Source organism: Akebia trifoliata, chromosome 12 (genome assembly GCF_017979445.1).
Source record: "Akebia trifoliata isolate Shusen 1 chromosome 12, ASM1797944v1, whole genome shotgun sequence".
NCBI lineage: Eukaryota > Viridiplantae > Streptophyta > Magnoliopsida > Ranunculales > Lardizabalaceae > Akebia > Akebia trifoliata.
The window spans coordinates 30,537,624-30,609,712 of NC_141386.1; the positions used below are offsets into that span (position 1 = coordinate 30,537,624).

At 35.9% G+C, this 72,089-nt stretch overlaps 4 protein-coding genes and 1 pseudogene across 5 annotated transcripts; 4 read left to right on the top strand and 1 right to left on the bottom strand.

Annotated features, from left to right (window-relative positions):
- Positions 1 to 6,002: 6,002 nt before the first annotated feature.
- On the top strand, positions 6,003 to 7,961 carry LOC147389444 (pentatricopeptide repeat-containing protein At1g59720, chloroplastic/mitochondrial pseudogene; annotated as a pseudogene).
- A 3,385-nt stretch (positions 7,962 to 11,346) lies between these two features.
- On the top strand, positions 11,347 to 18,168 carry LOC147389445 (beta-ketoacyl-[acyl-carrier-protein] synthase III B, chloroplastic-like). The gene is made up of 8 exons (XM_086417828.1): positions 11,347 to 11,845; positions 14,031 to 14,179; positions 14,684 to 14,820; positions 15,289 to 15,394; positions 15,488 to 15,606; positions 16,856 to 16,920; positions 17,091 to 17,313; positions 17,721 to 18,168. The coding sequence occupies exons 1-8, from the start codon at positions 11,649 to 11,651 to the stop codon at positions 17,940 to 17,942; spliced, it is 1,218 nt and encodes a 405-aa protein (XP_086273954.1). The 5' UTR covers positions 11,347 to 11,648; the 3' UTR covers positions 17,943 to 18,168.
- Positions 18,169 to 18,306: 138 nt separating this feature from the next.
- Positions 18,307 to 19,978, bottom strand: LOC147389446 (Exostosin family protein). The gene has a single exon (XM_086417827.1). It carries the CDS (start codon positions 19,809 to 19,811, stop codon positions 18,477 to 18,479), a length of 1,335 nt encoding a protein of 444 aa, XP_086273953.1. The 5' UTR covers positions 19,812 to 19,978; the 3' UTR covers positions 18,307 to 18,476.
- A 16,776-nt stretch (positions 19,979 to 36,754) lies between these two features.
- On the top strand, positions 36,755 to 42,552 carry LOC147389447 (putative trehalose-phosphate phosphatase F). 2 transcript variants are annotated; one of them, XM_086418020.1, is made up of 14 exons: positions 36,755 to 36,915; positions 37,039 to 37,129; positions 39,495 to 39,607; positions 39,691 to 40,217; positions 40,328 to 40,468; positions 40,576 to 40,647; positions 40,784 to 40,912; positions 41,001 to 41,057; positions 41,168 to 41,269; positions 41,385 to 41,462; positions 41,589 to 41,658; positions 41,753 to 41,823; positions 41,925 to 42,017; positions 42,115 to 42,552. In XM_086418020.1, exons 4-14 carry the CDS (start codon positions 39,921 to 39,923, stop codon positions 42,181 to 42,183), a joined length of 1,179 nt encoding a protein of 392 aa, XP_086274146.1. In that variant the 5' UTR covers positions 36,755 to 36,915; positions 37,039 to 37,129; positions 39,495 to 39,607; positions 39,691 to 39,920; the 3' UTR covers positions 42,184 to 42,552. The 2 variants fall into 2 exon arrangements, with proteins under 2 accessions (XP_086274146.1, XP_086274147.1); XM_086418021.1 differs by having other exon boundaries at positions 39,698 to 40,217.
- A 1,269-nt stretch (positions 42,553 to 43,821) lies between these two features.
- Positions 43,822 to 55,602, top strand: LOC147389448 (Aldolase superfamily protein). Its single transcript, XM_086417533.1, has 12 exons — positions 43,822 to 44,268; positions 44,356 to 44,434; positions 44,522 to 44,597; positions 44,676 to 44,759; positions 44,843 to 44,947; positions 45,600 to 45,680; positions 45,820 to 45,884; positions 52,434 to 52,503; positions 52,588 to 52,665; positions 53,972 to 54,069; positions 54,165 to 54,300; positions 55,283 to 55,602. The coding sequence occupies exons 1-12, from the start codon at positions 44,103 to 44,105 to the stop codon at positions 55,427 to 55,429; spliced, it is 1,185 nt and encodes a 394-aa protein (XP_086273659.1). The 5' UTR covers positions 43,822 to 44,102; the 3' UTR covers positions 55,430 to 55,602.
- The last annotated feature ends 16,487 nt before the right edge of the window (positions 55,603 to 72,089 follow it).

The following is a 72,089-nucleotide window of genomic DNA, read 5'->3' on the forward strand; positions in this document are numbered from 1 at the left end:
TCGAATTTTTGAAATGAGATGGATAATACACATATGAAGCATATGCCGTATATTTTTCATTTTTTGAATTTTAGACCAAATTTTTTACAATAAAAAATCAAATAGATCTCAAAATTTTCACAAAATGAATTTTTGCCGAATTCCAAATTACTAACTCCGTATCAATATTTTTTGCATTCAATTACAATACTTCCTTACTTTATCAAGTTTGTTACTCAACACACCTTTCCCTTAAAAAAACATAGACTAGACTGACTTTTTAGTAAGATTTTAAATCTTACTAAGCATTGTTAGGCCCACATGGATCAACAAATCGACAATCCAACAACATAGCATTCTATATTTCATGGAAAAACTCATAATCAACATAATTTATTTTTCCAAATTTTCTTTTTTGAAATTGATTCATGATGTTGAAAATGGACCGCCATCAAACTCTCAAATTTATAAGTGAAATCAATCAACCAGTGAAAATTAACTTGTTTTTGAATTTTTTTCAAAATCCTTAGAATTTTATCCTCTATGACCTCGTCGCCTCATATCATATTTTTGTCAACAATTGATGTGGCAACTTTCCTTAATAACTTAGGGGCTGTTTGTTTGCGTTTATTTTCAATACTTAAAGCTGAAGAAAAAAAACAATTCAACACTTATTAACAAATCAGCATGTGTGTTTACTCCATATTTTCAACACTTTTACTCGATGAATTAGGATACATACTCTTCAATGTGTTTATAATAGCTAGAAGTGAAGTTAAATATGTACACTACATAGGAAAAATATATATAACTGTGCAAAACGATGGATCAAAATATAAAATCAATAAGAATAAAAATAAACATAAAGAGCAATCACACAAGGAACAAGATATCCGTGGTTCGGTCAGAATTGACCAACGTCCATGGGCAAAAGTAAAAGTTTCACTATATCAACCAATCGAGAATTCGAGTCACAACTTTCCTCTATCTCTGTATCTCTCCAACTATGCGGCTACTTTATCTTTTTCTAAGGAAACATGAAAAACAAGATATATATATATATATATATATATATATATATATATATATATATATATAGGATGGCGTTATTACGACCCCATTACTAACCTCTTTGCGACACATCATTTTGTCTTATATGGGCAAAAATGTTTGGAATGGGCTGATTTTTTGTGAGGATGATATCTGTGATGAGGGGATCATCCTGGCAAAAAATCATCCCATTCCAAAACTTCTAACCCCATCAAAATTGATTTACAAAAATTAGACGGTCTAAAATTTTTTAACTTGTAAACATGGGGCTAGAAGTTTCATAATGAGCTGATTTTTGGCAAGGATGATCTCCTCACCATAGAGATCATCCTCACAAAAAATCAGCCCATTCCAAACATTTTTGCCCATATAAGACAAAATGGTGTGCCACAAAGGGGGGTCGTAATAACCCGACTCATATATATATATATATATGGGTGGCGTTTGGCAACCAATGTTAGGGAGCCAACACGTTTGTTCTATGTGGTTTAAAAGTTTCAGATTAAGCTTATTTTTGTGAGGATGATCAATATGGTGAGGAGATCATCCTCGCCAAAAATCATCAAAAACTGAAATTTCTAAGTCTATCAAAAGTGTTTTACAAATTTTTGATAAAAAGTTGACAGTTCATAATTCTAAACTACTTTTGATGGCCTTTGAAGTTTCATATTCGACTGATTTTTTGTGAGGATATCATAGAGATCATCATCACGAAACATCAGCTCAATTCAAAACTTTTAAGCCACATAGGACAAACGTGTTGACTCCCTAATGTTGGCTACGAGCCTGACTCTATATATATTTTGACATGTGTGTAATTCCCCTCTATTTTTGTATCTCTCCAACTAGGTCGATCTTAGGGGTAAAATTGATCCATGTGTTTGTCCACAACATAGTCCGAAATCACCAATTAGGAATAGAAGACATTACTCAATAATAACTAATACTACCTGAATGCATGTCATCTCAAGATTCATGTTGAGTAGGGGTAGGAGCATGACTTGTGCAAAACGATTTGATATGTTAAATGTGGTACCCACTGGATATTGTCTTATTCAAGAGACATTAGATTTTCAGTCTATATTGTGACATATCCCCATCTACTCATTGGAGTGGTATCCTTCGTTGGATGGGATGATTGTCCAAAAACATAATTTAAGAAGAAAACCCCAAAAACAGAAAATCATAAATTCAAAAGATTGTGAGATTGGTCAGGATAGATCAATCCCACTCCAGCTATTGTTGTGGAGTATAAATGTTCCACTCCAACTACAAATTAGTGAGGTCCACACTACCCCTCTTTTTCGTCCTTCCTCTTCACTCTTTCCAATTTTATTATTTTTCCTCTCTCCCTCCATTGTCCAAAACTATCCCTCCAATTTTACTATCTTCCTTCATTTACCCATTTTTTCAATAATACACCTCTAACTTTACCAACTTTCTTCTTGTATCCCTTTAACCCAAAGAGGATGCTTGTGCTATGGGTGCAGGCAAACTCAAGTGTTTTATACATTAGAAAAGGATGAGGATCAGAAGGATTTTATGGTGTTTTATGAAAGAGACTTTTATTCTAACTTTAAGAATATGAGACTTTTTTAGAGTAACAGGTGACAACAACAATGAAGAAGGAAACATTAACAAGAAATTTGGGCATGAAGCATTGGTCACAATGACGTGTTTGTGTTTGAAGGAAAAATTGCTCGACAATAGTCATTATCATTGAAGTCTTATTCCAATGATTTGAGATCAACCAAATACATATATGTGGATGGGTAATTACATTCGGTGATGTGGACTAATAAGAAACTTCCACGTAACAGTTCAAGGTAAAAGAAGGGTGAGTCACGAAAGGCACGTGCTTCTCTTCCGACCATAACCCACTCAACATATGAGAGATTTAGTCGAGATACCCGCCTATCCACTCAGTGATCCCTTTGAAGGATTCAACTTGAGTGACACGTGGCAAAGCCTAAGACACTCAAATGGTCACAACCGCGTAGTTAGTTAGTTAAGGAAAAATTATGAAAATGACAAGGGAATCTGAGGTGATCACCACTAGACATATTTAGTGGTCTTTGGATTTTAAATACAAAGTATTCACAAATTGATTAAGTAAGTAATCTTCTTAGAAAGAATTGAATTTAATAATCATAATCAAGGAGACAAGGATGGAATGATTTTGATTATAAAAGATAATGAGATCAACCAAATACATATATGTGGATGGGTAATTACATTCGGTGATGTGGACTAATAAGAAACTTCCACGTAACAGTTAAGGTAAAAGAAGGGTGAGTCAAGAAAGGCACGTGCTTCATCCTTTCAGACAATAACCACACTCAACATATGAGAGATTTAGTCGAGATACCCGCCTATCCACTCAGCTGATCCCTTTGAAGGATTCAACTTGAGTGACACGTGGCAAAGCCTAAGAAACTCAAATGGTCACAACCGAGTAGTTAGTTAGTTAAGAAAAAATTATGAAAATGACAAGGGAATCTGAGTGATCACAATAGAACATATTTAGTGGTCTTTGGATTTTAAATACAAAGTATTCACAAATTGATTAAGTAAGTAATTATTATTAGAAAGAATTTAATACATCACATAATCAAGGAGACAAGGATGGAATGATTTTGATTATAAAAGATAATGAGTATCTGCAAGATTTTCATAGAAAAAGTTACTAATCAAATAAGGACTCTTGGAGTTGTACTATGTAAATAAGAGGTTCGTCGTAGAGGTAAAGGACTTTTGATTTAATCTTTAACTCAATCATTCTTAATTTTACTAATTTGATCGTTAAAGGAATTTGATCTAGGAAATCCTCTCAACTTTTGATATAAAACAAGATAGAGGTCTTCATCGAAGTTTAAGTCTAAATGTTAGGTAATTCTTTTTACCTATACTATCTAATAAGTGTAGACATTAGATTTTAGAGTCTGAAGATCTCTACTACTTGGATTTTTGGAGTCGTCACCATTATTTAAAAAAAAAAAAAAAAAGGTATGAATGACCCTTCGGAAAGTAATTTTTGAAAAATTATTTTTCATTTGTAGTGACTCTTGTATGAATAAAAGCTATTGGTCCACCATAGATCTAAGTAAATGATCTATATTAAGGAGTAAGAAAGGTGTTAAGCACCCTATTTCCTCTATTATTGGTGGAAACCTTGAATTCGATTGATTTTGGACAGTAAATAAAAAAGTTGAAAAATCGATTTGTACTTCCTTATTAAGGAAGAAGATATGTCTATACTTTTGGATAATCTTAAAATATGTAGACTCTTCGATCAAGGGCCATTTTTATAAGGAAATGGTTTAATGCCTTGATCCCAAAACGTTTTGTGGTGTGTGTACTAGTGTAAGGTATTTTTAGAGAATATTTTGAAAAGGTTTTTCAATATCTACCCTTTCGATCAAATCAAAGCCCAACTTACCAGAAGTAGAGGAAGGTTTCCATCACATCTTAAGGTTGATCTAGAGAACATAAAATAAAGAAAGGGGAGAAGTAAAGGAGGAAAAATTTGAGGAGAGAGAAGAGGGGGAATTATTCATTTATTTGTATCCACACCCTACCTTGTTCTTCTTTTTCTTTGGTCTTTCTTCTTAACCTTCAAGTGATAAGCCTTGATCTCAGTCTTGATGTGTTACATGTGTGGGATTTGTTAATGGTTTAACGGTATAAGTGTAGAGGTTATGAGTGGGAGAGGGTTGAGTATTGAGAGAATGTGAGACTTGGTAAGAGGTTCAAGTCTTAGGGGTTGAAGCTTTACAGGAATTTCAAGACTTGAAGGGAATTATGGTAAGAATAAGGAGGTATTTATAGGACTTTGAGAATGACTTTTAGGGATAAAATGAGGTGAAAAAATGAAAAAGGGAAGAATAGTGTGAGGTTTGTTTATGGTGTGTGTAAATTAAGGGTGATGGAAGGGTATTGATCCAAATGGATTGAATCTTGCAACTTATTTGGGTCGGGTGTTAAATGAGTTGAATAAAGTGAACTTTGATTAGAAGAATGAAGGGTGTAAGATGGTGGTTATTAATTTTTTTGGGAAGGTGGAGGATATGGGGACATGTGTCAAAGAGGTGTGGGGGCATATGTGTGTTAGGTGAGTTAATTAAGGAAAATGGGTGTGGAAGTGACTTGTGATAAAAGATTTAGAGAGAATAATGGGGGTATGTTATGATATGGGTGTGGGTCTAGATGCAGGTAAAATGATTTTTTTAGAAAAGGGTAATGTGGTTGGTAAATGGATTAAGGAGGTAGGTTGTGGTGGTAACATGTGTCCCATTGCGATGATCATTGGTGATTGGTTATGATTCTTAGGTTTGTGTTAAGATTTGGGCTTAGGATACTGGTTTTATATCCATTGGACTTAAAGGTTGGGTTATGAGTTATATTGGATTGGATTGGATTTATGGTTGGTCTAAGCCTACTGGGCTTAGGGGTTAGGTTGGATTTATTAGGTTAGGTTTGGGTTTAATTTGATTGGGTTGAGAAGTGAGGTGGTGAAGGTATATGTTTATGATGGGAGGTTGTCCATATTTAGACTATAGGCCAAGCAAAGAAGCCCTAGACCATTATTTGAATAAAATAAGTAATTTTTGAAGATTTGGACCCTTAAGCCCGTTGATGATTTTTTTAATAAACATATATATTTTTGAGTCATTTTCGAGTTGGACCCCTTTAAATTGGGGTGTCTACAATAAGTTTATTGATTTTTTTAATGTTTGAAATCTATAAAATATTGTTTATTTATTTTATAGAAAATTATTAATTTAGCACTATAATTCGGTGGATTTTAACCCAACTTGATGATATCCGAGTCAATTATATCAACTTTCCGCGTTGACTCAGAGAGTTGCTTCAAACGAATTTTAGAGTTGGGTCACCAGAAATAACCGACCGACTCTCTCCAAGTCATCCGAGTTCCGAGTCGTCGTTTTATACCTAAGACCTTAAACCCTGAAAATGAAAAAAAAAAAACATAAAAACATTAGAAGCATGAGTAGGGAGTGGATCCCCTATGAACAGAGCAAGAGTGGAAGAAGTAGTGGCAATCGAAGAAGAAGAATTCTTAGCATCACTGCTTCAAAAATGTCCAAACATGAGAGTCCTCCGCCAAATCCACACCCGTCTCCTCAAATCCACTCTCCCCTTCTCCTCCAAATCCTACGCTTTAAGCAAAATCGTTGGCTTCTGTGCACTCTCCTCTCTGGGCGACATCCACTACGCCCGAACTGTTTTCTCCCAAATCCCAAACCCAAACATATTTTCCTGGAATTCTATGATCCGGGGTTGCTCCCAAATCCTAAACGCATCCAAAGAACCTATCTTTCTCTATAAAAGATTGATTAAACGTGGTTACCCGAACCCAAACAGTTTCACATTAGCATTCGTTCTCAAAGCTTGCGCAACTGTTTCAGCTTTTCAAGAAGGTGGGCAGATTCATTCCCATGTTTTCAAACACGGGTTGGATTCAAGCCAGTTTGTGCAAACCGCATTGGTGAATTTCTATGCGAAATGCGAAGAAATTGGTTTAGCAAGAAACATGTTTGATGAAATTCCTGAGAGAAATTTGATTGCTTGGAGCACGATGATTAGTGGTTATGCTAGAATTGGGTTTGTTAATGAGGCTTTGAGTCTGTTTAGAGAGATGCAGAAGGCGGAGATTAGTCCGGACGAGGTTACCATGGTTAGTGTGATCACTGCTTGTGCGACGTCCGGGGCATTGGATTTGGGTAAATGGATACATGCATTTATCGATAAACATGTCATTGTTGTCGATCTCGTGCTCAGTACTGCACTTGTTAATATGTATGCTAAATGCGGGTGCATCGAAAGAGCGAAAAAAGTGTTTGATGAAATGCCTGACAGAGATACCAAAGCTTGGAGTTCAATGATTGTGGGGTTAGCAATTCATGGGCTTGCTGAGGAAGCATTAGAGGTATTCTCTAGGATGCAAGAAGCCAATGTGAGACCTAATCAGGTAACTTTTATAGGTGTTTTATCCGCTTGTGCCCATAGCGGGTTGGTATCCGAGGGCCAGAGATATTGGTCAAATATGCTTGAATTTGGAATTGAGCCATTGATGGAGCATTATGGGTGCATGGTAGATCTACTTTGCCGAGCTGGACTTATCGAAGAGGCATATAGGTTTGTCGAGACCATGCCCATTATACCGAATCCAATTATTTGGAGAACTTTGTTAGTGGGTTGCAAGAAGAAAGGTGGCTCAGGAAAACTGGAGATTGTTGCCGAGCGGCTACTTGAACTAGAGCCACTCAACCCGGAAAATTATGTGCTCTTGTCCAACCTATATGCATCGAGTTCTCAGTGGGAGAAAGTAAGTGATGTGAGGAAGAAAATGAAGGAGAATGGAATCAAAGGGATTCCTGGCTGTAGTTCGATCGAGTTTGATGGGTTTGTACATGAATTTGTGGTGGGTGACAGATCACACCCAGAGATAAAGGAGATATGGGAAGTGTTGAGGGACATAGCGGAGCGGGTTCGTCGTGCTGGGCACGATCCATGGACATCGGCTGTTTTACATGATGTGGGAGAGGAAGAGAAAGAAGGGGCTCTTTGTGAGCATAGTGAGAGGTTGGCTATTGCATATGGACTATTGAAGATGAAAGCTTCAGTGGTGATTCGAGTGGTGAAGAACCTGAGAGTGTGTGGGGATTGCCATGAAGTGACAAAGATCATAAGCAAAATTTACGAACGAGAGATCATTGTTAGGGATCGTGTTCGATTCCATAGGTTTGTTGATGGGACTTGTTCTTGTAAGGATTATTGGTGATTGGTAATTTTCTATAGGTTTTTCAATTGTTATTTATTTTTTGTACTTAACAAATATTTTTCCAAAAAATTGAAACAATTTTTATATATTTGAGATAAAGAAGCCTAATAGATGTTTTGTCAATCGTTAGAATCTCTTATATTACCAGACTAATGAGAACATGTTGAGTTGAGTAGGTTGAAGAAAATGGGTTTTAGACTAATCAGATCGGGCCATATTCAATCAGGATATGATAGATTCATAATCGATCCCATATGTTAATAATTCAAAACCTTGATCCCATATGTTAATAATTCAAAACCTTACCGATACTCAAATCTATGATCCAAATCCTTCAAAGTTATCGGATCAGGTTTGACCAAATTTTGGGTTTGATCCGAGCCATTATCAATATAGCTCCATGGGGAGGGAGGACAAGATCCCTAATCAATTTTATGGAATCACTTATCCAGCCAGATATGAGCCTATCTCGATCAAAGGTGGTTAGTACCGAGCGATATCAATGCCCAACTATGTTGGATAAGATAGGGTTTAGTATGGCCCATCCCTGCCCATTAACCCCCCTACCGAGAGTGTACATTCAGTTCTGGAACCCAACCCGATTTTTCATGTACGGATCGGGTATACATGGAACTGGAACTGAACCCACTATTTTCTGGTATGGGTAAGTAGCAAAGGGTATATTCATAACCTACCCAAACCCGATTTTTTGAGTACAGATTGAGACATATAATAAATATATCAAATTTAAAATTTTAAAATATTATAAGTTATATAAATAGGTTAGTTTACTTTAAAGTTTAAATCTAATAAAATGATTAAATTTTTTTAATCATATAAATACTTTAGTTTCTAAACTAAAGTTCAAATTTATAAATATATAAATTTTACATTAAAAAATTTTATATAAAAAAAAAATAGAGTGTATTAATCTAAATAATAATAGTCAAAAAATAAATCATATATAGAAATAAATCTCAATATGAACGGTATTATGACTGGTTTTTTTTTTTTGGGAGGGGGGGGGGGGTTGTTGTTGAATTTTTCGACTATCAGGTACGATTTTGGGTAACGAGTATCAGGTACAGATAATTGGTAAAAAATGGGCCGGGTTCTAGGTACTTGAAATCATAGCCAAACCGGACAAAGCCACGTTCGATCCGGTTTGGGTTTTGGTTTCAGGGTGGATTTGGGCATGCTTTTGGACCAGGTTCAGGCGGGTAACATGGTACCAAATAACTTGTCAATTTTATTTAAAATAACTTGGTTAGTGCCACCAAATATTGTATGCTGATATATTTAAAAAGGTAATAAAGACAGTGCTTTATATATAAATATAATTGAATATTCTCTATCACTTCAGAAACCTACTTCCAAACTACAATTAATGCAAATTGATCACAATCTTGACTATCTCCTTTGGTTGAGATCATCTACATTGCTTATAAGCATTCATTTCTTATCTACATTACCATCTCCACACATGAATTTGTATTTAAAAGATGTGATACCTTTGTGGTCCACCTTATGTTTAAAACCAAATCTTGGACCATTCCTTCAATAAATAAAAATGAAATTTTGTATTTGAAATATGTTACTATACTCATTAGTTTGAAATAATTTTTTGGCTAATCCAATGTGTTATCAAAAGAAAAAGATGGCTGCAAGGTAAGGAGAAGTAGTTGTGGGAGGATTTTAATGTTTCCTAGTCTACAATCCTTTGTTGGTCCTCTATCCTTATAAGGTTACCATCCCAACCTTTTCTTCTTCTGCTATTATATGTATATTTCGATGATCAAGTCATTGAACAATTCAACATAATTACATATAAAATTTTTAGAGGCTATGTATCTCTAAATAATTGTGCACCCCCTTTTATAGTCAAGTATATGTCTGGATAGGGATAGCAATTTTGCTCTGCCCCGCCCTAATCCGCCCCTATAGGGTGGGATTTTCACTATTTTAAATGATTATGGTATTGCAAAATAAAAATTGATTCGATTTCAAGGGGTATGATTTTGATATACCTCGTCTTGTCCCGATTATATAAATATATATATAGATTCAAACCTCCACCATTGTTCTTTTACTTATTAACATTAAAAATAGGCAAGGGGGGCATAGAAAAACTATTAGGGGGTGGGGATGGGTCATAAAAATCAGACCTAATTCAAGGTCGGGTGAGTTTAGGCCAAACAAATATAATTAAGGACGAGTTTAGTTAAACTTTGCCGTTGTCGTTACCATCTTTATGTTTGGGACTACTTCCTTATCCAATCAAAGGATAAATAATACACATAAATCATAAATACCTTTGCAAAAGTTTTTTTTATTTATTTATTTTTATAATTGGTTGTCCTTATAAATAATAGACTAAGCCAATATTTAAGCTTTGCCCAGTCCATAGATCATGATCTTGTCTAAAGACTAGTCCTGGGACATGTGCAACGTCCACATATCACACACAATAAGTAAGTGAGGGCGTGCCCTCACAAATGATCCCTAAAGATTAATGCTCATATTGGATATTATATTCATGATCTACATACATTAATAGCTTATTAATCAAAAAGTCCTATTGAGAAACCCCTCTAAGTTACCTTTGCAGAAGTTACGTGATTTGCAAAATGCTTATTTGCGTAAGACCCGGAAGCTGAGCTGCATTGTTTTTCACGATGATGTGGGAATGTAAAGGATTTCGACTTTGTAAATCTAGTACCAAGTCATACGTCTAGGAGCCATCACCTAATGTGTAAAAATGTACGTTTCATGGTGGAAGTCGTCACAAAGTGAGCACCGAGGACATTAAATTAGGGAAGAGGATTGCTTAGGGGCACAAAAACATTATGGAGTTTGATGATATGTTATGATCCTAAAGAGATATAGACTCTACTTTTTGCACTACTAGTACTACCACCAAGTCTGATGATACGTTAGGATCGGCTTATGATTATGACCCGTCTGGCGGTTCTTATCTACACAAACCAAGTAGCCCATTAGGGCCCATCTTTTGTAATACAGAATCCTCAATTATTTATTATACATTAAATGATGGTGGGGCCACGATTTGAAAGCTTTAACATTTGAACTGCTTTATAGCTAGCTCGCTAGTATGAGTATTCTGCACCCAAGTACTCCAGTTTGGCAAAATTGACTTTAGGGGGATAAAGTTTGCTACCCTATGACAATTAAAAATTTGATATATTTAACCCGTTTCAAGTACCACGTGGCAAGTTTTGTTTTGTTTTTTTTTCATCTTAGGCTTACTTTCTCATGAATATTTGACTATTTTTTTTCATCAGGTTTGATTAAGAGTGAGTGATGAAAATATGGCTGTAAAGTTACTGATGTTGTTAGTTGGTGGGATAGGTTCACCAAGAATACGCCAAATACCAACGGTTCACTACATCTGTCTCATTACATGCCACGTGACATAAGAAATTAACTACCTACACGAATCCCGAGGTCTACAACTACAATAAATTTTCGACACGTGCTGAAATACTCTTGAGAGAGAGAGAGAGAGAGAGGCCATTGTGTTGGAGCTTCCGCTCGTTGGGTTTGGCGACACGTTCATCTCTCCTTCGGAGACTTCGAAGCTTCGAAAAAGCCTCAAAATTGTCTCTCTCTGTTCTTTGATTTCTCCCTTCTTTGCTTATCCGTTTCTACCTCTCTTTCTATATCTATCTACCTCTCTCTCTCATGGGTTCTCTCCTCAACTTCTTTCACATTCTCTCTCTCACCTATTTAAGCTTGAGATCTTGATCTTCATCTCCTCTCTCTCTCTTTATATATCTTTTGTGGGTAAGTTTAGATGGCCAATGCATATGGGTTCGTTTCTCCTTCAACTCCCACTCCTCTTAGACAGAGAAATATATCTTCTTTTGGTCTTTCTCGATCTGGGTTCTACCCGTTTGAAAGAATTACTAAGAGAGTACTCAGTTGTAGCGCCGTTGAAGGTATAGAGAAACACGCCCATGGACCTTCCCCTTCTGAATCTCGCATACCCAGGTGCGTTTTCTTCCAATTTTCTTCTTATTGAGTCTCATTTATTGGTGTATTTGTGGTTTTAGGATCATTAATGAGCTTCGTTTTTGGTGCATTCGAATTGGGGATATTTTGGAATCATTTCTGTTTGATGGATATATCTGTTAGGGAGTATTCAACTTATAATTTATCTGAACATGGCATTTTGGTTGATTTCGGATCACAATCTGTAGTTTCTTTAGGAATTTATTTGGAAATGTCGATTGGGTAAAAGCCGTCATTGTTCTTGGGCCGAATTACAATGAAATAACTTCACTTACTAGGAAAAAAAACCTAAATTTGAGATCTTGAAGAACTAAGAAAGGAGCTCAATAAAAAAAGGGATGTTACTTGATCAAACGTCCAACTGAACATGGTGTCGAAATTTTAAATATGCATTTACAAATAATCGATCCAAAATTAATAAGAATTTGACCCAAATATGATTCCAAATAGTAAAACTTCAATAATTTGAATTTATTTGAGTGGGGAAAAAAGAGAGGTAATAAGAATATTTATGGTCTGGTCCCCGCTATTAAATGTTCATATTGCTATCATTTCAATAACACTTTGAGGTGATCTTGTAATCATTAATCCTATTTCGTATGTGGCAATATTATCGAATACCATGGAAATGATGGCATTCGGTCATTCTAGTGAGTTCCTCAATGGCTCTTTATATTCTTATGATTGCTAATTCTTGTTGAACATAGTAGAGATGAAGATGTTGAGACAGATCAGTGGATGGAAAACCAAGAGAAAATGATAAATAAACGCACTTGTGAAATGTAGGTGTAGCCCAATATGCGGTAAATTAAGGATAGGTTGATTGAGATGGTTTGCTCATGTGCAACAACTAACCAGTAACGGCCTTGTTGGAAGGAACATGCAAGTTGAATGGTCAAAGAAGAGTGTCATGAAGACCAAAAAGGATGTAAAGTGAGGTAGTAAGATTCAATTTGAATGGAGGAATGTGATTTGTACACCCGACCCTAGATTTTGAAGATAAGGCTTTGATGATGGTAATTATTGATTCTTGTGGACTGAAGAGAGTGGTTGGTTTCTACTTTAAGCTTACATGGGTTTTTCATTAGTAACTTTTGAATGCTCTTGTGAATGCTCGGTTAAGTTGACCTGATTTGCACATGTTCTACTTTCGTTGATATCCCTTGCATCAAGTTTGACCATCTATTTTTTTTTTATAAGTAAGTTTGACCATCTATTAACCCCAAGGGGTTGGCCTAGTGGCAAGCCGAGCCTTGATAAGCTCCTCAGGAACAGTAGGTCAAGTGTTCGAAACCCCACGAAGCAATGAATTCCTTGGGGGCACCCTCCAGGGTCTGGTTGACCCTCGACTCAACCAATTGCACGTAAGACTTTCTGAGGGGGCGGTGTGTGTGTGACCATGGGATTAGTCTCACCTGAAGGGTGGGGATACCCACGATAAGCAAGAAAAAAGGGTTTGACCATCTATAAAATGCGGTTGAAAAGACAAGGGTTATGTACTAGTTACATGTTAAGGTGCTAACGTTAAGGATCCTGTGAATGGAAAGCAAACCAACCATCTTTAGCCATTATTCCAGTAATTGATCTTCAATATTCAATTTTATTTTCTGGAATTTTTCTTCCTATACCTAACTGGAACTGCCTAAGGACCTAAAAATGTGACTTGGGCAAACCATGGTGTAGGAATACACGTAGAAATCATAGAAAACATAGCAAAAGCATTGTTCGCAAAGAAGTTTGAACATGCCAAAAAAGGGGGAATTGTGAAATATTTTTCTGAATGTAAGTTTTCACAAAGAATTTGAAATTAAAATTTATCTGAAAAAGTTTTATATACGTTGGAGATCTTATGATTTAAAGTCGTATAAGCGCATGTCATGTAACATCTTCTCCAGGTGTGTGCATGAAATTGTTTACTTGCATTTAAAAGATAGAATTTTTTTTAATAGGAAACTGTGTTTAAAATATATATTTGATAGATAGGTGTGTTTGGAATATGTTTACATGTTTTCAAGTTTTTTAACATTTCTATCTCCATCTCTATCTTCATCAGTTTGAATTTGTTTCGCGGGAACTAGAGCATCACTGAGTTTGATGATACACTTGTTTGTATGACTTGAACTTTAGTTTTCCTTTCGTACATTTAATGAGAAGTTTTTGACAGACTTGTTAGTCAAGGGTGCAAGCTGGTTGGATGTGGCTCGGCGGTGCCTAGTCTAATGGTTTCAAATGACGATCTAACAAATATTGTTGAAACTTCTGATGAATGGATAGCTGTTCGCACTGGGATTCGTAATCGGCGAATTCTGTCAGGTAGCTTCTTTCTCAATGCATACCACTCCCTTCCTTCTGTCCTTTTATCTTTTACTGGGAAAAGTGACAAAATGTACAAAATAACAAAACTCCTCTGCTGCACTCTTTAGAGGCCATGTGGTAGCATGCAAACATATAAGGGCATTGAGATCCGATACATAATCATCCAATACATAAGTTATTTTCTAGACCTTTGGCCACATGTTTTTATTTCCCAAGATATAAAGTAAGGGTTTTAGATTGTTTTCATATCTTGCCATCCCTAGGAGAGACCAATCTAATTGTGGCCCCAGGTATCCTTACGTTATCCTTTCTCCACAATGCTCAACATTTGAGTCTCTCATTATGAACTTTGTTTCAATGTAAACATTTTTTTTTTCCTTTTGGATTAGAAAGAAAAAACAAAAATTGGACAAAGTTTAGCAATCAACCAAAACTTCTTAGTTCATGGAACACTAATTATTCCAATATCCAATTGTACATGGTTGGCTTATGCTTTGGTAGGGAGAGAGAGCTTGACAGGTTTGGCTGAAGAGGCAGCAAAAAAGGCTCTTCAGATGGCTCAAGTTGATCCTGATGATGTGGACCTAATCCTTATGTGTACATCTACTCCAGAGGATCTTTTTGGCAGTGCTCCTCAGGTATAACATGGAAAACTAGGTTCTAGGAGTATGTGCATCCTAAAATTAAATGAACTAATATATAAAGAAAAATGGAAATTATGATTATACCTGAAGTTGAGCAACAAATATGTATCTATTTGAAAGGAAGTGAGGAATTCCGTGCAGTTCGAGCTATGTTTCTCCATGTAATTTTTCACTTCATTTATGTTTTATAGCACACTAATCAACATAATTAAATGCACTGCTATAAATCCATTATTAGAAACCATTCCCTCCTTGAAGGGAATGTTGTCATTACCTCTTTGTTGGGTATTAAATAAAGGCTTCCTCCAAAATGAGGTGGTTGCTTTGAAAATCCACTGCCCGAGTACCTATCTCGTTTTCAATTTCTTAAACCATGCTTATTTTGTTTGTCCCTACATTTAGCTTGATGCTGTTTACCTCTGCACAAAAATCTCACTTTGATTATTTTTCTAACAATATCAGATCCAGAGAGCACTTGGTTGTAAAACAAATCCTTTGGCCTATGACATTACAGCTGCATGTAGTGGGTTTGTGCTGGGCCTAGTCTCAGCTGCTTGTCATATAAGAGGTACCCAATACTTATACTTAGCAGTAAAAGAGTTTCTTTTTTTCTGTTTCTCGATGATTTATATGACTGAAGCTGTCGTTGTTCAAATTATAGGCGGTGGGTTTAAAAATGTTTTAGTAATTGGTGCTGATTCTCTTTCCCGATATGTTGATTGGACGGATAGAGGAACCTGTATTCTCTTTGGTGATGCTGCTGGTGCTGTAGTTGTACAGGTACGTATTTGTGGCTCCACTTTGTTGTTTAGCATTTATGGGGATTTGTAAAAACTAAATAGTTTCCTTTGTTCTGTGGCAAGTTATGTCTCATATTTGAAGATTTATTTTTGCCAGTTCAAGCTTATGATATTAATTCTTGGTATTGTGCTTGTTTCCAATTTGTAATAAATGCATTGGGAACCATTTTTGGTAATTTGTTCTCTCATTTCAGCAAGAAATTAGGTTAACTTTGCTTACATATCAACTCTTCGGGAGTCATCTTCATGTTTGATTTCCCATTATAGTTCTTTCTTGTTTTTGCATAACTATGATCCTGTTTTTCCACATTCCATGAATGAGTTATTTGCTTCTTATTCGGCGGTATTGATTTAATATTGCTTTCTGTTGGAAAGAAAAGAAGACTTTGTATTCCTCAAATGTTGTTATGTGGCACATCTTTCGATGGCACTAAGTATTTACCAAGATTAGCAATGCACATAGAATGTCAGGAAGGAAGATTTGAAACAAATAGGAGTAGGTTTCAATGTGTGCTGTGTAGAAGTGGTGTGGTTTCAATACCTCATGCAACCGTAATCAGGATCATCATCAGACGGTTCGTGGAGATGGGCCTATTAGCATCGCTCTCTCCTGATGATGGAAGAGGGGATTTGGCAAAGAGGAAAGAGGGGCAAAAAGGGTTGAGAGAGATGCTGGTGGTGCTAGGGTGGGTTGAAAATTTAAGTGGGAAATGAGAGAATAATTTCACTTGTTCAGTAACATTTATTCTAGATTTGATTCTATAGCAAGTTCAAAATAACTGTTTTCCAACACAACCTTAAGTTAGATACTTTGTTATTTGGTTTTCTTAAGTAATACCATATAAGTTAGATTCTTCATTGTTTGTTTTTCATAAGTAATACCCTCCTTATTATTATTATTTTTTACATGGAATGTTTTTAAGATACATCTTTCTCACTGGGATCCAAGTGGTCCAATCCAGCCTCTTTTTAGATGTCCTTAAATGTTGGAATTTGCTCAAAACTTGAAGTCAATAACAGATTCCCTTATGGGTATCTCACCATAGTAGTATACACGGCAACTAGTCTCTGCCTTAACCATACCCTAGTTGTAGTTGGATTTCTGTGGAAAAACCCACTTTTTTGAAGTTATACAACTTATATTTATGTGCTTTTATTTTTGTAAATTAGTTAGTTGATAACTGTTCTTGCATGGTTGATTCCTTTTTAATGTTGATATTTCTATGCAGGCTTGTGATGGCAACAATGATGGTTTATTTGCTTTCGACATGCACAGTGATGGGAATGGCCAAAGGTATTTCATCATGTCTTGTTAAGGAAACAGATTGAACCCCCCACCCCCTCCTCCTCTTCTGTTTCATTTCTTCAACCGTATAATTTTGCATTTGCAATAGACCAAACATTTTACTTTTCAAAAAAAAAAAAAAAATAGACCAAGCATTTACTTCCCAGCTAATAATGCAGGCACTTGAATGCTGCAATCAAAGAAGATGAAGGAGACCATGTATTGGGCTCTAATGGTTCAGCAGTTGACTTCCCCCCAGGACGCTCCGCTTACTCATGCATCCAAATGAATGGCAAAGAGGTGTTCCGCTTTGCAGTTCGGTGTGTGCCACAGTCAATCGAGTTTGCACTGGAAAAGGCAGGCCTCACAAGTTCAGACATCGATTGGTTACTTCTTCATCAGGTATTAATGTATTATATATAAAAAATTCTGGAAGGAAAATCAAAGGGCTCTTTCTTGACATGTGGAGTACATGCGTTGGAGAACCAATCCTCACCCATGCCAAGAGTTGAGCACTTGAGCCGATCTTACCCTCACCCACCCCTCATCGATTGGAGATCATGATGATCTTACCCATCAGCCTCAATGAGAACTTATTGAGTGGTCTTAAAATTTTAATTTGCATTGTTAGATTATCCAATTGGTTCGACTTGTCTGCATATTAGGACCAAACGGTATTACATTAGGCAACACAATTCATAGAATGTGTATTAGTGTCTAAATGGGGCCTTTTGTCATCTAAATGTATGATAACATTCCATAACTGCCGATAGCAAAATCTAATAAAATGGGCCAAATGGTTGATGCAGGCAAACCAGAGGATCATCGATGCAGTTTCAACACGTTTACATATCTCACCAGATCGGGTTTTATCGAATTTGGCTAATTATGGTAACACCAGTGCTGCATCCATTCCCTTGGCCTTGGATGAAGCTGTTCGAAGTGGGAAGGTGAAATCAGGCCAAACAATTGCCGCTGCAGGTTTTGGGGCTGGCCTTACATGGGGTTCCGCAATTGTGAGATGGGGATGAGATGATTATGCTTCTCTGACCAATGACCAGTTCAAGAAAGATAGAAAAAGAGAAAAGAAAAGAAAAAAAAAACTTCAATTTTCGTTTTTGCCAATTTACATTTGATATGTATCAGGGAGAGGGAGGTGGCCATCATGCTGCTTTTACATCCACCATTTGTTCTTATGGATTTTGCCAACTGTTCAGCTTTGGGCACCCTAATAATATGTTTTTTTTTTGTCTCAAATCTCTTGGAAGTTCTCCATTTTCAAGTTGAATTGAAGTATTTATCGAATGCACAACTTTATTCAGGGGATTTGATCAAACAATATAAAATCTTCCACACACCACAAAAAACTGGGAAGGGAAATATAAGCCTTAGAAGGGAAAAAGTAACATACAAGTAATTGATTTATTATCACTTACAAGAATGAAAAATATATATAATTCACTCAACCTTTGTATAAATTTGCCACTTGGAACAAATAAATAATTAAGCAAAAAAAAAAAAAAAACTAAATTATAACAATAATTAGAAGAGTAACAGAATTCAAGTTAATTGTCACTCCTTCCAGAGAGTCGTGATTTGATCCTGTCTATGGCTCCTTCTACTGCAACATCGAAAGCGTCCTTCTTCGCTCTCCAACCCATTGAGGCTCCTTGTCTCCTGTAAATAATTCTTGGCATCAACTCAATTACCTTCTCTCTCATCCTCCTAACTTCATTCTTTGGAATCGCCATTAGCACATCGACGATCCTCAGCCCTTTCAACACCACCTCCTCCTTGGGTATAAACACTGAGAATTCCTCATATTGCTCCTCAGGCAAATGCCACCCGAATTGCAACTTTGCTGAAGATTCCTCAAAGAACACTGGAATACATCCAGCAAGAAACCCATCAAAGGTTGATCGTCGTGTTGGTGTGTCACCAGGTGGTTGAAGGCAAAAGCTTGCTTGCAACATTGGCTTCATATAGCGAATTGGGTCATGTTCACACACACCATTGGAGCAATCAACAACTTCACAGATCTTGGAAATGTTACTACCCTTACTACTGCTACCGGTGCTGTTCAAGCACTCAACACGAATGCTGTGTCGAATATTGGGTGACGACGACACCCCACCACCACCAGCAAAGAGCATTAATGTTGTACGGGGTGAGCGATGAACCCGCCCAATCCAAGATTCCAAAAATGCAAGATTTGGAGGATGAAACGATGTCGGGTATGGGATTGCCTGCTCTTGCCACGGCCACGCCCGAGACTCCAATGTCAAGGCCGTGACATTATAGAATTCGGGCAATTCTAGAAACGATGTTCCCCAAATCGGTGGATCATTTGATAATGGCTGAGAGAAGTCCCAAGCGGGACGCGCCATCACCAAGAAATGATCATGCCCACCATTTCTTTTCCAAATTTGAGGGGAATCTTGTTGTAGGAATTCGAAAAGATCGAGGCCATGTTGGGAACTAGAATTGACATCGGGACCATAGAGATATCGAAGAGCGTCGATGCCAGCATAGTAAGGGAGGTAAATGGCATGGGCACGAAGAGGATTAGAAGTAAGACATGGGTATTCAAGGATCCGACGGTGGAAAATGAGTTCAAGCATGAATGGGTCTGTACGGTACCAACTATGGGAACGGTTATGGGTCTTGTGGCCGAGGCCATGGTTGGCTAAGTAAGGGCAGAAATCGTCGTAAATTGGGTAATTGGAACAGTTGATAAGGAGATCTAGATTGAAACGAGATGGGAGTTTTCTGATGTGGATCCAACGATCTGTGCATTCTTCTGGGTTGAGATCAGATTGTGTTTGAGTTAGATTAATGGATACAAGGAAGAGAGAGAGAAAGAAGAAGAAGAAGAGAGAGGAAGGAGAGGAGGAGGGCATGCTGGATGAAGGAGAAAGAGAGAGAGAGAAGAGTGATAGAGTTTCTGACTTTTCTTCTGTTTTTCCAACATCAGATTTCACACACACATACAAATTTTACATACACATACAAATCTCTCGTTGCAAAATTTTTAATGTTTTTGGGGGGACGTGAGTGAGTGAGTGATTATTTACGCGTTTTTGGGATCGTTTTGTTTCAACTATGGACTTTGAGGGGGTGGTGCAATCATGTGGAGTAAAATTTTCCGAAAGAGATGAGAGCGGGTCATGTGGATCAGATATTTTTGTGAGTTAAATCTCCTGCTTTGCCACTTGTAAAGATTTTTTTTGGGTGCCCCTTGACCTTGGTCTTTAATGAAAAAAAATTGACTTTAAATGTTTTCTTTAGCCAAAAATCATTGATTTAAGGGTCTTCTACTTCTCAAAAAAAAAAGAAATATATATATATATATACACTTGTTCTTGAGGTTTGATGGTTGCTTTAGATAGAATCTAAAAGGTTTACATATAAAAGGGGGAAAATGAAAACTTGTAGACATTCAAATGATTGGTTTTGAGATGAAATATCAAAGGTTTTTTAAATATTGAAGATGAAGGCATTAAATTCATTTTTCGTTATTGTTTAAAAGAAGAATGAGGTTAAGGTACTTGTCATCAATTTGAAAGTATAGGAAGTCATCAAAATATGTTGGGCTCATGATTTTAAAACTCGTTGAAAACCGAGACATATCGTCCTAGTCGTCTTAGTATCAGGCATGGACGAGACGAATAAGTCAATTTTTCAGATAAGATTTAAAATCTCATGTTAATTTTTCAAATTTTTTAACAAAACACCTTAAATGTATCAAAAAAACTCATCTGAAAAGACTTGGTACAAGGCATGGACAAGATGAGACGCAAAACCAAGTTTTAAATTCATGGTTGGGCTTCTAGATTATAATGGCCTCCTTGAGATGGACAAAAATTGCTCAAAATGTCATTTGACTCCAACATCTTACATCTTGTCAAAGTTCCTTGAGATTTATCCCAAAAAAAAACTACCCCCATTTATATCTCTCCAATTTGTATGATACAAATTTTCATAAATCAGGCAATCTTAGATTTTTTTTTTTTTTCTTTTTGGGGGGTTGGAGGGGCATGTGTTCCAAAATCTAGAGGTGCTATTTGCTGAAATCAGAGATTTTTACATCTGTGGTTTGGTGGATTCCCACGTGGCACAGAGATGAAACGGGAATCGGGTAAATAAAACAGCTTCTGGGAGTATAGAAACTGAATAACGGTTACGTGGCAAGTCAAGATCTACTAAAAGGGTAATTCTTTTATTTTTTTTCTTCTAACCTATCGATTTTGACAGTGAGCAGTGTCGGTGGATAGGCAGTGGCTCCCCCCACGACGCCACGGCTCCATTATTTGCGGCGGCTTTTCCTCTTTTTGGCGCCAAAGATGCGCCTTTTTTACAAGTTGTATCGCTTTCTCACTTTTGTCTTTTTTTTTTTTAATTATTATTTTTTATCCCAGATTTGAGCCTTGCTAAGGCTCGTTTTAGCTAAAAAGAATTTCCATATCAGAGTTTCAGCAAAAGCCAGGATAAAAAATAAAATATAATAATTCAAAAATAATTTCTTTTAAATTAGATTCAAGATTTTGAAAATTGAACTTCTACATTACTCCCAAACTAAAAAATAAAATTCAATAATCAAAAATAATTTTTTTCAAAATTTATAAAATGTTCTCTACAACTATAACGAAGCAATGGATCGTGTTTTTGATTGCAAAGAAGTGAGCCCAAAGACGCTTAGTAAAGGTGAAATCCTAACTTAGTAGAGATGGGGTGACTCTTAATATTTTACAACCCAATTATTATTTAGGATAAATTACACTTTAACCCCTTATAATATGACATAATTTTATGTTGACTCTTACAGTTTTGACAATTGCACTTAGCTCACTTATGACAAATGTTGATAACCTTCAAATGTCATTTACTATTTGATTCTCTTATTTTATCTTCTTTCATTGAAATAAATAAATTTTAAAAATATAAAAATACTCCCATCTAAACATTCTCACACTCTTATACATGAACCCTTTTTTTTACAAGGATTTTTTTTAATGACAAAGAAAAACACTTTAAAAGGGGTAAAAGTCTTTACAAAAGTTTTTTAAAAAAAGTCACATTTTAATGGTTTAATTGGCAGAAAATAAGAGGAAAGAGAGTAAGGGTCAACATAGAATTATGCCAGACAATAGAGGGTGAAAGTGTAATTTACCCTACTATTTATGTATTTCCAAGCAATCTATTCTAGATTATTGAGGTAGTATTGCTAAAGAAATGTGGAAATCGAAATCATTTACTGGAATCACATAAAAAGCTTAAGTAAAATAATGATCCAATTGAAAATGAGGGACATTTTCATCTTCTAAAATAGGTAATATTTTAATGATATTGGTAAAGAAGATGTTAATTGGGTTATTACTTGTTTCAAGTTTAAAGGACTTTGACAACCAGGACATGGGTTTGAGATCGGTCCAGTAAAAGACTTTATTTATTTTTTTGGTATTATTTAATTGGTGATATGGCCATAATTTCACCTCAATATAGTAAAATACATTAAATGCGTTTGGGTCAAGCAAATAGTTGCACTAAATTCACTATAGAAAAAGAAAAAACAAATGTAACAAATGTTCATTTAATGTGCCTGATCTTATCAACAAGAAAAATATAGATTTCTAAGTAATGAAGAAAAATAATAATAATTTTAAAATATCGCCCATTTCTATTCATTTAATATCTTATTATTATCATCTTCGTTTTTTAGGTAAATTTAATGAAAGATCTATGTGACACCATCTGAGCTTTTGGGAGTTGGGTTTTAAGTTTTGATTCTCCTCCTTGGGTGTGTACAATTCAAAATCTGTGAAAAATTAATTAAAAAAAATAAATCAATTATCATATTTGATGTTTATAATACATTAGTGGGTGATGGGGGACTTGGGCCAAATCTCTCTCGAGACCAAAATAGTGGAACCTATACTAATTTTGAGTCAAATTAAAATCTTGAGCCGACTCGAAGTCTTGAACCAAGTATCGTAAGTAGAGAAGCAATGCAGACAGTTTTCACCATTTTACAGATGGGAGACAATAATAATAGGAAAATGCTGGAATGACACAAAAGTGACAAAAACTCGTGGTGGTGCGCACATTACCGCAGGTGCTTTTCCAGGAGATACAAGTAAAAGCATCTCCAGTTATATGCACACCACCACATCATTTTCGTCACCTTTGTGTTTCCGTTTGTGTCACCCCAGCATGACTCATAATAATATCATGTCACGAGGAAGCACATGCAATCAAAGAAGAGAGTGGCAATGATTCACATGGCCCCAACCAAACTGCCATAAAACAGTGGATTGCACATCCGATTAGAATGGCCAAACTCTATAATTGCTAATGCACATTATTGACACGTCACATGACATACGTGGGTGGGAGTTATAGACCGTCAGATCATGTGACACAGTAAGAAAGATGATACGACCAAATAACATAGTAATTTAATCAAAGATGGCAAAAATTTATATAATATGGCATCCACAACAGAATGATGTACATAAAATATATTGAAAAATGAGTTGAAATTCTGTCGAACTAGCGTATAACTTGATCGTTGGAGTATTTGTGGGGGCAAAATTGTAGATATTCTAGTGGGAGGAGGGCAGTTAAGGTATTCGAGAATTCAAACCATTAAGTACCCTTACAAATATGGTTTGTACTTTTGCACCTTGACAAAGGTTAGTTTATCCCTCATAAAGAGAAAAATAAAATAAATTTGCTTTATTGATTAATCATAATCTCCAATGTGATTTTCGAAAAACACCCTAACCTTATCTATCAATCGGGCGGTGAGCATACGGGGACCTATCATGGGAAATGATGGCTTCGAAAACCCACTTCAAGTGCATGAAGTAATTTAGAAATTTATGGGTTTCTATGATATTGAAACATGTGTGACTCTGAGCTCACTTTTAGGCTGGATCTAGTGTTTTTATTTGAAATTTATTTTTTGGTCTACATACTAAGACATTATTACTTTTACATTTTTGATCGGATCTTATAACATTTGAAGAATAAAATTCAACATGTAATTTATTCTTGTCTACTTATTAATAAGATTTTACGCATCTTTTTCTTTTTCTTTTAAAAATTATATGCCGACCATCACTTTTAAGGTTCGTGTCACTAAAGAACATGTGTGTATGTGTGTATGTGTGTGTGTTAATTTAATGGTGTTTATGATAATTTTTAGGTATCCTCCTACACAATGAAAATGGCTAAAATTATAGTTACACCACTTCGAAAAGATTCAAAACTCGGCTTAAGAGAGAGAGAGAAAGAGAGACAGGACCTGTCTCTTGTGATTTTGGAATCAACTTCTTGGTTTTCTTTTTTTTTTTTTCTTTTTTTTTTCAAACCCAGAATCATGTCTGCTCTGATCCAATAACTTTGGGTTTGGATTGAAGATTTAGTTTCTTCTAACAATCCAATCTGATTGAATATCCTGTCAGTTATGGATTAACCATTTCTTGATCGATAAAATGTGAGAAAGTATGCAAATTACATTATATATTTTGTTTAAAACCAACAAATGTTGGGTGCACATAGTGGCCAAGGCCTCCCTAAAAAAAGGGAGAGGTCATGAGTTGAAACCCCTCGATGGCCGCCTAGGAGAGTTATCCTGTCTTTCCTTGTATGTGTGGTTGGTAGATGGGGGCATTGCATGTATCCGAGGGATTTGTGTGAGATAAGATGCTCTAAGAGGTCAACTGTCATGTCCCTGCTAGTCGGGTCTACGGTTTCGGACTTTCGGACATCCGTCATTAAAAAATAAAAAAAAATAAAAAAACAGTATACATTTTGTTTAAACATATGGTGCATATCCATGTTTTGTGTACCAAATTGGATTTGATCCGATCAGACCAATTCCAATTGTTAGCAGGTTGGATTTGGATCGTAATATTGAGGTATGATAAAAATTTCTATTTAAGAAGGGTCGATCGAATTCTTTGAATTGATTTTGGGCTCGATCCATCCATTATTGGATTGGATCAAATCAACCATTCCATTTACAACTCTAATCTGCTTAAAAGTCCGATTCATGGCCCCCAGCCTGGTCAATTTATCAAGCACAGTGGTTGTGCAACCTTGCAATTAGATCCACTTTATAGGTAAATAACCCAAATAATGTGTTAATTGATGAAATTTAAATAGAAATAATAAATTTTTAATATACTATTCTGGTAATTTATTTGAAGAAATTTATAGCACAAGCGCAGGATGAGCCTGGCCCTACACTGTAATGGCCTGAGTAAGCTCGGCCTGAACTAGGCCAGGCCTTCGTCAAACCCAACCAGCCCATTTGTTTGGGAATGGGTGTCGGGCACTGTGCCAATCTTCTGAAAAGTAAATTTTACAAAGAATTTTGGGCTAGCGGGCCTCCGAACCCTCCCTTCTTAGCGGTTAGGTTGTTTGGAAGCTACCCATCAAGCGTAGGCCCATCCTAGATCCACTAAAAAGAAGGCTGAACCATGGTCACAAAATTCTTTGAATTTTTAAAAATAAATTGTAATTCTTTGAGTAAGGGTTTAGCCAATTAAATCGACAAAGAATTAATAACATTTTAGTACTTCAATCTCAAATTTTATCTTCTTCAACCTTCAAATCTCATGATCAAATCATACTTTATCTGGTCAGGGACACGATATTTATGTATTTCGAGGTGACATTTGGCCTCTTGAAGTAAGAACAATTTTTGACTCCAGATTTCTTGAAAAATCTCAACAAGGACTTCGTAATGAGCTTTGATGGCCCAAGGAAAACTATTCCAGGCTTTGTCCCTAAACAATATTACCAAAAAGGGATCACATGGGCTTCGATGATTCAATGATTTCTGGTGAAGCGAAAGTGGTGGTATGGATGCCCATGGGGCAATGGCTTCTTGAACTCAAATTTCATTTATGCAACTTTCGTTTGCAACCATGGGCCTTTTGTTTGATCTTGATTCTTTTTTGGGGGCCCATTATGTTTTATTTTTTTAAAATGTCTTTCGCCTTGTGGCAAGGATAGTCATGTTTATTTTTTTATTACTATATATAGAATATAAATGGTCTGAGAATGAGATTAAGGAAAAAAAAAACATTTTTACAACTTTCTCTAACTTTTTTTAAATTTTCTAACCACATAACTCTTTCTCAGTTGTACCTTTGCCCCAACTTCCTTACTTTCTATTATGCTTATATAAGAGAATAAAAAACAATAGTTTATTTTAAAGTCAGGCTAGACTGACCTCAGCAGGGGACACCTTGACGTGGTGGCGTGTACATGTCTATAGATGCATTTTACTCGTATCTCAGAGAAAATGCATCTATGGGCATGTGCGCGCACCACCACGTCAAGATGTCCTCCCCTGAGGTCACTTCAGTATTAATCTTAGTTTTATAAAGCAACATTGCTATCTAAATACAGGAAATTTATATTTTAAATTTGAGTGGACATAGATTAATCCTAACTTGAACCTCATGGTAATGAAAGTTCTATTTTATAATAATAAAAACAATTGATATCTCCTTACCCAGCACAAATCATGTCGAGTACAACTCCAACCACAAGCAGGATTATATATGTCATATTTCATTTCCTTATCCTCTCCAAAATATTTCCAAATACAAATCCAGAGCTAAAAACAAATGGGAAGAAGATAAGAAGTCGATAGGCTTCAATGTGAAGCAGGAATCCAAGTATTCTCACTTTTTTATCCAACAAACAATTTATATATATATATATATATATATATATATATATATATATATATATATATATATATATATATATATATATATATATATATATATAGCACGGTTTTCCACACTTTTTATGATGGGTCTAGTCCCTACAGTCACACGCCGCAACCACACAAAAAATTTCTTAAAACATGCAACAGTGTTAGAAAGGAGGCCACAAAGTTTCAAGCACACAACCAGATGGAGGAAAGCCAGGTCTTTAGTTTTACCACTAATGAGCTCTATGTTACCCGATTCGTTAATACTAGTCCAAACTCCAAACCACAAAACACTACAAATTGAATCAGTTTGCAGTACGATTCGGATTGGGTTCATAAAATCAAGCGAAATATGAACCCACCAAATTAATTTTGATTGGGTTCAATAAATCAAATTAAAGCATGCCAATTCAAAAAACAAAAACAAAAAAATTGATTGGTTAGGTGACCAAACCAATTTTTTTTTTCATTCTTTATACTTAGAAATGAGATTATTGTATTAATTCCTTTACATGTAACTCACAATTTTTTAACATTATAATTGTATTTGTAATTTGTATACTGGAATTGTATATCTACACAAGTGAACCAAGTTAGTGAAATTATGTAGGGAACCAAAGATAACCAAGAAATGATTTATCTCTACCTACCCTTATAATCGGGTTTGTTCCAAAGTGGCGAACCCACGAACCCGATAACAACAAATATTTCTCCTCCATTCACTTCTATGTAAACAATGGGATGGTCTAAGTTATTAACAACAAGATTGATGACTAATAAGTTTAATTTCTTCAAATTGGCAAAAAAATAATTCACCTATCAAAAGACTGTTATAGATCAGATCATATTGGATGGATCTGTTGTGGCTGAGATCTCTCATATGGGACCTGTCGAATGTAGGTCCCTCGCCTCTATGCGTATAAAACAAAATCTTTTTAGACTTTTAGTCGATGACACGTTAAAGATATCTGGAGAAACAGTGTGACTGTGTGCTAACGTGACTTCCAACTCATTCAAAAACATCTATACATCTTCCCTAAGGAAGTGGTCATTTTAAAAAGAGTGATTGGAGCATCTTCAGGTCAACTTGGCCCTGACAAACTTAGAGAGAGTTCTTGGACACTGATTAGGCTCAACCCCTACATAAGAAATATATCTTAGTTCCAAAACTATACTCAAATAAAATAATAATAATTAAGCTATATAGTCTTGAAAAAATTCGTTTACTTTTTTTTTTTTTTTTTTTTTGTATGGGCGTATAGAAGAATTTTGGTTGCTGGATGGTAAGTTAGGTGGTGTTTGTTTGCGCTATTTTTCAGTGCTTATTGCTGAAAAAAATTAAATTCAGCATTTTTGTCAAAATAGCGCGTTTGTTTACTCGTGCTTATTGCTGAAAATAAGTGAAAAAAATTCAGCACTATTTTGATGCTGAAAAAAAGTGCTGAAGCGGTAAGCACTTCGCTTTTTCAACACGGACAAGTATGCCCTTTGTTTTTTTGAGCATGGACAACTATGCCCTTATTCTTAAAAGGATATTACCTCTTATATCCCATGGATAAGTATATAGACACCCCACAAATTAATAAACCCACACCAAAGCTAAATTATTTTGTCTTATATGGGTTAAAATTTTTGAAATGAGTTGATTTTTGGTGAGGATGATCTCTACAATGAGGAGATCATTATCACAAAAAATCAGCACATCTTGAAACTTTTAACCCTATCAAAACAAGTTCAAGAATAGTAAATTGTCCATTTTTTTTTTTTGAAAACTATTTTTAACGAGTTAGAAGTTTCAAAATAAACTGATTTTTGGTGAGGATGATCTCTAGACCATATAAATTATCCTCACTAAAAATTTGGTCATTCCAAAAATTTTAATCCATATAAAACAAAACAAAAAATGGCTATAGTGTGGGTTGCCCTTATTAATTCATAGGGTGCTTTTATAATTACACATCCTTCATTTCCATCGAAAATTATTCATAAAAAATTAAGTTATTTTTAAAGTTGATTTCAAATTTTGGTGACTTGTATGACATTATTATTTTTAATTTGAAATTTGTGGGCTTTTATAAATAGAAATTATTATTTCTAAATTGAAGATTTGAGTATTATTTATTATTTAAAAATAAATTGTATTTTAATTTTATAAGAAATAATATATTTTATTGTGTTTGATAATAAATAAGCATTTAAAACATGTAAACAATGTATAATATGATTGTAAGGGTAACAAAGACAATTTATCAGTTTCAGCAATGTGTAACAAACATGATTCAGCATCTAAACAAACAACTTTTTTAGCACTTAAATTCAGCGCTTATAAGTTTCAGCGCTTAATGCTATTCAGCACTTATTTTTTTCAGTTTAACAAACAGCACCTTAGTAACCTGCTTAAGAATTCATCTTAATTTGGCTGAGATTAATTATTTGATAAATATAATTTTGAATACTAAATTAGGTTCAAATGATCACAATGTCTCTTATAAAGTAAGGGAATCATTGTTATGTAATTTAGAGGACATGTTACTTTTTCATAAATAAAAACAAATTATATATATATTAAAAGGGCAAATGATAAATTGAGTCGAAAGAACCCATTATAAATTCACTTACTGATATGGATGTATGTACGAAACTATAGATCTTTTTCCTTATGTATCTCAAAGAAGAAAGAAAAAATATCTTTGATTCTATGCACATGCCACGTCAAGGAGTGAATTCGAGTGGCTTCCGTCACGTTGGTTTATCGCAATTCATAAAAAATGCATGGTCAACAAAATATTTTTTTGTTTTTTTGTTTTTTTTTGCCTTCTATTCTTGTGAAGGTGCCAAATGACAAGTCTAATTTTAATGAGTTGAGGAGCTTAATGATGACAAGTTTTAAATCGAAGTCTTTAACATCATCGTCCAAAAATTTTATCAACTAAGCTAGTTGGCACCTACTACACATATATCACCAAAATTTTATTTGATAAATTTTTTTTTATCTTGTGCCTATTTTCACTTCTAAGCTTTAGCAATCCCAAAATCTATTACACAAGAGGTAGCAGATCCTCTCTAGCAAACAATTCTTGTATTACACTTTCAGAAGATGAGAGAATTATTTAAAAAAAAAAAAAAAAATTATATCTCAATCTCTTTTGATCATGATTTAGATCTGATTAAAAAAAAATTAATATAGATTCATGTTTTTAAAAATGAACGGCTACCGAACTCCTTAGGTATTAGATTGTGAAATCCTATTTTATTGCTGATATGGCACTCTTCCAATCATTTAAAGTGTGCTACAGAGGATCTCCTTCCTACAAAACGATAAATTTTGTGTCAAATGTGCTTTTGAGCGTTAAAACCGGCTCCGAATGTTAACCTAATTACTCGTATGTGGGTCCAGAATGTCCAGTGCCCCACGTGGACAACAATAATATGACATTTCGTGTGGTCTTGAAGATGACTTCTTGGGCTTATAAAAAAAACCTTAGTTTGTGCGAGTTAGCCAATGAGGTCATTTATGACATATTTCACCTCAGTCAAATCCTTCTTGTTCGAGCACGACTGACCATTTCTTCGAGGAGAATCTTGAATTCTCAAGTCCCCTTATATTGTTAATTAATTATATGTCATCAAAGATACCTTACTCCAAGAATCGGATTAAAGTCTTTGTGCCGTGTTTGCTACTTTTACCTTTTTTTTCCACGCTCTCCTTTTTTTTTTTTTTCTTCTTTAAAACTTTCACGAAACGACCTCTATGTAGAAAGTCTATTAGTAGCTTTCACATTTGGCCTTTGTAAGCCACCTCACACATTGGACTCACTGTCCCATTAATCTTTTTCCAAACCCAAATATGAAAGAACCAGAACACAACAGCCTTAGTAAGATTTCAAGTCTTACTAATGTTTGTTGGGCCCACATGAATTATTACATTGGCAATCCATCACCATTGTCTTTTATATTTAATTTTTGAAAAACTCATATTAAAATAAATAAATAAATAAAAACTTTTGAACTGATCCAAAGTATTAGTAAAAGTTGGTGTGAATTGTTAACTAACCAACTAGTTTAAAAGACTGATATGATGACGAAGGGGAGAATTATGAATATAAAAGAGTCATGGGACTTAACTGGAGTATGACACCCCTGAAAGTGGAGGAAAAATACATTCACCCTCACCCATAAAATTAAAAAGATGGAAATCAACATCAATAACAAGATATAAGCCATAAAGGTAAAAGATTCAAACCCATCACCTATACAAATCTAACGTTTTGATACCATATCAACCAATCACCTACTCTAAAAAATCGATATGATGAGAAAGAAGAGAATTATGAATATAGGAAGGTCACTAGACTTTATTTGAATATGACGGATTTGCGAGTGGAGAAAAATATACACTAAACATCAATAGTAATTATCTAAAAAATATATCCATTTTAATGGGTATTGATCAAGTACAGATGGTTATCAAGTATTTGTAGGGTCAATTTTGATTTTAAGGATCCTATACGAAATAGATATCGATAAGAATAAGACACGAGATCTTATTTAGGTTCCGATTCGGATATACGTGGAACCAACCTGGATCCAACAAGATGACACCACCACTTCATATAGTACCCAACTCCTGGAAGTACAGTATCTGAACCATCTTTTATAAAAGTCTTGGTGGAAAGGTTAGTCGCTTTCAATTATAAGTGACGAGAGGCATGTTTGGCCTCTTCTGTCATCCGCGTCAGCTCCATGTCAAAAGGCAAAACACTCTGATGAAGTCTTTGAATTAAAAAGATTGATACCATCTACTATGATCATTACACGTGTCCATAAAAAAATTACTAAAATCAATAATAATAGTTTGAGCTGATTAGAACTTAGATGGAGGCGGCATTTCAACTCTTACATACGGCCCCATCACATCAAAATTGGAATCTACCAGTCAACGACACGGCTTCCTTGTAGTTGTAATGATGAGACCCACACTCATAATTTATAAATAAAGATGTTTAATAGGGCCAAATTATTATTATTTTTTTGACTAAGCAAATCACGACAAAACTTTCATCGGTGTATCCGAGGTGGATTAATTGTCCGTACACTTTTAAATCTTTATAATCTTACTTCGTTGGTTCTTCATAGATGCGAAGAAGCTTCGAGTTTTTTTCGTTTTATTGATTTGGTTTTGTACCTAATAATCACCAAGACCACATCAAGGTCAGTTTTAGCGGTTAACGGTGCGTATTACGCACTACAACGTGCATTTTTTAAAAGAGTTCTAGAATACATATAGATGAATAGTCGTGTTTGAAGCACTTAGCGTATCTTAGAAGGTAGTTTGATGGTGAGAGGTTACTGCATGTTTCCTATAGTACCTCACAGTAAATAAATATCTTACAAAATTATTATTTTCTTCTTTATTTTTTAAGTGAAAAAATATATATATATATTGATATTATTTTTTAATTTTAAATTTAGTAAATAATGACGTAATTAGTCTATCATGGGGGACCAGAGAAACTCAAGTCCAAGAAGTATCCTCCTAAATCAAGATTTGGTGTCTCAAAATTATCTCGAAGGAAGAAAAAATTATGATGAAAAGTCCAAGATCTGCGACTAAGTGCACCTAAAGCAATAATACCCATTGATGTAATGAAAAGTTGTATATTGAAGAGATCTAACATAGAAGATACATTGTCTCCAAACGTGCATAGTACAATCTTGACCAGATCAAATCTTGTACTAATAATGAACAATAATACGATAGTACACATTAATCAGAATATGCATTATTTGTATATTAGAATTGCAATGTAGTTAAGCAAATATTATATGATGATAACGTTACATCATAAGGTTTGTTATGATCTCAATGATCTTTTTTATTTAACCTACTCCCCATGATCCTATAAAGTATTAATTATTCATATAGCATATTAAGAATCATTTGTCCCAAAGGTCATCGATCTCGTTTCCTTTGCACTAATCTCGTATGTGTGCAATGTTTCACATTGTATCGTAATAAGACTAATGATAAATTGACTCACAAAAATGAAGCTCTTGCCATGACATGTGTACAAAATCATAGATATTTTTCTTGTGTATCTCAAGGAAAAAGATCTATGATTCTCATGTCAAAAGTGTGAGTTTATCACGACTCTTGTAATAAATGATTCATGTAAAATATTTGCATGGGACTGTAACTTTAATAAAAGTTTACCCCTTCCTGATCATTCACCAAAGAACTACTAGTGGAAGAAGACATCCTAAAAAGAAAGCTATATAAAAAAAAAATTCTTGCATATTCCTCGACAAGAAGACTAAATAAAATTACTTAGATCTTGGCAAATATGAAGGCTAATGTAGTCGAGAAGAAACTATTAAAATCATAAGAATTAAAATAAGAATACCAAAAATATTACATGCAATTGATACCATAAACTTTAAATGAATAATATAGAGTGTACAATAATTAAACCAAATATGCTTTCATCAATGAAAAATATTACTAGTTTGGGTGTAAGGAATTGAAAAGTACTAGTTTTGGGTCCACCAAGAACATTGATTGATAAATATCATCAAGGGAAACTTTAAAATCAAGAAATTCAGAAGATGAAACACGTGTTAATTGTAGTCTTGGGATCACATAAACAGAACAATGATGACTAGAATCTCCGATTAAGGGCATGAGAAACGGGATTAGATAGGTCATGACTTCTCGAAACACCTGATATGATATTAGAAGGTTTTGTGCAAGAAACTTTAGAGTCGCCATTTATTAGGAGAGATTCGAATAGATTTCCATGTGCAATAGTCAAAACAAAAATGAAATAACGACAATGCCATAGTAACTAGGTAGGATACTGCGTTTGACACTAAACTTATGTTCTGACATGCATAAAATTATAAATACTTTTTACTGGTATCTCAAAAAAAGTATTCTTGATTCTGTGCACACCTCCACATTATCGTATTGTTGAATCCAATGTCGTGGGAAGTCACTCTCGCATTATTCATCTTATAAATAGGCATTACATTAACAAAGGCAAATCTTTGTAATTTTAACAAAAGAAATAGCATACCCCAAACTTATTATCGAGTTAATAGTCTTAGTGAATTCATATTTTTCCCGACAATAATATTAAATATTAAAAAATAATAATAATAAGTTAGAATCATCATCATTGGAAAGTATAAAAGATAAAAAAAAAAAAAAAAAAAGAAAGAAAATCTGTCATCCATATTTGTTGGTGCACAAGAAAAGTGATTTTTTCACTTAATATATACACTCTTAGCTGTGATGGACCAATTCCAAAACTCTCCTTGAATGTTTTTTTTCACTCAATATACACTCTTGACAGTGATCGACTGATACCAAAACTTTCCTTGTTGGATTTTTTTCGTGAAAAAATTTACCACACGCACGTGTTGCAAATATTTTTGAATTATTTACCGTAAAGTTAGAATCAATAGTCAAGAAAGTAGAAAGGGTCCATACTTAAACTAATAAAAATAAAGAGAGGACGAAAAGGGCAAGAAGGATCCAAAGTCATGAGAAGTTTTTTTAGGGACCCTAAACCTATACTTACCTAAACCTTGCAACCGTGGAAAACGAAATCTAGCCGTTGTTTTATCAGCTTTTAGTTTGTGCGGTCCATCTTGACTAAGTAAAGCCGTGTTTCCAACTCAGATGGGGACCACGTGAATAAGCCGCACGAGTTTCGAGGAGCCAACCGAATTAAAAGCTGGACGGCTTTTGATAGCCCAAAGAGAAATTTCGCATGTGACATCGAGTCCCAATTTATCGCCACGTGGATCCATCTCAGCGGCTAATTTTTAATAATTTTAAAATCCTTTTTTTTATTTTATTGTGGACTAAACGCCAGCTTTAGAGGAAAGCGACGCGGGTGGCAAATGGATCCACCCTTATGTAATGGGCCCATTTGGACACGTGGTTCTCGTCAAAGTTAATTAGATCACAGGTGTCGTTATGCTTGCGTGCCGTATCGTGGATCTTACACGTTTCAGTGGGCGTGTTGGTTGTGAAGGCGGGAGTATCGTACGACCGAAACAAGTTTGGCAGTTTTTATTTTTAAAATATGAAAAAAGCAACTGATATGTCCAAGTAAGTTCTCATACGACCAGAAGTAATTGTATTCCAATAAAAGAAGTTTAGATAAAATATTAATGTAAATGTGTACAATTGAATTCAAAACAACGTCAATTTATTGTTCTTCAGAAATTATTTTCTTAAAACATAGTTTTTTCGGAAAGTAATCTGGGAAAGTAGTTCTTTTTAGATATAAAAAAAAAAAAAAATTTGTTTGATCGCACTAAGATGTCAACATTGGAAAATGTTTTCCTACCAAAATGGAGTAATTATGAGCTACATGTTACCTATATTTATGCCCAATTATTATAATTGGCATTACATATGTCAACCTCATGCAACAGATTTCAGTGATGGAATTGGTTTATGTTAATTAATGATATTTTCATTTGGAGATCTATTTTTAATTTTTGACCTATATACATAAGAGCACACTATTAGATGGCAAAGATCAATAGTTCACAGCGTAGATAATTTAACACTTGCTGCAAGATGTCTAATATTTTTATTGGGCTTGGATTTCAAAAGGCAAAGTAATATAAAAAGGTATCATTTTCTCCCTCTCTTCTATGGACGTTGTCAATTTATCGAACCACGTAACTTTTGTGTATTTCTTCTGTGTTATTCTGTGTTACTTTTGTTACGCTCTCGCACAACTACAATTTTCTTTTTCAATTGCCATCCTCTCCCACAAGTTATTGGAGATCTATATGTAAATATCATGTATTTAATCAAATCCTCATTTTAATATTGCATTAAATTTCTTTCCTTTTTTTCTTGATTATTACTTAAAATAAATTATTAAAAACTTAAAATTTACTTGAACTTGAAACTTATCCAACATGACATGTGAAACCCATCATATCGTGTCACATGATCGGTCAAGATGCTTACATCATGGTGCGCACCTCAAATGTTAGAATTTAAAATCATTGTAAACTATAAGTTTTGATTCTATATCAGTTTCCAAAACAAATTGAACACAAGCTTGACTCGAGCACATGAATATCAAGTTTATGTCAAAATAAAACTATTTTTATAAAATTATATATAATGGATGAATATGTGATAGATCCCACTTAATAAATCGAAAATAATACACACCTTTATAATTAACAATTCTTGACTTTTAGTACATTGAATGAGAAATGGACTTTTAATGTATTAATGCTCTTGACTATGAATAATTTGAATCAAACGAAATCATATGTATTCAACAATATAACTTTTTAAATGAAAATATTAAAATATTAGCATGATTTTAAGAACTCTCTCTCAGTATTGGCATATATTTCAGATACCTCTATGTTTTCAAGCTAGTGAAAGACCTGCATTGATCATGATGTCTTTAGGAGAGTAAAAAAGAGAGAGTTGTTATTGGCTCCAAATTTTTACTTATTACACCACAATTAAAAATTAAAAAGTCAATGATTAATGTAATAGTTGGGATGCCAAAAGAAACAAACTCTCTCTCTTAGGTTTTTAGTTTTCTTAAACGACCGACGAAGTTGTTTTAATGTGCTATAAGGCCTTGAGATGTGAAAATTATAATTTCAATTGAACTTTTGTAATGTTTGGATGGTGTGTTTTAATTTTTAACAAGGATGTTATAAATAATCTTAGAGATTGGGGTGTAATAAGTAAAAATTGGAGTAACAATAACAACTCTAAAAAATATATGATCTTCTTCAACCTCTTCTTCCCAAGGGTTCTCTTGTAACGTCCAAGAGATTGTAGGCTAAAGTATCTCAACCATCCTTGAAGTCTCTCATAGGCGACCACGGTCAATAGGTATCTCAAATACGCAACAACTACCAATTATACGCATTTGAGTGACTCATTCGACGCGCTTGGTTATATAAAAAAGTATCTGTAGATATCACCTCCACGACGATTTGACGTTTTTTCGGTGTTTCTGTTATTATTTTATATTAAATGCGAGATTTTGTAAATTTTTGGGGTGTTTCCCGATTCAACAACCGATTTTCCTTGTTTAGCACGTCTCCTCGGCCGTGAAAACTCCATAAATACACAGCCCCCTCTTCGTATTTTTCTTCTTCTCTTCTCCACACTCTCTCTCTCTCGTTTTTTACATTGGCGTTCGCGTCTCTCCCTCTCTCTCTTGCGATTTCTCTGGTTTCCTGCAAGTGTCGTACTTTTCAAGGTGATTTCTTGCCTCTTTTTTTTCTTGAATGTTGTTTCTCATCGTCGTTTGAGCTCTCGGTTGCTCTTCTATCTCTCTATTTAATATTTTTCGATGGATAATCTTCTGTGGTTTTGGTTATAGGTTTTCGATCTGATATCTGCATTTCGAAGAGAGGTTGTAGGTTTTGGTTTCCGCATCTCGATCCGTTAAGGGATTCCATTTCGGAAATCAGGTTCGATAATATAATTTTGTTTCTATTTTTGGTTCGATAATCTGTAGTTTTCTCGTTTCTATAGCCGAGTTCTTGGATTTAATCAAAGAAAGTGGTAGTTTCGATTGTTTTATTTATTTATTTATAATTTCTTAGAAATATTGGTACTTTTGTTGTTGATTTGGTTATTGATAGTCGTTTCTGGTATTCAATCTTGATCTTTAGCTATTTCTATTAAGAGTCATGCATCGTTGTTTCAACGCTAGGGTTTATATGTAAAATAAATCATTAAATATGAACTATGAAGGAGGGGCTTTTTGATTGTTTTGTGTGAGATTGACCCCTTGAGATTTTGGGTTTGACCTTTTCTTTCCTTGGGATTGGATCTTGAGATCTCGGTCAAAGTTGTCACCTTTCGATCGGTAATTTTGTTCTAGGTAAATTATAGTTTAATTACTGTGTAGCAATGCTGCCGACATTTATTCAATTTCTTTTTCTTTCAGACAAGAACTGTATATGATTTAAACTGATGTGATTTGGTGCTTGTTTTCTTCTTTGAGTTCTATTTACTGTAAGGTACACCTTTTGTCTATTAACGAAAGGTACAATTAGAAAAGGTCAAATGTAGCCAAGATCAAACCAGAAGGGGGAAATCTTCCTTGAAAAGATCAAAATCACGCTGAATGTATGGTTTTATTATATTTTTATTTTTATTAAAATAAATAAAATATACCATTTTATTACATTTAATATATTTCTTTTTTTATTTTTTCTGGTTTGGATTTTTTAAATTCATGTGCACCAGACCCAGGTGCTTAATGACTCCCCATGCTTAGATGTAGGCCCCAAATCTGCTGTTGCATATGCTATATATTGCTACCCACATTATTGGTTGGTGGATCTGTAGACTTGCACATTTCTTTATTATTAAATTTTCTAGTCCTGCCTAGTATAAATTTCAGTGGGCCAGTCTCCAAAGTTAGTCCCATTATTGCATTTTTTTTTTTTTCCATAATTGATTCTTACCTTCTTTTTTGTTGCAAGTATTATTGATTCCAAATTATTTGATGGGTCATAAAGTGATTTAAATGTCTCTGCATTTTTTATTGTACTTCCTAATATGTACCTTCAATTCTCTTCCTATGGCAAGTTATTGTGATTTGGGAAAGGTTCAGGACATTGATTTTCTCTATACAAAAGATTTTAACCAGTTGTTATAATAACACTTTTTCCCTCGATCGATCTGATTTAGAGTCCTTTACTTGACGAGTCTCGGAAATTGGATGTTTCTTAAACATTAGATACTGATTTTTATGTCCTCTCCTCGTCATCAAAACCTTGTCCCTGCAATTTTTGGATGTATCGGTAATTTAGATAGTATTTCTTAGTTATTGTAACCAAGAGATCATAGGCCCCACAAAAAGTCCATACCAGTGCAAGTGGCACAGACATCTTCTTTGGGGTTAAAGGGGTAAAAGATGGAAGATAGTAAAGTTAGAGGGGCATTATTCAAAAAGGGGGAGGAGAGGAAAGACAATAAGTTGAAGGGAAGAGCAGAGAAAAGGCAATAACGTGGGGTTGTGTGGACCCATCTCCTTTCTTTCAATGTTAATACCTCGCAAAACTGTAGTTGAGTAGTTGTTTATACTCCCACAAACATGTAGCTGAGTGGGTCCCCGTTGTGTTTTATTATGCAGGTTATGATGATACATACTATGGTATGCATTGAACCCCGAATACATTTACAATGTATTTTATTTCACCACTTTCCTTTTTCTACCACAAGTATCTTTTTTGCCACGAATCCTTTACCCATGGATATCATTTATTAAAATGGAGTATCTACCTTTCTATTGTGTCACCTTGTATTAATTATCATTGTGACTTCTTTCACTGCATGAAGAAAGATATTGAATTTTGTATTCTTGCAAGAAATCTGACACTGACATGCTTACATGTAGCATCAGTTGTGGGACAGATTTGCTCCTTATATCATCTTGGCAGCTTTATTCTGTTCGTTGAGCAATTTCAATTACATGTGCACCAGTCTGGAATAATCTCTCATTCTGCTCTCAATTCTTTTTGAAACTATAACTGACATGTTTGAACCCATGGTACTTGCTGAATGCTTTCTTGATCCTGATATAGTTTAGCGATGAACAGTTTTGTTCTATTGTTCTTGTATTTCCTGTCTGGTTTATCTTTTATAATTTATGTCATGCAAAATCTCACTCGTGATTTCTGCATTTGGAGGGCACCAACTTCCTTCAAATTTTTTATTTTTTTGCATTTCTGTATATTATCCTGTAAAGCTTTTAAGGGAAGCTATAATCAAATTTGTTGATTAATCATTCCTTTTTTTTTTTTTTTTCCATGCTTCATGCAGAAGGTTGGGGTGTTTGATTGGATTTACATCATACCACTTCGTTGTCAAGCTTTTGTGCATATAGAATGTTTCGTTACCAGATATAGATGCACTGTAGCTTTGGAGATGAAAAGGTTTAAGTTAGACCTGATTTTGTTTTGATTGAGGATGACACACTTAATAGGATTTTAATTTGATACATCCTCATGCTTTACAGTTTTCAGGGAGCCTATGTTTGATGGACTGCACGCACAACAGCACAGACAAGAAAACGTTGAAGAGGTGGTTTTTTATAGACAAAATGGTTGGGTAATGCTGTTGAGAAGTGAAATATCTGTGACTGTGAAGTGAATTTTGTTAATTTGTTACCTTGGATCATCCACCCACCGATTGAATTTCACACATTTTGTTTAAAAGTTTATAAGCCTTGCAAAGTATCTGGATCCAATGGACTTGAAGTCAAATCATGGTGGCCCTGTTCTCACTGATCCTACACCCATAAGCAAATTGAGATTAAGCATTCATTCTAGCCTGATGTACCCTCCACAGGGAGGAGCATTCTCTCCTGGTCTTTATTTAACAATTCCTAGAAAGAATCCCATAACCGGTAAACTTGATGAAGTGCGTTCTAGCGGTTGGCTAGATGCCATGACATCCTCCTCACCACCTCGGAAGAAGCTGACTAAGGATTTCAATCTCGAGGTTGCATCAAATGACAGCCATAGTGTTTACCATACCTGGATGGTATGTTACAATTTTTTTTGTTACTTATTTTATTTTATTTTTGAAGGACGGGTTTTTTTTTTCCCGAAACAGTTCTTGGGGTTGAGTTATGTTTTTACCCCTTTGTGCAGCTCAAGTATCCGTCAGCACTTACTTCGTTTGAACAAATCACGAATTATGCAAAGGGCAAGAGAATTGCATTGTTTTTGGATTATGACGGCACACTTTCACCAATTGTAGATGACCCTGAACGTGCTTTCATGTCTAATTCTGTAAGAGTCTATTTGTATTCCTTCAGTTATTCAGATGGATTAAAGCATAGAAAACTAGTGTAGTTCTGTTTCTGTACTTTTATTGAAATCAATTAACGTGTTGTCAGATGCGTGCTACTGTAAAAAACGTTGCAAAGCACTTCCCAACAGCAATAATTAGTGGAAGAAGCCGTGATAAGGTACAGTGTGCCCCTTCGCTTGATGATATTCTTAGAATCGTTATTGCATTACATCTCTGCATTTCTTGTTTGTTTTCTTATTCTGAGTCTCCGTTTCTAAATACAGACTGTTCTTTATACTTTGATTATAATTCAGGTATACGAGTTTATAGGGCTAACCGAACTCTATTATGCTGGTAGTCATGGGATGGACATCATGGGCCCGGTCAAAGACTCTGTGTCTGTTCATGACCACTTTAATGGTATAAGATCTACTGACAAGCAGGTAAGAGTATAGGTTTCTCATCCTTTCCTATTGAGTTACAGTTGTGCTCTATATATATATTGCTGATCTTCTTTCCCCCTGTATGTAGGGTAAGGAGGTAAATCTATTCCAACCTGCAAGTGAATTTTTACCAATGATCGATGAGGTGAGTAATAGCTTTTTATTTAAGGGTATGGCTGTGGAACAAAAAAGGTCTAATCGTTTGTATTATAAAATAAATTGAAGCTGATAGATGTGTGTTGTACGCTTGGGCAGGTTTTTAGATCCCTTATCGAGCATACTAAAGAAATTAGTGGCGCAAAAGTTGAGAATAATAAATTTTGTGTTTCTGTACATTACCGAAATGTAGATGAGAAGGTAAAATGGCTGCTTTGATCTCTACAACTGAATTTGACTGTTCAAATTGAATCCTGCATTGCAGCTTATGTGTAGCTTTCAAGTTGAATTTATTTATTTTTGTGTTACCTATCAGAATTGGACTACCGTTGCACAGCGTGTCCATGACATTCTTAAAGACTACCCACGTCTGCGACTAACTCATGGGCGGAAGGTATTTTACTTAATAGCTTGAAGATTGTTTTGTACTTCATGTTATTTCCCCCCTTCATTTGGTGATACTGTGGTTGTCAATTTTGATCTTGGTTTGGATATTAAGCTTTTTTTTCTCTGTTGAAAGGTTTTAGAGGTCCGACCAGTTATTAACTGGGACAAGGGGAAAGCTGTGGAATTTCTTCTCGAGTCACTTGGTGGGGTAACTCTGCCTCTTGTTGTCCTCTCTGAGTTTTCAATGCAAGAAGACTTGGAATTGTGTATGTAATGTTTTACCTTAAAATGGTGCAGGACTAAGTGAATGTGAGGATGTGCTCCCCATATATGTTGGAGATGACCGGACAGATGAAGATGCATTTAAGGTAAACACACACACACACACACACACATACATGTTGATGGCGATGAGTTTGTGAGCATTTTGTGTCTGAAAAATTCACTAATTATTTTATGGACTGACTAGGTCTTACGGGAGGGGAATCGAGGTTATGGCATTTTGGTGTCGTCCGTGCCAAAAGAAAGCAATGCCTTTTACTCTCTTAGAGACCCTTCTGAGGTATGAATCACATGATGCCTCTATTTTACATCTAAAATCAGCCATGGGTAGTGGTGGTAGACAAAAGAAAAATAAGATGATTCTTTATGATTTGCAGGTGATGAGATTTCTCAAGTCTCTGGTGAGATGGAAGGAGTCAAGTGATGGGGGTATAAGTAATAAATAAAGATGATATGCGTACATAATAAATATATTATATGGCTCTAATGGAAATTGGTTGCAAAATAAATCAAGGGTTGGGAATGGAGAATGGGAGGTGGTGTTGCTGCTCTCTCAACTGGAAAGGAATTGTTATTTGTTGTGGATGTTTGTTCTCTGTTAGTTATCTTTTTTTTTTTTTTTTAAATCTCCATGTAAAACCTTCCCATCTCATCTCATCATGGCTCTCTAGTGGGTGATGCCCATTTCTTGTATTAATTTTATTTGTTCTTTCTTTCTTTTAAGCAATTTTGGCCCCGAAGGTTCCCTATTATATATGGGACCTCTATTTATATATATAAGGTTGCTTGTGTCAGAAAGCACCACCTTCTTTTAAGCTTTGAAGTTGCATCTTTGTTATACAAGTTAAAATGGTTAGTGGGAGATCAGGTGATATAGTGGAGGAGAGCTTGATCAACTACTAAACAACAACCACCTACTAAGAGAATGATCCATGATTGATTCATTAAATCATTCAAAAAGAAATGTGCATGTGCTCGAGACATCTTACCCACATTATATTCATTATCCCAAACCATGACCTCTATTGATGTAGCTTTTCGACTATATAGAAAAGGAACAGCTTTTAGGAAATTTCATCGGAGACTAGCTATTATGAGAGATGGAGGTAATATGTAACTTGGTCTATATTCCAAGTGATCAGTGTTGAAGGAGTCATGCAGTATTAAAGTGTTTCTCAATTTGAGGGACAAATCTAAATGAAAATGACATTCATTCAATCAAAGTAAAGCCATGGCAACCTGAATTTTTATCCCCTATGTAATCTTGTTTGATTACATAAGGGTTTTTTTATATTATAAATTATTATGATATTATTATTATTTTGCTATTTTCAAAAGACTCACTCAATTGATGTGGCATCTGCGTGGAGTCGTAGTTTTTTTTTTTTTTTTCTAAGGATGGCGGAGGGAAAATATCTTTGGTCCTATATTGTTGAGTGAATTTTGAATATCTTATTTCAAGTCCGTTTTATCACGATTCTTTTAAAAAATGTATAACTTTTTTTGAAATTATCTATTGATAAATTACATTGCCACACCAACTTTTACTTACAACAAATCAAATCTTTTGAAATAATTGTTTTAAGCATAAAAATGGATGGATTTTATGAAATTCAAGTGATCCGAATCTGAATTTAGTTGGGAATGATAACCCTTGATTTGAATTAGATAAGGCTTCATAAACATGAATAATATATTGTTTTTTGAAAATTATATTTTTCATAATATCTTTTATCCACTTTTTTAATATAAAATTAATTCTTATAAAATAAAAGAATTATAATGATAAAATCAATATTTATAACAATTAGAAAAGAAATACAGCAAACAAAATGTAAACCGTCCGGAGTTATATCCGACATCGACCCGAAGGGGCGAATCTAGATTTACTAAAGCAAAATAATTTTAGCTAACAGCAGCTCTCTTATTATTTTATGCGGATTTAAAAAAAAAATTCCTTCCCATTTACGTCTGGATCCGTGGGCGATTGACAAACTTTTGTGAGAGCGGCGAAGCATACAATGATGAATGATGACACGTCCCTGTTCAAACCCAAACTTATCCAATCTCTCTCTCTCTCTCTCCCCTTGGGATCATCGAGAGACTGATTCTCCAAATACGAAACTTACAAAAATGCCCAAATGTTCCCTGAAATTTCAATTCCAAGGTTCAGTACTAGAAACTGTATTTGTAAGATGGCAATGTTGATAATTTAACAAACTACAAGGGTGACAAAACTTCTCTTCAGATACTTGGAACTCACTTGTCGTCGTTACTCTCGAGTCTCGACTAACCTCCATTAAAGAGCTTCTCTCAGCTTAGTTTCACATTCCCATTCTTTCCTCTCTCTCTCTCTGAAATCGAAATGTCGGCCTCGTTGCCATCTCAATCATCAGCAGTTCTCTTCACATCGAGAAGAAAATGCAGGTTTTCAATCCGATCGACTTCACCAAATCTTCTCTTCAAATTTCAGAGATCGTTCCCTCAAATCCGAGCTTCGTTCAGCAACGCTTCGTCTTCTCTCGATTCTGGTTCTCTCTCTCTCTCTCTCTGATCTTAATGATCGATTTCTTGAAGGTTCAAGGATTTAATTTCATTAAATCTGAACTTATATATAGGTTTAAGCACTGAATTAGACGCTGTTTCGAACTTAAGCGAGATCGTCCCTGATACTGTCGTTTTTGACGATTTCGAACGGTAATAATTTCATGACGAAGACTTTCATTTCTCCTCCTTTTAATAAGAATTAATTTGGGAAAATTAATTTAATTATTCGAATTGTAGATTTCCACCTACTGCCGCAACTGTTAGTTCGTCTTTGCTTCTAGGTATTTGTAGTCTTCCAGATACTAAATTTAAGGTGAGGGTTTAATTTCTTGAACATTTCATATAACTTTTCTTGAGAAAAGGTTTGATTTTGAAGGATTTTGTTCTGTAGAGCGCTATAGAGACCGCTCTCGCAGATTCTGAGTGTTATGGGGAAGAGAATCCCAGTCTTCGATTGTCCTGTTTCTTTAACAAGGTTCGTCTTTCTTTTCTGTGGTTAAATTGCATTTGGATTCGTCTGTGTTAATGAGAATTGACAATTATTGATGGGGTTTGCAGGCTTTAGTGAATGTTGGAGGTGATCTGGCAAGATTGGTTCCTGGTCGTGTTTCGACTGAAGTGGATGCCCGTTTGTCTTACGACACACAAGGCATTGTTAGGAAGGTATTGGATTGATAGATTTTTATATTTCAATCCATAGATTTCTGTGCTATCTTGATTTGTAGGTTGGCACTGTTAGGAATTTGTAACTTAGGTCAATTTCATTGTCTGGTTGATCTTTGTGATCATTTGGTTATTACATGTTTCTTTACCCTCTCGGGACTATTCTTGGAGTCCCTTGAATTCATTCAGTTGTTGCAAAATGCTTGAACTGACAACTCTTTGGTTCCATCTCAAGTGTCCTTCCTAAGCCACCTAAACTAGAGAGTTTCTATTATTCGATGTATAGACAATAAATAACAAGAGAAAAATTAGGGATTGGTTTTTAGCACTGGGCCTTGGACTCAACCTTGTTATTGGCTATTCATATCTTGAGGTGACATGCATACAATCTAGAGCAACTCTGAGTTTAGTTACACATATTCGTTTGTGATTCTGTCTTTTTTAGTCTTCCCTCATGGAATTAAAATTTTGGTACATATTTTAGGTTTTGCATCCTACAGTATTGCCTAGAAAAAAAGATACCACCAACTGGCTCCTGCAAATAAATATGTTTTTAGTATCTAGGTACATGAACTGTTAAAGAGTTTTTTATTAATCTGATAAGATTCTTGATTTCTTTATTTAATGCAATGTATTCTATCGTAATATCTAGGTACATGAACTGTTGAAGATGTATAATGACATTGAGGTCCCTCTGGAGCGCCTGCTGTTCAAAATTCCTTCTACTTGGCAAGTAAGTATCTGAGAAAGCAAAATGCCCGAGCTTGGTTGTTTTCCTAATTTCCTTGTTAAGAAAATCAATTGCTTATTCGTGTTAGCTGATATTTCCTTTCATTTCCATGTGGATCATTAGTTCTTGCTCTTTTATTCAGGGAATAGAGGCCTCAAGATTACTGGAATCTGAAGGCATACAGACCCACATGACATTTGTTTACAGGTAATATGCAAGGGAATATGATGTATCGAGAAGTTTCCCTTTACAACAATAGAAAAAAAAAAGTATGTATTTGTTGGAATAGAGTGCTCCACTCTAGCAGATCAATTCCAAGAAACTACAGGTAACGATAGCAACGAAAGAAGAGAATTTGAGAAAAAATAAGCAACCAATCAAAGACAAGAACTTACATTGTTCACCATTAAGTGCTACACCCATGGGGGCCGATGATTGAGAGCTTCACTATGAATCCTAAGCAAATATAAGAGATCACTTTTTTCCCTGCTCCCAAAGCCCTCAATTCAGCTCTCACAAACAACTCTAAACCACAGTAGAATTCCTAGAGCATCTCTGGAACATCTTCTAAAACTCTGATACTGTCCCAAAAGCTAGAGGTCTCAATTGTGTACTCATTCATATCCTCTATTGTTGAGGGGAAAAGGGCCCAAGTCCTATTTGCATCGGTACATCTGTGAATTCTTTCGGGCAAGTCTAATGTGGATCAACTGTCCAACAATTGACCCTTGATGTGGTTGACCATTGAACAACCGATCCCACCAAAATCGCCCTCCCTTTCTATTCTGTGTGTCTTTGTGTTCAATTCAAGACACCACACGGTAATCTCTACCTTGGCTTGAAATCATGAATGAGTCGCACCAGAGTTGTCCCTGAACCTCCATCACCTGTTCGGTGCCCAATCATCTGTGTAGATGATTTACCAAGCGTGAGTCACTCTTGAATTTTTTTTTGTTGAAACTGCTTTTGTAATCACATATGCATGTGTGAGCCTTTCGTGAATTGACTCCACTTGCAATAACTTTCTTGCCTCAAAAGTCCGTTAAGCTTTACCACCTCCATGCCTAGCTTAAGACTAGCTCTACTTGTATTCAATGTTGTTCTCCTCTGTAATGTGTATAAGGTCCCTCTCTGAACTCTGCTTATGACCATTGAAACATCTTCCTTATCCATGACAATTTTGTTACCTTAATCGATTCAAAGCTATTTTTTCTTTGGCTTCGTTCTTGTTACCATGTCTACTACCTGAGAATCATTACCCAAACTCCTTTTCCTTGATGCTTTTCAGAATCTGTTCCTATGACCATATTGTTACAATTCTGCTCTATGGAAAGGATTCCATTGAGAGTAGAGAGACCCCATAACATTTTCCAACTCAATGGAATCGTTTCCATAAGGAAGCATTATAACAATATGCTCATAGTACAGGTCTCGATTTCCTTCAACCTATACCGATTCCCTACAATCCTATGAGCTTGTCCGAGAGAAGAATGGTATAAGGGAGAACAGGAAAGATGATAGTCAATTAGCTCTGGTTTCATTAGTCCCTTCTCAGATAACAAGGAAGGGGGAAGTTGCTAATCGTACAGAGGTATATAGCGATGGAAATTGGGCAGACAGGGGTATGAGTGAGCCGATAGTGGATAGTCATGAGGAAGGGATAGTCAGGACAGAGTTGGAGACGGTAGAATGGCTAGTCAACGAAGCGCTGAATTTGGCAGAAGACTTTGGTCTGGTTCCAGAGACGGAGGAGAAGGAGTCTTCCCTAATATTGAGAGTGGCTGTTGGGGACCGACGAGAAAGAAATATTTTAGAAGAGGAATTCAAACGCGTTAATCATGTGTTGGGAATTGAGGAGGTAAATGACCAGATGGACTATGAGAAATCCCAAGAAATCCGAAGCTATAGGGACGGCGAGAATAATGAAGTAGCGGTGGTCGCACCCTTGGAGATGATAAGGAGCTGTATTAGACCTAGAGCGGATAAGGTGTTGGTCAGGTTGGAGAGGAGGTAGGTGTCTCAATCAGGTTTGGGTCTTTGTGAGGTGTCCAATGTCGCTTAAAATTTTATCTTGGAATGTTAGGGGTTTGGGGGATAGGAGAAAGAGGGCAGCTGTGAAAGCTTTTATTAGAAATAAAAATCCTCTTATTGTCACGCTTCAGGAATCGAAGTTAGCTAGTTGTGATGATAAGGTTATTAAGGAGATTTGGGGGAGAAACATTGATTGGATTGCCCTCCCTGCGCTAGGCTCAGCCGGTGGCATTCTTATGATGTGGAAAAAGGATTGGATCCAAGTGACAGACAAATTAGTAGGGGCTTTCTCGATTTCTATTAAGTGTAGGAAAAGCAACGAAGATTTTCAGTGGGTGTTCTCAGGGATTTATGGCCCGACCATTAATAAGGAAAGAGCACAATTTTGGGAGGAACTTGAAGATGTGGCGGGATACTGGGAAGAACCTTGGGTTCTGGGTGGGGATTTCAATGTCACCAGATTTACTCATGAGAAGAACAGGGGATCGAACATTTCTAAGGGGATGAGAAATTTCAATGAATTTATAGGTCGACACTGTTTAATGGATTTCCCTCTTCTGGGTAGACGATTCACATGGTCTAACAACCAAGGTAATTCTAGGATGTCCAGATTAGATAGGTTCTTGGTGGATACTGTGTGGGAGGATAAGTTCCATAATGTGATCGAGTTAGCCAGTTCTAGCCCAGTTTCTGATCATACCCCAATCTTTCTGGAAGCAGGCCAGCCAAGACGACACCCTCTTCCGTTCAAATTTGAGAACATGTGGCTGGTTCAACCCAACTTCTTAGATCTCATTAGGAATTGGTGGAATGAGTGCCCTTCTGTAGGTAAATCGGGATCCGTGTTCAAAAGAAAGCTCAAATTTTTGAAAGACAAATTAAAGGTTTGGAACAAAGAAGTTTTGGGGAGCATTGATGGGAAAAAAAATGAGATTTTGACGAATATTGAAACCTTGGATAAGAAAGAGGAAGAAAGGGGTCTGAATTTGGATGAAAGAAGTAAGAGAATGGAGTTGAAATCAGAGTTCCAAAGAGTGGCGCTCATGGAGGAGATAAGTTGGAAACAAAAGTCGAGGGTCAAATGGTTGAAAGAGGGGGATAATAATACAAAATTTTTTCACAAAGTTGCCAATTTTCATAGAAGAAGTAATCAGATTGACAATCTCAATATCAAAGACGTCTTGAGGGTTGGAGAGGAGGAAGTTAGGGAAGGGGTGGTGAGCTTTTACAAAGATTTGTATGAGGAGAAGGAGTCCTTAAGGCCGCGACCAGATAATCTTGAGTTCAGGTCCTTGAATCAAGAAGATAGGGGTTGGCTAGAAAGACAGATAGGAGAGGAGGAGGTTAGATCAGTTCTTTTCTCGATGAGTGGGGATAAGGCGCCGGGTCCGGATGGCTTTAATATGGAATTCTTCAAGCATTGTTGGGATATTGTCTCGAGAGACTTTATGGAGGTTATTAAGGAGTTACAAGAAAAGAAGTGTTTGGATTATAGCTTGAATAGCACTTTCGTTGCTTTGATCCCTAAGAAAGCCGGGGCGGACAAGTTAGAAGACTTTAGACCCATTAGTTTAGTGAGCTCGGTGTACAAGATCATATCCAAAGTTCTAGCATCTCGGTTGAAAACTGTTTTACCTAGTCTGATCGGGGACGAGCAAGGGGCGTTCATTAGAGGAAGACAAATTCTAGATGGAGTTTTGATGGCTAACGAGTGTCTTGACTCTAGGATTAAGAACAAGAAAGAAGGAATGTTAGGGAAGATTGATTTGAGAAAAGCTTATGATCACGTGAATTGGGACTTCTTAGAGTATATGATGGGGAGGATGGGCTTTGGAGAGAGGTGGATTAGTTGGATAATGAAATGTGTCACTACGGTGTCTTATTCGATTCTTGTCAATGGGAGTCCGGCAGGTTTTTTTAGGGGTTCGAGAGGGTTAAGGCAAGGGGACCCCTTGTCCCCATTTTTGTTCCTCATTATAGCCGAAGCCTTGGGTAGATTGTTTAGAAGAGCGGTTGACTTAGGAAAGCTTTCGGGGTTTAGGGTGAATGACGGTCCATTGATATCTCATCTACAGTTTGCAGACGATACACTAGTTTTTCTGGAGAATTCAAGGGATCAGGTGAGGGTGCTTCGCGTGTTGTTATGTTGCTTTGAGGCTATGTCAGGTTTACACATAAATTTGCAAAAAAGTAAGCTCTTCGGGGTAGGAGAGGTGAATGATATTCATTTGTTGGCCACAACGTTGGGCTGTGGGTATGATACCCTGCCCACGTCTTATCTGGGATTACCATTGGGAGCACCCTATAATAGTATCAAAATTTGGGATGGTGTGATTGAGAAACTGGAGAAAAGGTTGAGCACTTGGAAGGCCAATTATTTGTCAAAAGGAGGGAAAGTTACATTAATCAAAAGCACTTTAACGAGTATTCCGATTTACTTTCTATCGTTGTTCACGCTTCCAAGGTCTGTCGAAATTAGAATGGAAAGACTTATGAGGAATTTTTTGTGGAATGATAGGAATGGGAGGGGGAAGTATCATTTGGTTAGCTGGAAAGTGATTTGCAAACCTAAGGAGAACGGGGGGCTAGGCATTAGGGGGCTTAGGTTAGCTAATAGAGCTCTTTTAGGAAAATGGTTGTGGAGATTCGGTGAGGAGAGGGGTAGTTTGTGGAGGAAGGTTATTAGGGCCAAATATGGGGAGAAGAGGTTAGGATGGTTTAGTGGCGAGTGCAAAGATTCGTACGGGTGTAGTGTGTGGAGAGGGATTCTTAAAGTGAGCGAGGACTTCGAGAAAGGGATTAGGTTTAAGGCGGGTGTGGGAGATAAAATCAGATTTTGGGAGGATAAATGGTGTGGTACATCGCCCCTGGCAACTCAATTTCCGTCTTTGTACACCTGTTCTAGGAAGAAGAACTGCTCTATTCGGCATTGTTTGATTCGCAACGAGTCCGGCCCGACTTGGGATTTGGGATTCAGGAGAAACTTTAATGATTGGGAGCTAACTGAGGTGACATCTTTCCTTGATCTTCTGCATACGTTTCATCTTAATGATAGTGATCAGGATAAATGGGAGTGGATAAGGGCTAAGGATTTGAGATTCTCGGTCAGGTCCTTCTATGACTGGCTTTTTCCCAGTGCAGAGCGATCCATATCGGGTTCCATCATATGGTCTAGGTTGGTTCCATCTAAAATATCCTTTTTTGTTTGGTTAGCATCCCTTGGTAGGATTCTTACGTTGGATAATTTGATTGTGCGGGGTTGGATCACTCCCAATTGTTGTCCCATTTGTTTGAAAGATGGAGAGTCTGTGGATCATTTGCTAATCCATTGTTCTTTTTCTTATAATATTTGGTCTACTTTCTTTGGTCTCTTCAATATTAATTGGGTCCTTCCTCGTAATTTCTCCTCGTTGTTAGTAGAATGGACCAGTACTGCTTTTCACACCAGAAAACGGATCCTGTGGGCTGTTCTCCCCTCAGCTATTGCTTGGGGGGTTTGGATCGAGCGTAATAACAGAGTATTCAATAACAGGATTAACAGCGTTCATGCTACTTTCTTGGAGATCTTGGGTTTTTTATACCTGTGGTCGAGACAGAGTATAGAGTTTGCAGGGACTACTTTTGAGGACTTTGTTTTTAGATGGCATTCCTTATGTAATTATTAATGTTGTAATTTTCTTTTTTTGTTTTTTTCGAGAAGCTCTCTCGGCCTCCATGTATTTTGTTTGCCTTTTTTCAATATATTATACTTCTCAAAAAAAAACAATATGCTCATAGGACGAGGGAAGAGAGGACATGAGAATAAGTTCCTTATCTTCATCCTCCATGTTAACACAAATGCTTAGCGATTCAAAGATAATCCAATTGAATTTTTATTCAGTTGCTCAGAAATACCAGTATCTTTCTGTATCCCAAAGTCTGTACAGCTGCTGCTTAAGTTACAACTAATTTGTCAATAAAACTTAAGCAGTACAACTAATATGTGAGCAAGCTCAGCGTGTACCAAACTGTCAAACTTTTCCTAAAGCTTCTTCTTCACAATCCTCTCACATCACAATGTACAAGGTTTCCTTTGAATTGTATTTCTCCCAATCGACACTCAACATCTTTGTAGGTTATACCTTCAGACCCCTCAATGCCTTGTGTAAATCCTATGGTTCTCCCCATCGAATTTCTCGTCTAAAACTGTGTGCTCAATTCCTTTGCTGACATCCTGGTTCAAAATCTTGTGTGGTCTTCTTACCAAAGATATGATCTTCTAGAGCTTTTAACCAAGCTTTGATACCTTGTTGGAATAGAGTTCCCCAGCACAATGGAATAAAACCGAGAAACTGCAAACATAAGAAATAGAAAAATAAAAAATAACATAAGACACTCGAATTTATGTTGTTCACCATCTATGTTCACAGGATAGCATTTTGTTGCATGCATATCATAGTCTGTGATATCTCTCTGTAAGATGTATTGGTATAGAGGTCAGGATAAAGGATGAATGGGATTGGAGTGCTATTGTACGAATCAGCCATCTCCATAGTTATTTTGGAGCTACAGTTTATGTTTTGTAGTTTTTTATCTTCTTTTTCAGTCATTTGGGTCAATAGTGGTTAACGGTCTTTTTGTGGTGATAAATTTCTTCCCCTTTATCCCTCATCTTATGCTAATTTAAAATTTAATTACAATTTTTTTATATCTGATTATTACATGATCTTATAATTGCTTCTTCAGCTTTTCTCAAGCAGCAGCTGCAGCCCAAGCTGGTGCTTCTGTCATCCAGATATTTGTTGGTCGAATTAGGGTAAAATTTATGTCCAGATGTGCATTGCATTTCAAATTCTGTTAAAAGAGATATAAAACTTTATAAATAAATTTTTTTCTTCAGGACTGGGCTCGCAATCATTCTGGTGATCCTGAGATAGAAGCTGCTTGCAGAAGGGGAGAAGATCCTGGCTTGGCTTTGGTTAGCTTCTAGTTGATGTTTGATCTTTTAATCCTCAGTTTGCAAGTGTATACATATTTCCTGGAAGAGTCTGCATCATTCTTTAAAAGTTTAAATAATTTGTGCTTTGTTTTAATAGAAAATTAGAGCACACTTCCAACCAATAATCAATTAGAAACACTTGTATGTATTCTAGTACAAAAGCACCGATTGGTGCTGCTGTTAAATCTTGAACATTTCACTTTTGTATAAATAATGATGTAACTAATGGAACTGGTTATTTAGATTTAGGGACTGTTCATAGACTTATCTCTAGAGTCCTTTATTTTAGATTTTTGTAATAGGTATTTCTTTTCTATTTTCTTAAATTATTATAGATTTTTATATCAGGATTTCTTTTAGGAGGAAAAAAATATTTTTAAATGCATTTAGTGGGATACCTTGAATTCCTTCTTCCCAATCTCTCACCTAGCTCTCTTCTTCTCTCCTATTGCCAGCCTTGATTACAACTGAATATGCTGCTGATTGATGATTGATGATTGAGATGTTCATGTCATAAGGTGGTGTAGGTGATGTCTGCAGTACGACTAGTACTGCTAGCCCAAGGAGGTCTTGACATTATTCATCGGATTTTGATATAAGAGGATTAACATTTTCTTCTATGGCCTTCTCTCAACAATTAGCCTCTCTTCTCTGCAATCTTTGGTGATTTTTGATTCATATCAATTTGGTGTTTTGTCCAAACTCCGAATCACCTTGATTGAGGAATATTGAGAGTTTACCATTCCAATTTGCTAGAGCATGTATGTTGCAGAGTTTCATTAGTTGCAGTTTTATGATTTGGAATCATGTTTCATTTTCTAATGTTCAGCGAAATGGTCCACTCAATATATTTTACATTCTCTGTTAACAATGTGCTTTTCTGAATTGGTTCAGTATTATTGTAAGTCATACATTGCTGATACTTAGCCAATTTTCTTTTTTGGTGGGTGCCAATTGAAGTCAGTCAAGTAAACCTGATAGTTGAGGTATTTTGTGACAACGCAAAAATTTAAACTTCTTACTTTATAGTAACCATAATGTTGCTTATAGATCAAATATATCTAGTTTGAATGCCATCATCATCATTATTGAAGTCTTGAATGTATCTATTTATTTGCAAAGAGCATGCCATTTGTGCCATGCAACAGTTAACTGTCATAGTAGATGGTTGTGCACCTTAACTGAAGAAAGGAAGAAAATGCTCATTTGATTTTTGAAGTCTTATGCCCTTCAAATCAAAGTAGGGAAGGCTCATGGTTCAGCATGTAATTCTCCATGATTGCAGGTAACCAAGGTGTACAATTACATTCACAAGTACGGACATAAATCAAAGTTGATGGCGGCAGCCGTTCGGAACAAGCAGGATTTATTCAGCCTTCTGGGGTAAAAATTATATCTTTGATGTTTCTCAATTGAGAATAGTTGTTTTAGAATCATTATGTGCTACACATGCCTTATTTCTCTTCCTAATTCCACAGGGTTGATTATATTATTGCACCATTGAAGATAATGCAGTCTCTCCAAGAATCCATTACCACTCCTGATGAGAAATACTCTTTTGTGAGGAGGCTATCTCCGAGATCTGCTATGGACTACACTTTCAGAGAAGATGAGGTATGATCATCCCATCTTCCTTTGGAAATATTAAGCGTGTTGGTTTTTCTTATGATAACCAAGACAGTAGGGGACCCATCATGTATAAGTTCTACATATAATGTCATTACATTTATTGAAGAGGACATATTTGATGGAGAAAGCTTCTAGGAACTCCAATTTTACTTGTGGCCAATTGATGTATCACGGTATCTATGGATAATCTTATGGACCAATGCTAACCATTCAATCAATGTGCCACTTGGATGAGCCATTCCACACCTAAAGCATTAAGTTCATCCAATTGGCATGATTGTCAAGCTATGGCATGGCATGTCCAAGACATGACCCACTTGTTGAGGGAAAAAAAAAAAGAAGCAATGGTGAACGGGAAAAAAACAAGATGCAATCACTCACAGAAACACAGTTTTTACGTGGTTCTCTCAAAATTGAGGTACGCCCGTGGATCCATACCACTATGAAGAGAAAACTCTATTACCGATTACATCCTTCCACTGAATAAAGAGAAAAATATACTCCCAAGAAAATGTTACTGGGGTTTATATAATACGGTAAAATTATGAAAATACCCTTAGGAATGGTAATCCAACCCCAAGAAAACGTAACTACGGTTTACATAATATTGGTGAAATTACAAATATACCCCTGGGAACAGTACTCCATGCTGACCAGTACTATGAGGCTCCACAAACCATAACACCATCATACACAAGTTTGGGCTGATACATGTCTTAGCCACAATGTGCATTGCGGTGTGCCTGCCTACTTTTCTCGAGGATACTAGGGCTGGCCAGCTCCACCATTTATTTCCTCTTTTGTAAATGATCTTAGTTGTGGGTTATGGATATGGGTGGGTGTCAATCATGATCCTATTTAGTCAAAATTCTTCAAATGAGCAAAAATAACAAGGCTTTCTTAACTTCCCTTTCATTCATGAGATGCACTGACACCCCCCGTTATCTAATTTTCTCTTTGTTTACAGCTTGTGAAGTGGGACCAATTGAGCTTTGCATCAGCAATGGGGCCAGCTGCGGAAGAGCTGTTAGCTGCTGGACTGGACGGATATGCTAATCAAACAAAGCGGGTAGAGGAGTTCTTTGAGAAGATATGGCCACCTCCCAACGTTTGAGGTGATTTCAACTATGGTTAAGCAGCTATAGTCTTGGTTGAGAAATAAAGAACCTTCCAATGTTCTCCTAGTAAGGAACTTATGCAGTTTTTTCTTTTAACCAAGTTGAGTGATCTGTTCGTTGCCTCTAGTAGTAACACATGCTTGTTAATAAGAAGCATCTTGTTTGTTAATTACGGGCAACTAACTCTTACCCCTTTGTCTGTCACCTATATTTCCATACACCCAAACAGCTTCTAATATCTCACCGTGGTCTCGAAAATTATTAAGTAAAATGCTGAAATGACAAAAAGCATTTACTGCGATTCTCACAAGTCTGACGTGGGATGTGCACATAACCATAAATCTGTTTCCTCGCGATATGAGTAAAAATCATCTACGGTTATGCATGCATATCCACGTCAAAATTGTGAGAATCACAGTAAATACTGTGTCACCCCAGCACGACTCAATTATTAAACAGAACTTCAAGTCTAATGATGAAAATTATTAAATGCAATAGTAAAAAATCATCGACCAGTTTGATTTTTGGTATGAGGTCCACTGAGGGTGGGCCAAAAGCTCAAGGACCAGGGAAAATCTTTGAAGCGGTCAACTGCTTCAAAATTTTGAAGGAACCCTCTCCATTGGATTACACGTGGCATTTTCAAAATAATGTAAGATGCTGTGCAAAGGTTTATGTGGTGTTGGATAGCAGACCAAGTAGACTTGGATTTAAAAAAATAAATAAATGATGCCAACCCCATTATAACTATAATAACATAATTAAAAAATGAGAGTTAAAAAGTAGGCCTTTCTATCTCTATCTCTTCAGTCTTTGAAGAAATAAATAAATGAAGCCAACCCCATTATAAATATAATAAAATATAATTAAAAAAAATGAGAGTTAAAAAGTAGGCCTTTCAATTTCTCTCTCTTCAGTCTTCGAAGAAATCGATATTTAAGTCATTTTCGTTAGTCTATGTGAGAAAACCAAAGTCAAGGCTAAGCAATGTTATCCATTTAAAGCAAAGTATTTAAAATATTCATCAAAACTTACATGCCCCCTTGACATCGATCTTCTTCTCGAATTGAATATTATAAAATGACCTCATTACCCTTATCTTCAATTTGAAGAAAGAAAAAAAAAAAAACCCTTAGATTTATCTTGTAAAACACAGTCATCTCTCACATCTCAAGTTAAAATTTGTACCGTAGTCTTCAACCATAAGATTAATCTACTTTAAATCTAAAGAATAATATATAATTTTTGAAGTAAAAAGACGATGAGATTTATTAAAGAAAATTCTAGGATTTTCTATAAGTGATTAAGGTGATATTTAAATCGATGAATTGAAAATGAAGTTAACTAGATTAAAATTAATTTTACATAATGTTAAAAATGACTAATATGACCCACCCATGAGTTGCCTAAGTGGTAAGGGCGAGCACGTGAACTAGGGGATCATGGAGGTGGGTTGATGTGGTAGTCCTCCTCGAGACTAGTCGTGGTGCGCGCAAGCTGGCTCGGACACTCGGTTAGCAAAAAAAAAAATGACTAATATGATGAAGAAAATATTTAGGACTTTTAGGTACTAGTTGAAAATGATGGTATTCAGGATATTTTTTTGGCCAATAAGGTCAAAGTGGCACGTGTCGTTAGTTTAAAAACACGAGAGTATTTAAAATATCTACCAACTTAGTAGAGGGTTGTCTTGATTGTTAAAAATTTGAGGGGGCAAGGCCAAAAGACATTTATCTTTGATAGGTACATAAAATATTCCCCAAAAATCTGGTACGCACAAGAGGGTATAAATCACCTAAATTTTTTTTTTTTTTGGGGGGGGGGGGGGGGGGACGGGAATTTGAAATTATGTATGAGAGAGCAACATGTTCGAAGAGATTGCTCATCATTTTCAAAAGAGTCGTGTAATAATTTGAAATTATGTATGAGAGAGCAACATGTTCAAAGAGATTGCTCATCATTTTCAAAAGAGTCGTGTAATCTGACTATCCCACGTGGGGACGGGAATTTGAAATTATGTATGAGAGAGCAACATGTTCAAAGAGATTGCGCATCATTTTCAAAAGAGTCGTGTAATCTGACTATCCCATGTGACATGCTCAATCGATTATCTGACGTGACAAATTCAATAATCGTAGATCTGTGCTCCCCAGGATACACTTCCCTAGTGATACATTTTTTATGGGGAAGTGCACCATGTATCTCAAGGAGCACAAATCTATGGTTCTCGAACTTATAACATCATCAGGATAGTCGATTGAGTTTGTCACGTGGGGTAGTCAGATTATCACAATTTTTTTTAAAGTACGATAATATCTCAAATGATAACCAAAATATATGAGTAGGGATTCAATCAGGTGTCCCGTTCCCAACCAAGGTCACGTGGCACCCCATTTTATCCCACATGATAGTTTTGGGACCCGTTAACCATATGTAAAAAATAAGTAGGGTGATTTAGACATGCCCCCTTACATTTTGTTGAATATTAGAGATATCTCCTTATGTTTTGAAATTAATAACATGTATCCCTTGACCTTAGTCTTTTAAATAGACTAAGGGAAATAAAATGCCCTAATCTTTAACCTCAAGTCAATTTCTCCAACCTTCATGACATATCTACTCAAATATAATCTTCAATTCATTATTTTCTAATTACATAAAATCCTAGATTTTTCTGATCAAAATCTCATTATTTTCAATTTTTCCAAAAGTATTATTTATTTATTTTTTTCTTCCGAAAGCAAATCATGTTCATGCTCTTCAACTTTTATAATAACTTTAATCTATTTAACCTTATTTTAATCCATCATTTTCTACCTTGCCTTCTTTGTAAAAAGTCCTAGATTTTTTAAACCAAAATTTTATCATTTTAGATTTCCTTAAAAATTCTATCTTACCTCTAAGATTTGAAATAGATAAAATCTTAAGATAGTTGATGATGGTTAAAAAATTTATCCAATGAGATTGAAGATGATTGATTTTTAGAAAGAAAAAAAAAATCTAGATTTTTTATTAGAGGTTGAATAAGAGGATGTTCAAGTCTTTTTCCCTTAGTCTATGTAGAAAAACTGAGGTCAAGGGATGAATGTCATCATTTTCAAAATATAAGGATGTATCTCTAATATTTAGCAAAATATAAAGGGCATGTCTTAATCATCCAAATAATTATTTTAAATATAAAAATGTATTTACATATTAAATAAAAAATACTTAAAAAATGCTAAAAATATAATAATCATTGATTTTTTTAAAAATCGGATTTAAATCATTATTATTCGTGATTTAATCGATAAGTATCAAAATTGTGATTTAATCACGATTTTTTTTTAAATCATAGATTTTTATCACTGTGATATTTAAATAACCAAAAAATAAAAATAAAAATAAAAAACTCTCATGAAGCCTGTGAAAGGACAGTTGTAGACTGTTTGGTTCACTTATTCTATTATTAGATTATCACCTTTGCAGTTTCTCCATCACACAAATCGACAACCACTCAACCCAAGCCCCATATCCAAATCTATCGAGAATCCTGTGACGAGGCAGATCTACGTGTCCCTTTCAGTTTTTACATACGGATCACAAATTGTGGACCCCCTTTTTGGATCTATATGACATTTCTATTGATTTGTCTGTTCATCGTGATGGATCAATGATTAAATGGTGTTACATTGTTAAACAAAATACTAATCACCAATCACAGAGAAATCCATCGTATATCAGACGCCTGTTAATATAGCTGTGCTGGCTGTAGGTGGCCCACAAAGGCTCAAATTATTAAAAGCAAATTAATAATTTAAATTTAATAAAAAGTCACTGAATTGGTTGCACCAAATAATGCCACGTTGCAAACTATTCTGACCCATACATCATGAACTTTCAACCCATCCTTGGGTGGGTTCACATAAAAACATCAATTAGTTTAATAAATTTGAACCCATAGATTTTGAATTATTTTCATCAAGTACTATTAAGATGTATATAGTCTTTTAAAGAATATAATTATTGAAGGGTTAGGTCAAAAATTGGTAGATGAGTTGGATTTAATTACGGCTTCAATTACTTAAAAATTGGCTAAAATGGTCAAGTTCTATTTTATATATATAAACGACATTCTATCTCATCATTATCATCGGTATTTAATTCATAAAATTTAAACATAACTCTTATTATTATAGTTAATAATGTCTAGAGTAATATTTTTTTATTATTATATTGATGTGTTAACTTAATCTACGTTATAAATAATATATACACAATGGTTACATGAGTGAGAATTATATAATAATGAAGGTTTATAATAAGAGTCCTAATAATACGACTCAACAGGTGGCACACTCAAATGATTCCATGATGTGGAGAAGTCCGGGAATCGTAGATTTGTATGCATTGAGATACATGATTCCCTCAAGATACATTTTTATGGGGAAGTGCAATTGTGTATCCCGAAACGTACAAATCTACGCTACCCAAAATTTTCACGTAATGAAATCATTTGAGTATGCCACTTGGCAGAGTCATATTATCACGACTCTTATATAAATTTATGAGGAGCGTTTAAAAGACGTAAGTAAAAAGATATGTAAAAACAATCATTTTTAAAGATATGGGTTAGAAGTTTCAGAGTGAGTTGATTTTTTTATGAGGATAATCTCTATGATAAGAAGATCATCCTCATGAAGAATCAGCCAAATCTAGACCTTCTAACCCCGTCAAAAGTGATTTAGAGTATGGACTATTAATTTTTTTTTATCAATTATTTGTAAATCACTTTTGATGGATTTAAAAGTTTTAGATTTGATTGATTTTTTTATGAGGATGATCTTATTTCTCATCATAAAGATCAGTTCAATTCGAAACTTCTAACCCATATTTTGAAAAATATTTATATTTATGTATGTTTTTACTTATATCCCTTGAATGCTCCGCTAAATTTATACTAAAATGAAAGCAAGGAAAACATATTTAAACTCACTCTTACTAACAAAAGACTCAATTTTATAAATAATGAAATAGAAGAAAATGATTCATTTAACTAATGCATATCCTTATCGTTAGTTTTACCACTGTATCAATCCCTTCGAGGAGACTTTGTTAGTATTGTTTTAATTAACTCCATTAGTGATTGTTCTACACAAGAGTGGTCTCATCTATTAGACGACTCGAGATGACAAATGAACATTATAAAAATCATATAATTTTTAGGTTCGTATTCAAAATTGCATTAACAATATAAAAGTAGTTGATATCTAAATTTTCAATTTGGAATAATCTCTAGAGCATTCAAAGGGGTACCATCACTACTTTGTGCTAGAAGGTTTTTAATAAACAGATTGTGATGTAAGGTCTGGCCCATCTGCACCCCACCCACCGCATTATCCCGAAACTCAATAATATTTGATATTTTCTAGGTTGTGAGTTTGATATTCAGTATGAGCAATAATTCTTCGTGGCAACCCAAGAGGGCACACCCTCACTTACTTGGTGTGCGTGATGTGTTGGCATTGTGCGCGCCCATGAAATGTGATCCACATGCCTTAGCCCAGCCATTGGCTCTTATTGGGTCAAAAATTATAATTTGATTGAATGTCTTCTGTTTCATCAAATGTCTTCAATGATTATTATTTTGTTTGAGTGTCATCATTGTTAACCATTCTTATCAACACGTTTTACATTGATACCCATATTAAATATTTTCATATTAAAAAAATAAAATTATTGCTTTTATCAATACAATCATCACAACCAACTCATTGCAACGTTCGTAACATTGCACCTTCATTATTATTATTTTTTTATGACTAGGGGTCCTCGTTCCAGACCCTTAGGTCCGACCTTAGCCAACCTCTAGCTTTCCCATCCCATGAGTCGGACGCATGTTTGGATACCTGTCATAATATGTATGGAAAGCGTTCGGACACCCTAAAGAGAGTTAAATATTTTTCAAAATAGGGATTAGAAGTTTTGGAATGGGCTGATTTTTTATGAGGATGATCTCTATGGTGAAGAGATCATTCTTGCCAAAAATAAGTTCATTCCAAAACTTCTAACCTTAATTTAGAAGTTAAAATATTGTGGACCGTCCACTTTTTGTAAACCACTTTTCATGGGGTTACAAGTTTCAAAATCGACTGATTTTTGGTCAGGATGATTTCTACATCAAAGAGACCATCCTCACCAAAATTCAGCTCATTCTGAAACTCTTAACTCATATATTGTAAAAAAATGTTTGACTCTCTTTAAGGCCTCTAAATGCCACCCTATTATATATAGAAATCCTTAAGTGCGATAAATTGTAGTGTTACTATGTTACTTTATTGGGTCCAATTATAATTTAAATTTTTCAATAATTTTATAATTTATAGAAATCCTAAAGTGCGATAAATTATAGTGCTACTATGTTACTTTATTGGGTCCAATTATAATTGATCTCGTGCCTTCCTTTCCATCAAATTGCTTCAAGGATTATCATATTGTTTACCATTCTTGTCAACACTTTTTACATTGATATCCATACTCAATATTTTTATATTCAAAAAAATATAATTATTGCTTTATCAATACAATCACCACAACCAACTCATTGCTACTGTTATGAACATTGCACCTTCATTATTAGTAATATTTTACGATGAGGGGTCCTTGATCCAGACCCGTAGGTCCGACCTTAGCCTAGCTTTTGGCTTTTCTTGTCCTATGAGTCCGATGTATGTTTGGATACCCGTTATAATATATATGGGAAACGTTTAGAAACCCTAAAGAGAGCCAATCATTTTTAAAATAGGGGTTAGAAGTTTTGGAATCAGCCAAGTTTTGAAATTGGCTGATTTTGTGAGGATGATCTCTATGGTGAAGAGATCCTCCTCACTAAAAATAAGCTCATTCTGAACCTTTTAACCCTAATTATAAGTTGAAGAATTGTGGACTGTCCACTTTTTATAATTAACTTTTGATGGGGTTATAAGTTTTGGAATGGGCCGATTTTTGGTGAGGATGATCTCTATATCAAGAGATCATCCTCACCAAAATTCAGCCCATTCTGAAACTCCTAACCTATACATTTAAAAAAATGTTTAACTTGCATTTGAAGGGCACTATATATATTCTATATTTTCAATAATTTTATAATTTATAAAAATCCTAAAGTGTGGTAAATTGTAGTACTACCATGTTACTTTATTGGCTCCATTATAATTGATCACGTGTTTACCTTTTCATCAAATATCTTTAAGGATGATTATTTGTTTGAATTAGTAAAAGTGTCATCATTGTTAACCGTGCTTGTTAACACTTTTTACATTGATATTCATATTGAATATTTTCATATAAAAAAAATATGAAATTATTACTTTATCAATACAATCGCCACAACCATGTCATTGCCATTGTTATGAACGTTACACCTTCATTATTATTATTATTTTTATGATGAGGGATTCTTGTTTCAGACCCATTGGTCCGACCTTAGTGACCAGAACACAGAGTGGGTATGGTTACTGGAGTAGGAACACGAAAACGCCAAGTTTAAAAATATTTTAAGATGTAAAATACCTCCAAAACATTATGTATTGAATTGTATATAATATATTTAAATATCAATTTTACTATTATATGTTTCATATATACTTTCTTCTGTAAAAAGTACATCTTTATACTTTAAAATTAATAATTTTCAATAAAATAAATACATTTTATCAATATTAAAAATTAATTATTTAAATTATTCATCATTCAAAACTATGTTCTAAAACAAGAATTTTCCAACAAATTTATTACATGTGAAAAACAACTACTATGTTTCTATGAAATCTATCATGGGACATAAGTAAAAGCAATGGCTTTTAAAAATATGGGTTAGAGACCATCCTAAAAAAAAAGAAAAATAATAAAAAAATTCTACTCAAAAAATAAAATTATTGCTTTTATCAATACAATCATCACAACCAACTCATTGCAACGTTCGTAACATTGCACCTTCATTATTATTATTTTTTTATGACTAGGGGTCCTCGTTCCAGACCCTTAGGTCCGACCTTAGCCAACCTCTAGCTGTCCCATCCCATGAGTCGGACGCATGTTTGGATACCTGTCATAATATGTATGGGAAGCGTTCGGACATCCTAAAAAAAGTCAAATATTTTTCAAAATAGGGATTAGAAGTTTTGGAATGGGCTGATTTTTTATGAGGATAATCTCTATGGTGAAGAGATCATCCTTGCCAAAAATAAGTAATAATTCCAGTATTAGTAATAATTCCTCACGGCAACCCAAGAGGGCACACCCTCACTTACTTGGTGTGCGTGATGTGCTGGCATTGTACGCACCCATGAAATGTGATCCACATGTCTTAGCCCAGCCACTGTGTAACGGCCATGTACTCTGACACCTAGAGTTTAGGTGTAGCTTGCCCCGGAGTCACCCGGGAGCCCTTATGTAATATTATGTAAGGCTCGTTATGAAGCCATGTCACCCCTCGTACCAGGGCATATCTGTTAGCTTAGGGTATGTGTCAGCCCCGAGCCAGGGCATCCTTGTTAGCTTAGTGCATTTTCGTAATAAGGGAGTATGACCGGCCTCCACTTTTGATGTTTCCTTCTGGAAACCTAGAAAGGGAAAGATATCTACTTTGTAGGAAGGGTGTCAGTGTTATCTCAATCCCCGGCCTACACCCACGTTGTTGAAGCCCATGAAGCCCAGCTCCGTGGAGGTCCCGCGTGTCATAGGATCATCATTTGCTTGTAACGCATCTATTGCTTTTGTAACGCGTTGCACCGTGTAATTTACTATTATATTAACAAAATTGCCTCCGGACTTTACCTCGTGTTGCCTCGTTTACTTGTTTGCTAGCTACGTGTGTGTGATGTACGATCATTTTACAGGCTTGCAAGTGGATTTGACCCTCTTGCGCCGCACGACCCCGCTTTGAAAGAATAGGGCTGTGACAGTTGGTATCAGAGCTACAGTTGTTTGAGCACAGTTGGTTTCCACCCTAGCTCTTCCCTTGAGATTCCATTTAGTTCACGCGAACGATGGCAAGAGGAACTACTAGTATCGTGGACCAACCCGCTCCCAACACACCAGCACCACGTACAAACAAGGAACGTATTGAGGTATTGGAGGAGAAAATAGCCATGCTCTCCGGTATTGTTGATGGTATTGCGCAAATAGATGATCGTCAGAACACGCTGGAGGAAAGATCCGAGAGATTTAGAGTCAGAGTGACTGACCTCGAGGAGGATACCCGAGGATCCATAGCTACGTTACAGGAACAGATTACGGAGCTCACTACTAAGGTAGGCCTCCTGGTAAGAGCCGTTGGTAACGAGCGGCCTACCGGTAGTGAAGCTTCTCCCTCGCGCTTGCGAGTCCCCTAGCCACGTGCCTTCAATGGTGCACGCGATGCGAAAGAGCTCGAGAACTTCATGTTTGATATGGAACAGTACTTCCGTGCAGCTCGTCCGGATTCAGAAGAGGTAAAAGTAACAACTGCTTCTATGTATCTTGCAGGTGACGCTAAGCTATGGTGGCGAACAAAGTACACCGAGATGGAGAGTGGCCAATGCTCCATCGATACATGGGAGGACCTCAAAAGGGAACTGAAGAATCAGTTCCTACCCGAGAATGTGAAATTCATTGCCCGTAGAAAGTTGAGGCAACTCCAACATACTAGTACCATACACGACTATGTCAAGCAGTTTTCCGCCTTGATGCTTGATATTCGTGATATGTCAGAGAAAGACAAGTTGTTCTCGTTTACAGAAGGGATTAAGCCTTGGATTCAGACAGAACTACAGAGGCAACATGTGCAAGACCTCACGACTGCTATCGCCGTAGCTGAGCGTTTGACGGACTATTCTCCCATGGATGGGAATAGAAAGAAGGTATCCAATTAGTTGAAATGGTACTCTTCGCAGAGTGAACGCACCCATAAATCTTCCAAAGGTAAAAATGGAGGATCTAGGCACAGTCCAAACAGGAGATCCCACCGGGATTTCTCCCCTTCGAAGAACACAGGTACTCAGTCCAACAATCACCGCAACAAGATTCAGTATTACTTATGTGGTGGTCCTCATAAGACGTTCAATTGCCCGCAAAGAAGCAAGTTGAATGCATTGTTAGCTTCCCAGAGTGACCCTAGTCACGAGAGTTTAAGTGAGAAAGATAAGGATGAATCTTCTCACATAGGAGCTATGCATCTGTTGAATGCAATGAAACAGACCTCTGAAACTAAGACAATCCGTCAGCGTAAGGGTCTCATGTATGTTGATGTAGAGATTGGTGGTAAGACCACCCAGGCAATGGTTGATACGGGAGCTACACATAGCTTCATTGCCCCTGCAGAGGCGAAGCGCCTCAATATCCGGCTCGAAAATGATTCAACCCGAATGAAAGCTGTTAACTCCGATGCCACTCCTATACAAGGGTCGGCCAAGTCCGTGGTCGTCAAGATAGGTCCATGGAAGGGTAAGCTTGATCTTCTCGCAGTTCCACTCGATGAGTTTCGAGTTATCATTGGGATGGACTTTCTACGACAGAATAGGACCGTTCCGATGCCATTTGCCAACACTTTGGGCTTGCTAGGTGAAAGTCCAAGCTTCATTCCTCTCTCTACAGGTAAAGAAGAGGGAAAGATGATCTCAGCCCTTCAGCTGAAGAAAGGGTTGAAGAAAGGTGAGCAAACGTTTCTTGCTACCTTACGAGTTGAACCTGATGATCAGGACCATAGTTCAACTCCCCCATTGGTAAAGCAGGTTTTAAATGAATTTGATGATGTTATGCCGGAGGAGCTTTCGAAGATCCTACCGCCACGTAGGCCGATTGATCATCAAATCGAACTAATACCTGGTGCCAAGCCTCCTGCAAAGGGGCCATACAGGATGAGTCCTCCGGAACTAGCTGAGCTACGCAAGCAACTTGATGGACTTCTGGAGTCTGGATTTATCAGACCTTCGAAGGCACCTTATGGGACGCCTGTTTTATTCCAGAAAAAGCATGATGGGTCATTGCGACTTTGTGTAGACTACCGAGCGCTGAATAAGGTTACCGTCAAGAATTAGTATCCGATTCCACTGATTGTCGATGTTTTTGATCAACTTGGGGCAGCCAAGTACTTTTCCAAGTTGGATTTGAGATTAGGGTACTATCAAGTACGGGTTGCAGATGGAGATGAGCCGAAAACTACCTGTTCTACCAGGTATGGTGCTTATGAGTTCTTAGTCATGCCCTTCGGCTTTACGAACGCACCTGCAATATTCTGCACCTTGATGAACGACCTCTTCAGACCATACCTCGACAAGTTTGTTGTGGTATATCTTGATGATATCGTGGTATACAGTTCTACTATAGAAGAGCACGTTCAACACTTACGCAAGGTATTCCAAGTGCTTCGCGACAATCAGTTGTATGTCAAGCTAGAGAAGTGTTCATTCGCTCAAAAGTAGATTATGTTTCTTGGCCATGTTGTGGGTAATGGACAGATCCGGATGAACATGGAGAAAGTGTGAGCTATTGATGAATGGAAAATCCCTTCCACTGTCACAGAACTCAGGTCATTCCTTGGTCTTGTGAACTATTATAGATGATTCGTCCAAGGTTATTCCAAAAGAGCCGCACCTTTCACAGACCTGTTGAAGAAAGATCACACTTGGTCCTGGTCGGACAAGTGTCATGAGGCGTTTGAAGACCTCAAGCTTGCTGTTATGCAAGACCCAGTCTTAGCTCTACCCGACATCACAAAGCCGTTTGAAGTTCAAACAGATGCATCTGACTTTGCTATTGGAGGAGTGTTATTACAGGATGGGCATCCGCTTGCTTATGAAAGTCGGAAGCTCAATGATGCTGAGAGACGCTATACCGCACAGGAGAAAGAGTTGTTAGCTATCGTCCACTATTTGAGAGTTTGGAGACATTATCTGTTGGGGTCACAAGTTCATGTGAAGACCGATAATGTGGCTGTGAGCCATTTCCTGACTCAGAAGAAGTTGACATCGAAACAGGCTTGTTGGCAAGAATTCCTCGTAGAGTTTGACTTGGCCTTGGATTACAAGCCTGGAAAGAACAACAACGTGGCCGATGCCTTGAGTCGCAAAGCAGAGCTAGCAGCACTTCAGCGACAAGTTTCTCAGGTTACCAGTACTTTACAGCAGAGAATTCATGATGGTTTGAACAGTGATCCCCAAGCAAATGCCTTAATGGATATGGTGCAGAAGGGGAAAGCACGCCGTTTCTAGATTCGTGATGGGTTGTTATATACCACCAAGAGTCGCATGTTTGTTCCACGTGCGGACGGGCTAAGACGAGAACTAATAAGAGAGTGTCACGACATTCCATGGGCTGGCCATCCGGGCTGGCGCCGCACATTCGCTCTCTTGGAGTGAGGATACTACTGGCCAAACATCCGTGATGATGTGTTAGATTATGTGAGGACCTGCTTCATTTGCCAGTAAGACAAGATCGAGCGCGACAAACCAATTGGACTGCTGGAACCGCTTCCAGTCCTCCAAAGGCCTTGGGAAAGTGTTTCTATGGACTTTGTCACAGGTTTGCCGAAGGTTGCAGAGTATGGATCCATCCTTGTGGTTGTGGACCGTTTCTCCAAATATGCTACATTTATACCGACCTCAACATATTGCTCAGCAGAAGAAACAGCGCACTTGTTCCTCAAGCATGTCATCAAGTATTGGGGTGTACCCAAGAACATTGTCAGTGATAGAGATTCAAGATTTACAGGGAGATTCTGGACCGAATTGTTCAGATTACTTAGGTCTCTGCTTGACTTTTCGACCAGTGGACATCCACAAACAGATGGGCAGACTGAAAGATTTAATGCCATGTTGGAGGAATATCTCAGGCATTTTGTCACTGTCAACCAAAAGGATTGGGCGAATCTACTTGATGTCGCACAGTTCTGTTTCAACCTTCAGAAGAGTTCTTCCTCCAACAAGAGTCCTTTTGAACTTATTACTAGTCAACAACCTTTAACTCCTCATATTATTGTTTCAGGATATCAGGTTCAATGTCCAAGGGCGTACAAGTTTGCTAAGTTTTGGCAGGACAACAATGAAATTGCCAGATCTTACCTTGAAGCCCAGCTCCGTGGAGGTCTCGCGTGTCATAGGATCATCATTTGCTTGTAACGCATCTATTGCTTTTGTAACGCGTTGCACCGTGTAATTTACTATTATATCAACAAAGTTGCCTCCAGGCTTTGCCTCATGTTGCCTCGTTTACTTGTTTGCTAGCTACGTGTGTGTGGTGTACGATCATTTTACAGGCTTGCAAGTGGATTTGACCCCCTTGCGCCGCACGACCCCGCTTTGAAAGAATAGGGCTGTGACACACTGACTCTTATTGGGTCAAATTATAATTTGATTGAATGTCTTCTTTTTCATCAAATGTCTTCAATGATTATTATTTTGTTTGAATTAGTGAAGTGTCATCATTGTTAACCATTCTTATCAACACGTTTTACATTGATATCCATATTAAATATTTTCATATTAAAAAAATAAAAGTATTGCTTTTATCAATATAATCACCACAACCAACTCATTGCAACGTTCGTAACATTGCACCTTCATTATTATTATTTTTTTATGACTAGGGGTCCTCGTTCCAGACCCTTAGGTCCGACCTTAGCCAACCTCTAGCTTTCCCATCCCATGAGTCGGACACACGTTTGGATACCTGTCATAATATGTATGGGAAGCGTTCGGACATCCTAAAGAGAGTCAAATATTTCTCAAAATAGGGATTAGAAGTTTTGGAATGGGCTGATTTTTTATGAGGATGATCTCTATGGTGAAGAGATCATCCTTGCCAAAAATAAGTAATAATTCCAGTATTAGTAATAATTCCTCACGGCAACTCAAGAGAGCACACCCTCACTTACTTGGTGTGCGTGATGTGCTGGCATTGTACGCACCCATGAAATGTGATCCACATGCCTTAGCCCAGCCACTGGCTCTTATTGGGTCAAATTATAATTTAATTGAATGTCTTCTTTTTCATCAAATGTCTTCAATGATTATTATTTTGTTTGAATTAGTAAAAGTGTCATCATTGTTAACCGTTCTTATCAACACGTTTTACATTGATATCCATATTAAATATTTTCATATTAAAAAAATAAAATTATTGCTTTTATCAATACAATCACCGCAAGCAACTCATTGCAACGTTCATAACATTGCACCTTCATTATTATTATTTTTATATGACGAGGGGTCCTCGTTCCAGACCCTTAGGTCCGACCTTAGCCCAACCTCTAGCTTTTCCCATCCCATGAGTCGGACGCATGTTTGGATACTTGTCATAATATATATGGGAAGCGTTCGGACATCCTAAAGAGAGTCAAATATTTTTCAAAATAGGGATTAGAAGTTTTGGAATGGGCTGATTTTTTATGAGGATGATCTCTATGGTGAAGAGATCATCCTTGCCAAAAATAAGTAATAATTTCAGTATTAGTAATAATTCCTCACAGCGACCCAAGAGGGCACACCCTCACTTACTTGGTGTGCGTGATGTCTAACATTGTACACGCTCATGAAATGTGATCCACATGCCTTATCCCAACCACTGGCTCTTATTGGGTCAATTTATAATTTGATTAAATCTCTTCTTTTTCATCAAATGTCTTCAATGATTATTATTTTGTTTGAATTAGTGAAAGTGTCGTCATTGTTAACCATTCTTATCAACACGTTTTACATTGATATCCATATTAAATATTTTCATATTAAAAAAATAAAATTATTGCTTTATCAATTCAATCACCACAACCAAGTCATTGCAACGTTCATAACATTGCACCTTCATTATTATTATTTTTTTATGACGAGGGGTCCTCGCTCGAGACCCTTCCAGTCCCATGAGTTGGACGCATGTTTGGATACCTGTCATAATATATATGGGAAGCGTTCAGACACCCTGAAGAGAGTCAAGTATTTTTCAAAATAGGAGTCAGAAGTTTCGAAATGGGCTGATTTTTTATGAGGGTGATCTCTATGGTGAAGAGATCATCCTTGCCAAAAATAAGTTCATTCCAAAACTTCTAACCATAATTTATAAGTTAAAATATTGTGGACTGTTCACTTTTTGTAAACCACTGTTGATGGGGTTACAAGTTTCGAAATCGACTTATTTTTGGTCAGGATGATTTCTACATCAAAGAGACCATCCTCACTAAAATCTAGCTCATTCTGAAACTCTTAACCCATATATTGTAAAAAAATGTTTGACTCTCTTTAAGGCCTCTAAAACCACCTATATATATGGGAAATGTTCAGCAACAAACATTTTGGCAAAACATTTTTCAAAACATGGGTTAGATGTTTTGGAATGGGCTGATTTTTGGTGAGGATGATCTCTATGGTGAGGAGATCATCATCACCAAAAATCAGCCCATTCCAAAACCTCTAACCCCATTAAAAATGATTTACAAAAAATGGACGGTCCACGAGTTTTCAACTTGTAAACTGGGGCTAGAAGTTTTAGAATGGGCTGATTTTTGGTGAGGATGATCTCCTCACCATAGAGATCATCCTCACCAAAAATCAGCCCATTCCAAAACCTCTAACTCATGTTTTGAAAAATGTTTTGCCAAAATGTTTGTCAAAATGTTTGTTGCTGAACGGGACCCTATATATATATATGGGGGCGGTTCAAGGGCCATATGAGAAAACATATGAAAAAACTTTCGTTTTTCAAAATAAGAGTTAGAGGTTTTGGATTGAGCTGATTTTTTGCAAGGATGGTCACTATGATGAAAAGATCATCCTCACAAAAAATCAGCTCAATCAGAAACTTCTAAATCCATCAAAAGTGATTTACAATTTAGTGATAAAAATTGGTAAAAAATCGACGGTCCACATTCTAAATCACTTTTAATGGGGTTAGAAGTTTCAGATTGGGCTTTTTTTTTTTTTTTTGGATGATCTTCCCATCATAGAGATCATCTTCACAAAAAATCAGCTCAATCCAAAATTTCTAACCCATATTTTAAAATTTTATTAAAAACGAAAGTTTTTACATATATTTTCTCATATGGCCCTTGAACCTGACCCTATATATATGAGGGTGGTTCAAGGGCCATATGAGAAAACATATGAAAAAACTTTCCTTTTTCAAAATAAGAGTTAGAGGTTTTGGATTGAGCTGATTTTTTGCAAGGATGATTACTATGATGAAAAGATCATCCTCACAAAAAATCAGCTCAATCAGAAACTTCTAAATCCATCAAAAGTGATTTACAAATTAATGATAAAAATTGATAAAAAATCACGGTCCACATTCTAAATCACTTTTAATGGGGTTAGAAGTTTCAGATTGGGCTGATTTTTTTTTTTGGATGATCTTCCCATAATAGAGATCATCTTCACAAAAAATCAGCTCAATCCAAAATTTCTAACCCATATTTTAAAATTTTATTAAAAACGAAAGTTTTTACATATGTTTTCTCATATGGCCCTTGAACCTGACCCTATATATATATATATATATATATAATTTATAGAAATCCTTAAGTGCAATAAATTGTAGTGCTACTATGTTACTTTATTGGGTCCAATTATAATTGATCTCGTGTCTTCCTTTCCATCAAATTTCTTCAAGGATTATCATATTGTTTACCATTCTTGTCAACACTTTTTACAT

What these genes read in the sequence shown, in the direction of transcription:
- LOC147389445 (XM_086417828.1), top strand. Translation starts at nt 11,649, where the DNA reads ATGGCCAATGCATATGGGTTCGTTTCTCCTTCAACTCCCACTCCTCTT. An exon ending in AGCTGCTTGTCATATAAGAG is followed by an intron (nt 15,395 to 15,487) that starts GTACCCAATACT and finishes TTCAAATTATAG; the next exon opens with GCGGTGGGTTTAAAAATGTT. An exon ending in CTGGTGCTGTAGTTGTACAG is followed by an intron (nt 15,607 to 16,855) that starts GTACGTATTTGT and finishes ATTTCTATGCAG; the next exon opens with GCTTGTGATGGCAACAATGA.
- LOC147389447 (XM_086418020.1), top strand. Translation starts at nt 39,921, where the DNA reads ATGGACTTGAAGTCAAATCATGGTGGCCCTGTTCTCACTGATCCTACA. An exon ending in GTGTTTACCATACCTGGATG is followed by an intron (nt 40,218 to 40,327) that starts GTATGTTACAAT and finishes CCCTTTGTGCAG; the next exon opens with CTCAAGTATCCGTCAGCACT. An exon ending in TAAGATCTACTGACAAGCAG is followed by an intron (nt 40,913 to 41,000) that starts GTAAGAGTATAG and finishes CCCTGTATGTAG; the next exon opens with GGTAAGGAGGTAAATCTATT.
- LOC147389448 (XM_086417533.1), top strand. Translation starts at nt 44,103, where the DNA reads ATGTCGGCCTCGTTGCCATCTCAATCATCAGCAGTTCTCTTCACATCG. An exon ending in TTCGTCTTCTCTCGATTCTG is followed by an intron (nt 44,269 to 44,355) that starts GTTCTCTCTCTC and finishes ACTTATATATAG; the next exon opens with GTTTAAGCACTGAATTAGAC. An exon ending in AAATTCCTTCTACTTGGCAA is followed by an intron (nt 45,681 to 45,819) that starts GTAAGTATCTGA and finishes TCTTTTATTCAG; the next exon opens with GGAATAGAGGCCTCAAGATT.
- LOC147389446 (XM_086417827.1), bottom strand. Translation starts at nt 19,811, where the DNA reads ATGCCCTCCTCCTCTCCTTCCTCTCTCTTCTTCTTCTTCTTTCTCTCT.